At 36.4% G+C, this 58,311-nt stretch overlaps 7 protein-coding genes across 8 annotated transcripts; 5 read left to right on the forward strand and 2 right to left on the reverse strand.

The window, feature by feature from the left end:
- The first annotated feature begins 12,901 nt into the window (after window positions 1–12,901).
- Window positions 12,902–14,380, forward strand: LOC103958943. The gene is made up of 4 exons (XM_009371264.3): window positions 12,902–13,055; window positions 13,358–13,486; window positions 13,612–13,788; window positions 14,096–14,380. The coding sequence occupies exons 1-4, from the start codon at window positions 12,975–12,977 to the stop codon at window positions 14,204–14,206; spliced, it is 498 nt and encodes a 165-aa protein (XP_009369539.2). The 5' UTR covers window positions 12,902–12,974; the 3' UTR covers window positions 14,207–14,380.
- Window positions 14,381–20,980: 6,600 nt separating this feature from the next.
- On the reverse strand, window positions 20,981–24,358 carry LOC103958944 (putative tRNA pseudouridine synthase). 2 transcript variants are annotated; one of them, XM_048564307.1, is made up of 8 exons: window positions 24,080–24,358; window positions 23,915–23,950; window positions 23,357–23,469; window positions 23,093–23,241; window positions 22,770–22,914; window positions 22,187–22,648; window positions 21,590–22,009; window positions 20,981–21,262 (listed from the first exon to the last, which is right to left on the reverse strand). In XM_048564307.1, exons 1-8 carry the CDS (start codon window positions 24,312–24,314, stop codon window positions 21,257–21,259), a joined length of 1,566 nt encoding a protein of 521 aa, XP_048420264.1. In that variant the 5' UTR covers window positions 24,315–24,358; the 3' UTR covers window positions 20,981–21,256. The 2 variants fall into 2 exon arrangements, with proteins under 2 accessions (XP_048420264.1, XP_009369541.2); XM_009371266.3 differs by having other exon boundaries at window positions 21,474–22,009.
- A 1,175-nt stretch (window positions 24,359–25,533) lies between these two features.
- On the forward strand, window positions 25,534–30,925 carry LOC103958945 (protein TIC110, chloroplastic). Its single transcript, XM_009371267.3, has 14 exons — window positions 25,534–26,161; window positions 26,242–26,425; window positions 26,516–26,581; window positions 26,679–26,777; window positions 26,946–27,012; window positions 27,341–27,405; window positions 27,496–27,590; window positions 27,890–28,017; window positions 28,106–28,206; window positions 28,320–28,536; window positions 28,736–28,890; window positions 29,158–29,283; window positions 29,387–30,358; window positions 30,480–30,925. Exons 1-14 carry the CDS (start codon window positions 25,662–25,664, stop codon window positions 30,720–30,722), a joined length of 3,018 nt encoding a protein of 1,005 aa, XP_009369542.2. The 5' UTR covers window positions 25,534–25,661; the 3' UTR covers window positions 30,723–30,925.
- Window positions 30,926–32,745: 1,820 nt separating this feature from the next.
- Window positions 32,746–34,364, forward strand: LOC103959007 (cationic peroxidase 1). The gene is made up of 4 exons (XM_018650300.2): window positions 32,746–33,015; window positions 33,235–33,426; window positions 33,500–33,665; window positions 33,789–34,364. Exons 1-4 carry the CDS (start codon window positions 32,803–32,805, stop codon window positions 34,175–34,177), a joined length of 960 nt encoding a protein of 319 aa, XP_018505816.2. The 5' UTR covers window positions 32,746–32,802; the 3' UTR covers window positions 34,178–34,364.
- Window positions 34,365–43,507: 9,143 nt separating this feature from the next.
- LOC108868053 (peroxidase P7-like) lies at window positions 43,508–45,015 on the forward strand. Its single transcript, XM_018650302.2, has 3 exons — window positions 43,508–43,777; window positions 43,905–44,099; window positions 44,315–45,015. Exons 1-3 carry the CDS (start codon window positions 43,565–43,567, stop codon window positions 44,867–44,869), a joined length of 963 nt encoding a protein of 320 aa, XP_018505818.2. The 5' UTR covers window positions 43,508–43,564; the 3' UTR covers window positions 44,870–45,015.
- Window positions 45,016–49,429: 4,414 nt separating this feature from the next.
- LOC103958949 (peroxidase P7-like) lies at window positions 49,430–50,805 on the forward strand. Its single transcript, XM_009371271.2, has 3 exons — window positions 49,430–49,681; window positions 49,817–50,011; window positions 50,251–50,805. Exons 1-3 carry the CDS (start codon window positions 49,463–49,465, stop codon window positions 50,803–50,805), a joined length of 969 nt encoding a protein of 322 aa, XP_009369546.1. The 5' UTR covers window positions 49,430–49,462.
- A 3,281-nt stretch (window positions 50,806–54,086) lies between these two features.
- LOC103958947 (biogenesis of lysosome-related organelles complex 1 subunit 1) lies at window positions 54,087–55,031 on the reverse strand. Its single transcript, XM_009371269.3, has 3 exons — window positions 54,845–55,031; window positions 54,512–54,717; window positions 54,087–54,401 (listed from the first exon to the last, which is right to left on the reverse strand). Exons 1-3 carry the CDS (start codon window positions 55,002–55,004, stop codon window positions 54,312–54,314), a joined length of 456 nt encoding a protein of 151 aa, XP_009369544.2. The 5' UTR covers window positions 55,005–55,031; the 3' UTR covers window positions 54,087–54,311.
- Between the last annotated feature and the right edge of the window lie 3,280 nt (window positions 55,032–58,311).

Raw genomic sequence — 58,311 nt, forward strand, 5'->3', positions numbered from 1 at the left:
TCTTTGCATGATTAGTTTCTGCCCAAAGGTGTAACAATCATGCAATTTGGAGTTTGTTCGATCCTCCACAACTCGATTACTTCCATGACGAATCTTGTAGAATCGAGAATGAGTAGGTAAATTTGCCAATCTTTTGCCTTAATTTTCTGTAAGTTCTAAATTGGATTAAATTTATTGTTGAAAAATTGATGTTGTTGAGATATCTATGTGTTTACTTTAATCGACTTTGTTTTAGAATTAAAACATAAATTTTGAGTTTGGATTCTCTTATTAGGTTTCATTTTAATTTATGACCTAATCTTTAACACATATGTGAGTCTTATCTCATACACTAAAATAAATTTTGTAGCCATTAGTTTATTTATTCACTTATCACTTGTAGATCGATTAATAATGTTGAGATATTGTTCCTTATATAAGCCTAATTTTGCTACATATAGATTGGTTTATTATGTCCAAACCAACTATTTTGTGACTCAACAAATTTATTTAAGAAATTTTCGTGTTTTGAGCATATTAAAGATTGTAAATTGGTTTTATTTAAATTATGATTAATTCTGAAATTTTGGTAGAGCTTACACTACGTTTATTGATTCAACTAGCCTATATTTTGTTATATGAAAACCACTTTCTCCAGTGTTTAATCTTGCAATTTTGAGTGTTTGCCCAAGTGGGAGAAATAATGTATTATGGGCTTCGCACTCATCAATTTTGCATGTTTTTAATGGTCCTAGTTTTGGTAGATACAACGGACATTATCATACTTGTTTATATTTTATTTGTTATATATGCAACTAATTGTGTAGGAAATTCAAGAAGGGTTAATGAGTATATTCTGCTCAAAAGTGTTTTGCTTATTAATTCTTGTATGTTGTTCAAGAAATTGGACTTGTGATTTATATGTTATTGATGGATAATTAATCTGCTCAAAAGTGTTTTCTTATTCAGTACAACTATAAATCAATGTATAGTGAAGCATGGAATTGACAAGATGGTATATACTTCATCTGCTCAAAAGTGTTGAAGCTATATACGTTTACCCTTGTATTTTATGTTTTAGCTATGCAAACCTAATATAATTAGTTTCTATCCAAAGATGATTCTAGAATTATATGCTTTTGATGCATTAGAAAACATTTAGTTAAAGTTTTCTATTTTTGTCAAATGTTAGATGAACAAAACTGACCAAATGATTTTGTATAGTTTTTCAGTCACAAGAGTCACTTCCCTACAAATATCTAGAATAAAGATGTTGAGCTCACAAATTTTATGTTTTATATCCCATGACTAATGTTTTGCAAATGGGAGTTTTTGAAAGGTATTTGTTTCATTTTGTAGACATTTACAAAGTTTTGTTTTACTCTCTTAATCAGTGGGAGTAAGAATACTTTATCTATATATAATTTTGTCTCTGTTGATCAGTGGAAGTAAGAGATTACCTTTTGTGTTAAAAATTTGAAGTGTTAGTGACTGATACTTTAAGAGTAAATTTTGTTCATAAGTTTTAATAAGAGGTCTTGATTTTGTAAACAATATGTCGTATTTTACTTGTTCTCTTATTATATTCTAAATTGACAGAAAAGTTGGATTTTGTTACCAACCTTGTTGAGTTCTTTTGTGAACGACTTTTGTACTGGTTTTCAGTTCGACTATTGTGAGCTAATGTTTTGACTATTAGCTCTTGATATCATGACTTTGTTAGTAACATAGTGCTTTGAGTTAAGTGTGCATGTAATCATGGAGTGCAAGGAACTGTCCAATGTGTGCCTTGTTTTCCTTGGTTCTGCATTTAGTCTCAAAGTGACAAGTTACTTAAAACGTATGATTGCATACTTTAGTGGACTCAAGTGATCACCATATATATTTATATCGTTAAGGGGTTCTCATTGACATCCAAGTGGGAGAATGTAAAACCATTTGTGAATGACAATGAATTATGCCGAGAATATTTGAGAGAGTAGTTGACTTGGTAATCAAGTTAATGAAATCTTTTATGATTCTTGGAGCCTTAAAGGAATAAACATATTGGAGTCCTAATTACTTGCAATCAATTTATGGCCCTTTTATTAAGAGAATACAAGGTATAAGAGTCATGATGGGACTCTAATTGATTAGAAAAGATTAGGGTGGATATCCTTTCCGTTAATAGGGTGGAATTGGTTGAAACCCTAGCTATATAACCAAGAGGCAGTCCCTGCTTCCATACCGTTGAAATCTCACAATACTACAAACCTATTTCGCTAGTAGAATTCATAAAGAGGTATTGGAAGTAGAAGACTACTTCTGTTATTCATTCAATGGCGACTCCATCAGTTAAGTTATCCTTGCGACTAATGTGATGCTATGATTTGGTTGTTACTGATCTGTTTTTTCATGTTGGTAATCCTAACACTGTGTTGGTGATATTGTTGTTGGATACCTAATTAGACTTGACTAACATTATAAGTATATAAAACTATCTTACTTTTAATCATCATCTGCTGCAATTGCAGCAGAGTTTTGTTCACAGATTGCAACACGCGCATGCAAATAAACAAAGCAACTGGAAGTTGCATTCTTGCTGTCTATGAGTCATCTGTCAGTATACACATGCAGTGGCCTTGCTGTCCACTATGCATAATCATACATGCTTAACGTGGGAACCATATTCCAATCTGTAAAGCACAATGCACTGCATGTGGATCATCATGACATGGAGTGGATGAAACAGCAGATTGACTTGGGTTAACACCAACAACTCAGTAACTGATTTCCACGATAGATGGAAATCAGATGAAATCTGTATATATATAATCCAATTCCCTACTTGTGAAGTATCGTTCTGAGATTAAGGGTTCTATCACCTTTGGAACATAAGGTCTTAAACAAGTAGAAGAATTGCATTTCAACAAAGAAGGATGACTGCTCCAGGTATCATATATAAACTGCATGAATGTAATATGGGATACTTGTTATACATCAAGTTTATATTTATATCAGTTTCTAACATTTGGTATCAGAGCCAAATAACAAGTCCCAGATTCGTTTTACTGCTTTATTATTATGATAAATGTATGATGATATATTTGAAATGTATTTTATATATCTCTTGAGTAGTGCAGTGCTTGATGTACTTCTGATATTCATCAAAGTGAATATTGTTATTGTATTCCGTGGCTATTAAGGGGTCTTAAAAGATTCATAACATGTTCATATATTTCTTAAAAGGGAAATATATATAAATTGCATGAAGGTTAATAAATTGTATGAATCATTCCCTATAAAAGTTTGCAATTGTCTAGTCCAAAGACTTGATGTATCATTGCGATTGTGGAATATTATGGCCAATATATGCAATATGGAAGGCAGTTTATGATTTTCACTCAAAGGTGTGATATAAACATGCATTTAACAATCACTAATGATTGTTTCAAGTTTTCCATGTCTTCTTAAGATAGTCCTTACAGTTCTCCAGATGATTTCAACTGGCGTATCATGATAGATTTAAGGACTGGGAATCTTCACGTTTTGAGATTGTGCCGCTGCTGTGTTATACGGGCAGAAGCAGATGCTGAGGTATCACTCTAATGCTTTCATTCTTTCCCATGTGTGCTGTCAGAAGCATTCCCATGTTGTTACTGTTAAAGTATAACCTTCAGACTTCTTTCCCATGTGTGTTACACAAGTCTTTCCCATGTGTGCTGTCAGAAGACAGCAGATGGTGCTGCCATATACTTGATATAATTGCATGAAAAGATCTTGTAATGATGGGTGTACAATAAAGAATGAATGGTTGCTTATAGTTTTAACTAAAGGTATGTTATAAGCATGCATTTCAACGATTTTTCCATGTCTTCTTCAGTGAATACCTCGGCTATGAACTTGTGCTATTTGTTTATTGTGATAAGAAATCCTAATGCTTTATGCATGTATAAAATTCGTATGATGATTGCTACAGTTTTTCTATAGCATGATTAATTGTTCTAATGCCATATGCTGCTGCCAAAGTTTTATTCACAGCAGGAAAAGGAATATATGGTTTGGAGATTAAAACACTGTAAGCTGCGCTTTTATCATTCTAGAATTGGTAGTCATGGTTGTTTCAGATTCACAAACGATGATCGATATCTAATTGAAATCTGGTATATGATTGAAATCAGTTTCTTGATATCTAAATATGTATTGGCAATAGGCATTGGTGTAGATTGTAGCTTAGTAAATTTATGTTGAACTTGAATATGGCTGGTAGGTTGCAAGGTTCCTGATACATGTGAAAATAATCTATAATTATAACTTACTTGTGTAGAAAATTGGTTTTTCAATTGACGTTTGGATGATTTCTACAATCAAATTGAAATGCTAAAGTTTTATGCAGGTTTTCAACACTAATAATCTCTATACTTGAACAAATGTTTGAATAAATCTTCACCAAAGTGGGAATTATTAGGAAATTTTGTTCAAGGGATTATTAATTGAATTTTGTGAGTGACAATTCATTGCATAAGACCAATCTTTCAAAAGAAAGAAATAGTGAATGGCTTGAACTGTGATGTAGTGTGTAGTATTTTATAAAAGTTTAAAGTCAACTTTGTTCCCTTGTCCAAAGACATGATTTGAGTTGTAACTTGAAATTTTTGTGAAATAGCTCTGCAAATAAGGATGCATGATTAAGATTGCATAACTGATATTTTATGTCTCTTGCCCAAAGGTGTTACATAAAATTGCATGTCATGGTTATTCACTCAATGACTAGTTTATCTGCATAAGGCAGAATTGAGGCTCAGATGGAAGCATTAGGCAAACTCATTGGAGTTTGATAAAGGATCGAATATGATTGTATCATATTTGATGTTGTTTCATATATATATGCAATGTTTGAAATGATGAATTACTAATCAAACCGAGGTTTAATGAGCTGGTTATTGTAAAAGGCTTATCATTGGAGCCAAACAATGGCTTGACAATGATGTTTGGTTTGATCAGTGGGAGTGTAAATAATAGACATGTTAAATATGTTTGTTTGCTCTGTTAATATCATGCATGAGTAGTTTTGGGGGATGTGATTTTAGAGTGTTAGTACAAATTAAGAAGTACTAATTTTCTGGGGTTCAACTTTTGAAGCTATTCATGGCAGATGTGAGTTGTTGTATGGTTGACATGACTTGAGTGATCACAAAGGGATTGGCTTAATACGTTGGACAAGGAACATGATAAGTGGAAATTCAAAAGTGGGAGAATGGTACCTAAACGTGGGTTCAAACCAATTAGGAGTCATGGCCATGTCAATAACTGATCTCCTAGAATTAAGTGAAAGGGAGACAGGTTGATGGACATCAAATATCTATCAGTGAAAGAACATGTGAGAAAGGGTGAAATCACGATTGAGCATATTGAAACAAATTCAATGATAGCTGACCCTTTGACTAAGCCATTGGCAGTAGGAGTATTCAAGGATCATGTCTCTAAGATGGGAGTGCTTGAATCTCTAGAATCTGCTGAAGTGTGGGAGTGAAAAAAACTTGATGTAAGTCACATGTATATTTCAAATATGTCTTCGAATGTTATTTATGTTGTTCACTATCAAGACCTACTGAATCATATGCGCTTGTTGAGCCTATTAGTTGTCTGAGTTGCTGACAGTATGCATGTATATGTCTATTCTAGTGTCTTGATGATTGGACATGAATAATTCGAGGGATGCAATTCGATGAATGCATCAGGATCTTCCAAAGTTGATCCATGAAATGACTGTTTTGAATGAATGAAGGAATTTAAATTCATTGAAAAGTCTAAAGTTTCTTTCTACATATTAATTTTAAGTATTTGTGGTTTCAGGGTGCTTGTGTTGTCTATAAACACATGATTTTCTGGAATTCAAATATTTGAATTAATTATAGTAGTTGAAAGGAAGTTAGTATGCGTGAAACTTGATGTGATCACATGAGGTATCAGTGTTGTGAAAGGCATGACTTTGATTATAATGTTTAGTCTGTGTCCATGTGGGAGAATGTTGGATACCTAATTAGACTTGACTAACATTATAAGTATATAAAACTATCTTACTTTTAATCATCATCTGCTGCAATTGCAGCAGAGTTTTGTTCACAGATTGCAACACGCGCATGCAAATAAACAAAGCAACTGGAAGTTGCATTCTTGCTGTCTATGAGTCATCTGTCAGTATACACATGCAGTGGCCTTGCTGTCCACTATGCATAATCATACATGCTTAACGTGGGAACCATATTCCAATCTGTAAAGCACAATGCACTGCATGTGGATCATCATGACATGGAGTGGATGAAACAGCAGATTGACTTGGGTTAACACCAACAACTCAGTAACTGATTTCCACGATAGATGGAAATCAGATGAAATCTGTATATATATAATCCAATTCCCTACTTGTGAAGTATCGTTCTGAGATTAAGGGTTCTATCACCTTTGGAACATAAGGTCTTAAACAAGTAGAAGAATTGCATTTCAACAAAGAAGGATGACTGCTCCAGGTATCATATATAAACTGCATGAATGTAATCTGGGATACTTGTTATACATCAAGTTTATATTTATATCAGTTTCTAACAATTGTTAGCTTAATTCTTACATAATAAAGGAGAAATACTTCCCAAATGAGCAGTTTTTGGAAGCACCTTTGCATCCTAGCTCTTCGTATTGCTGGAAGAGTATATGTGCAGCAAGAAATGTACTTAAAATGGGATCACGTTGGCAGGTAGGAGGTGGCACCACCATCTGTATTTGGGACGACCCTTGGGTGCTGCTTCCTTTATCATTTTGACCCTTCTCTCCCAAGCCACCAGGATGTACGTTGAGAATCGTAAACAAACTTATCAACCCCATTACACATCGTTGGAAGATTGATTTACTACCATCTCCGTTTTCGAAGGAAGAGGAAACCTCAATTCGTTCCATCCCGTTAAGTATCCGCTCTCCACTGGACAAATTAGCGTGGTGTTACGAGAAAAATGGAAGGTTCACAATGTGCAGCGCATACCACCTTGCTCGGAAATGGTTACAACCATCTAACCATGGGGCCTCTTCATCAACACAGCAAATTGCAAACAAGCTATGGTCCAGGTTGTGGAATGCAAATGTCCCACCAAAGGTGAAGGTGTGTTTATGGAGGGTTACCAATGATTTCATACCTGCTCGAGCACTTTTGGCAAAACAACATATAACAACGGACTTGGCTTGTGTCTTATGCTACAGTCATGGAGATACCACCATCCACCTTATGAAGGAATGCCCTTTTGCAAAGTGTGCCTGGCTGGCGTCAATTCTTAGACCATTATTGAGGAATGTACACCACCAAAGCATTCTGTCATGGATAGATGATGTGGCAAGTTTAGTTTCAAAGCAAAATTTTGAGCTTTTCCTTATGATTTGCTGGTCGTTATGGGGCGCAAGAAATGGCAAGCTATGGAATGACAGGACGGACCCTCCTGATGTTAGTGTCAATCGGGCTACAATGTGGTGGTATGAGTTCGCTCGAACCTCGGTGCCAGGTCACGGTACTCGGGTACAAATTCTCTCCAAGTGGGTTGCTCCACCATCGGGGCGCCTCAAAATGAACATTGATGGGGCCTAGAACGGGGAACGAAATGTGGCCGGGTTTGGTGCCATTGTTCGTGATGAAACATGTAATTTTGTGTTGGCAAAATGTGGCAAGGGAAGAGGATGTTTTTTTCTCCTCTCCAAGCAGAAGCAATGGCCTTAAGGCGGGTTTGTCTTGGGCAGTTGACAGGGGTTTTCAATGTATTTATTTTGAAAGCGATTCACTTCAGATTGTGGAGGAGTTGTGCGATTTATCTCTAAATTTGTCATTCATTGGGCAAATTGTAGAAGATATCAAGGTGCTCCTCCATTCGATCACTGAAGGTAAAATTACCCACACTCGTCGCCAAGCAAACTCGGTTGCTCACAGCCTTGCACGTGTTAGTCTCTCGATGCAACAAGATTGTATATGGGATGTTACTCCCCCAAGTATTGTCACTGACTTACTTGTGGAGGATAATGTAATGCCGTAACTGGCTCTGGATGTAACTTTTGTACTGCACCTCTTTTGCAGTAAATGAATCTACTACCATATCTTTTCAAAAAAAAAAAAAAAATTGATGAGTATGTCGGGAACATGGTCCGATACATCAAGTATCATAATATAAGTTGTTGGATACTTGAAAAATAAAATTTTCAACCACTTGTGTTATGCCACTTTTGATACTGGGCCATGTTCCAACACACAAAAAAAAAAATATCCCGTCTATGACTCTCATGGCTACAAATTAATTTGGTCAGGAGAAATTAGTCCAACAGATTAAACTACCAATTTGTTTGGAAAAAATCAAACTACCAATTTGATGTCATAAATATTATCTATTGATATCAATTTATTACTTATATTTTGACACGTGAATTAGTAATGTCATTGAATTCACTGTGTTAACATCCCATAAGAGTTGTAATCACCGTGCCAAATCTTTGTACTTGAGAGAATTAAATTTTTTTTTTTCTGTTGTTCTGTGTGCTTGTGTAGCTCTGTTAAATCAAAGTTTTATAATGATCATATTAAAAATTTCCATTTAATCAAATTGTTACTCTAAGATGTATACAGTATTTTTCCTATCAATGGTTACATATCTTTGTAAGTATGCTGCCAAACAAATGATTTGTCTTTGGTGTTTATTTTTTGCCTAGGAATTAATCCTTTGGATGACTAAAAGATTTGTCTATGTGGCATGTTCCTTTAAACTTTATGTTTGTTGTCATTGATAATATAATTTGCATGTGAGTGTACTTCCTCTTTCTCAATATATATATTCGACAAACGTGTACAGGACATGCTTGTAAATCCCATATCTATTATATTTTTAGCCAAAAATATCACCTGCAAGTCTTGCATGTAAAAGTGAGAATGAAATTAAATAATGGCCAACTAGCTATAATAACATATTTTGACATTTAGTTGTAGAATGATCAGTCGTTATTTTATATATTATCGTTGTGTTACCATTAGTTATATCATTGTTGTACCGTCAATATAAATATAATCAAAATGTTCTCATTACTGAAAATTGATCATTTTTGCAAGCTAAATGTCAAAATATATTTATTGTAGCTAATTCCAGAAAAAATAATCATTATTGCAAAGCAAATGTCAAAATATATTTATTGTAGCTAATTCTTCTAAAATTACTTATTATTAAAAAAATATTTAATGGTAAGATTTGCCAGTGTGTTTTGGAGATATCTGAAAGAATATAATTGAGAACGTACCTTGATATATCTGAAGAGCAACTTGTCCAAATTATACGTACTAAATGGAATATCATAAACTATATTATATGGATGACACGAGAAGGATATAATATTTGGAACTGAAATTCCACACTGTATATATGCTAGCTACGCACAATTAATCAAATTCCAGAACTCAATATCAAAACGCCCGCAGCCTAATAAACAACTTGACATGGCCTTATTTTTTTCTTATGCTTGACATATAGGAGACATGTACAGCTCATCAGGAGTGCATGCAACTGCACTGGAGACTGGCCTCGCACATTATATGGTATAGTTATACAACTATATTGTGGTGTATTGATAATAATACAAAGTCATATGAACAAAATAAAGACACAATTCATTGATACGAGACGTTATAGTTGTGATGTACTTGGCATAGAAGTTCTTCTTCCATGTCACTTGGTATATGCATAAAATCATGCGAAGAGTTCTATATATACTCACATGGGCATATTTATGATCTGAAACAAAAAAAAGACTTGAGAGTGAAATATTTGGTGCTTGGAATGCACAAGGAAATTACTACGTGCCGGTGCCCCTGTATAAGAACATCATATATGTTACAAAACAAATTAATGGAGACACATGCACCATATAGTAACACTATTAATGAAACTTATCTGCTTCTGAGGCAATATTAATAGGATAATACTTGCATTCCTATGTGAGAATGTAAGTGAACTAAATGCGAATTAAATGAGAGTAATAGTTTTATGTACAATGTTTGGTTGTAATGATTAAGTTGGGACCCTGTTACAGAGATTGACGGTTGATAGAAGCCCAATTTACGAGAGATTGTTTAGCGTGCAGGAAATATGGTCTGATATAACAAGTATTATAATATAAATGGTTAGATACTTGAAAAAAAAAATTTTCAATCACTTATATTATAACACTTAGTGTACCAAGAATATTTCTGGCACACCGAAAAATTTGTTCCTATTTACATATATGAACGATGAAAAGCACTGAAATAAAAGCAGTATGTTAAGGACGCATTCAAAAAGGACAAGAGGAAGGGGCAACTGTGGGTGGGGTATATAATGTTTGGTTGTAATGATTAAGTTGGGAAACTCATATGAATAGATGGTTGCCTGCTTATGTATGCTGAATGCAGACAACCTTTCGGAGCAAGTAGCTAGCACTCCAGCGAACACATGAGCAGCTGAGCTACCCACTAAATTCCCTGCATGCTAACCAGAACCACCAGAGGGAAGAATAAAAGAGTGAGTTTGCTCACGTTTAAGTAAAATATTGTATGTATACAGTATTTCAAATAACAATAGCTAGTTGGTAATTTCCATCAGATTTGGTCGCAACATTTGAGCTCGTGTTGTATGCATTATATGCATGCATAGGTGCTGCTTAAGAACTCCATCGCAGTTAGGGTAACGATGAGGACCAAGAAATCAAGAATACATAACATTAACCAAATAATACTATATGAAGGCCACATCACGAAAAGACTACCTGCATCGTGCCAAATCTTATTTCTTGGCACTCCGAAGAAATTAAGCTTCACGTACAGAGATGTATTTATAAAAATCTAGTCTTCAATTAACAGGAGAGCAATCTTAAACCCTAAAAACAAATATGAATTTTTATCAAAAATTCTAGAGAAAAGAAATTGAAGGTGCCGAAAACAGGAGGAGAAACAATAAAAAGGCTACATAAAATATGACACACTTGGAAAAGGGTTTGCTGTTTGGTATGATAGGCATGCATTGCAATCAAATGGCGATTTTAAAAAGGAATCAAATAAAGAAACAAATGCCAAATAGGCTTGTGCAGTTGTGGGGGGGAGAGAGAGAGTATATATAACTGTATAATTCCTTCCCGTGAGGAAGGTTTGGAGGCATTCGGAACACAAAAACTGAACATGGTTTGACGCTTCCCTTGCTAGTTTCGATGGTGTCCCAATCACGAGTAGATTCCTTCTTCTCACGTTAACCCCACCCACCATCACCCGATATATAACAAGATATATGGGATTAGTACACCATCACGTAACTTTTTGTATAAATAAAATAAGAATATATAGACAAAAATTTACACATATTTTTATTTTATTAACATAAAATGTCACATTAACTGTATATCGTACTATAGAACTCCTTTTTCCACCACCCTCGCTTGCTGATTGAGTCACTACTAGACATTACTGTTATCCCATGCAAAATGTCTGCTTCATAAATTCCATAAATTATTTTCCAAAACGTCCCCACGCCCTCCATTCCCAGCTGGCTTTCTCATTCTCAATGCTTCTCTATAATTATTACTTCTCATTCCATGCAACCACATTTCAAGTTTTCCACATCCATGATGTTTATGTGGGAATGAGAGAAAAATATGCTGGAGTCTATACATCTTTATATAAATCTTAATATATATTAGTTACATTATTACTACGTAAAGGGAATGAGATTGTTAATTAGGTTATCATGCGGTGAAATGTTCTCCAACTTAAGTGTTTGATCCAATTTACTATTTATAAAAATTGAATCTAAGATTTTTCGCTTACAAGTAAAGAAGAATATCATTATATTGTGATATTTGTAACATTTGTAACGTGAACACTTCAATAATGAAACAATATAAAAATTCCTAGTTCAAAACGTAAAGACAATACACATTGACAAAAATTCATTTCTATCCAATTGGCAATAAGGTTGATTATTTAAGATATAAAATCAGTGGCGGAGTTAGGATTTTCAAATAATGGGGTCATAATTTCGACAAAAAAAAAGAGTCAATGGACCATTTCTGCCAACAGTTGTCAAAAGCTTACACCAACTACGTCGACAACTACTATGATAAGTAGAGATTTGTCGAGGGCAATTGTAGGAAACCGTTGAGCAAAGTTGAAGACTATCAAGGATTGTCAACTGAAGCATGTCATCAAGTACTTGGTTCACACAATACATAGAGCATAGCACACAAAAAGAGAGAAAAGGAAGAGGGATGATAAAAGAAAACAAAATTAGGAGGCGGAGGAAGTTATGATTTTGTTTGCTATAACTATTTATAGGGGTCAAATACAAATACACAGCCAAATATACATAGGGATTTTAAAGTTGTAGAATTCATGGGCAATCAATGATCCCATATTGGCTCGGCTATTGTATAGAATGGTCATACATAACTTTGATTTTAGGTTTGAAGAGTCAAATTATGTGGCCCAAAATGTGCTTATGTCCTAACATCTAAGCGATTAACTAATTCAATACTAGAAACTAAACTGTAAGTGATGATTCCATACTTAAATCAATAAATCATGTCAATATATGGGATCAAATTAAAGACACATTAATTATAAGTGAGGTTTTCACAATGAATCATGCCTTTAAGAGAATTTGAAATAGTCAACATAAACTCCTTCAATATTATCTTTTCACTAATGAGAAGCGCAATTTGACTTTTTTTGGAACGCCAACAATATCCTAAGATTATATATATGATGTTGGAGCACTTACATTATACATCTTTCTCACATGTTCTACTATTAAATATTATGAAGATTTTATTATATTTATTATTTAGTAAAAGTGAGTTGAGGTTGATAGTAATAATCAGTAGTAACTTCTCTCTTTTTTCCCCCACAACTTGTACTTTATAAGTACATATATTCATCAGCAAGAAGAGAGAGAGAGAGAGAGAGAGAGAGAGAGGCCATGGTCTCCAAGGTGCAGATGAAGAGAGCGCCAGTATCCAAGAAACTGCTAACCCTTCGCTCCATCTCTAAGTCTCATGCGGTACTACTCATGTGTATTCATATATATATATATATGTATGTATGTATGTATGTATGTATGTATTCATTTTCTCTACTTATATAATACCCTATTGAATTATCATCATAATGATCTTCTTCGTTTTTCTTGAAACCAAGAATCCCGGGCTTCTCTCTGATTTCAAACTAAGGCTATTTGAAAATTTCTACAATTCATTTCTCTTTTAAATTCTAATCTTAATACTTACAGCTTACATACACAGATATGTATATACAGTACTCACGATTCTTGACTATCCATGTGTTTTGTGTGTATGTGTGCAGCACAGTAAAACCTCAATTATATTGGATGCATCAAAGTACATACAAAACTTAAAGCGAAAAGTGGAGGAAATGAATCAACAGATGATTGCCTCAACGGAAACGTCAACTTCCCAAAACTCCTTCCCTGTGGTAGCATCTAAGTTCCATATACCATCCTTATTTAGTTTATTACCAAGGGATTAATTCATTAATTTTTAATTAATAATTTTTCTAATTGGGGTTTAATTCTTTCTTTTCATCATATGTATCATCAGCAACTCAAAGTCGAAGCTGGAGAGAGAGGCTTTCAGATTAAGATGTTCACTGAAAAAAGATGCAGTGGGTTACTTGTTTTCATATTGGAAGCTTTTGGAGAGCTAGGCCTTGATGTGCATCAAGCTAGGGTTTCTTGTTCCAACAATTTTCTTCTAGAAGCTGTTGGAACAATCAAGGTAAGAATAATAAAAAGTGATGAATCTGTCTCGTTTTATTCGTATTCATATATGTACACAAATATTCTGATCACATGCATCATATAATTAAGGCTCACACGTACTTAAACAAATGATGGAACATAAAATACAATTTTTTTTATAGGGAATTTATTACTTTACATGAGCGTATATATATAAGATCTTTTCCCTTTTCTCCTCCTTGATTGCCTCGAATCCGTTGGAAAAATTGCCTCTCTTTTGAATCGTATGATTTTCCTAATTTGAACATGTTTGAAGATTTATTCTCTTGAATTTGATGTTGTAGGATAATCCAAGTGCTGACCAGAAAGATGTTGAGGTAGTGAAAGAAGCGATGTTGCAAGCCATTCAAAATTGGAGTGAAGTTACCCAACAACAAGAACAATGCAAGGATTAACTCTTTCATCCTGATCAAGTTAATTACAAGAATAATGCAAGTTTTATGGCAAGCATATATAGGTTGTGGATTTGCTCAAGCCATAAAACTAACGAGAATTTGTATTTACCTTTTTCTTTTTCTTACCAAATAAACTATGGAGAGATTTTCAATGACCAGAACACGGGGTGTTATTGTAGAAACTTATGATTCTGTGAGAGAAAAGATAAAGGTAGAGAGAGAGAGAGGATTCTAGAAAGAGAAGTGTATTGATTGAATGAATTCAACTTACTGTCTGAAAGAATACAGTATCATATAAATAGGTACAATTAGCTTAACAGCTAAGTAAAGTAAAACCTTTAATTACATATAGGTTCTATTATATTCCTAACACACCCCCTCAAGGTGAAGGGAGGAGATCGAACTGAAAGCTTGGAAGCCAATTCGGCAAATCTATCAGAGGGCAAAGATTTAGTGAAAATATCTGCAATTTGAAGAAGAGAAGCAACATGATGCACACTGACTTTGCCACAGAGAACCTTTTCTCGAATATAATGATAGTCGATTTCAACATGCTTTGTCCTAGCATGAAATACAGGATTGAAGGCCAGTGCAATTGCACTTTTATTATCATAGAAAATCGCAGGAGTTTTGAGAAGAGGAAAGGAAAGATCCTGCAATACTTGACAAACCCAACTGAGTTCAGCAGCTGTATGAGCTAGAGACCTGTACTCGGCTTCAGTAGACGATCGAACAACAGTGCATTGCTTCTTTGCACTCCAGGATATGAGATTCGGTCCAAGAAAAACACAGTAGCCACTGGTAGATCTTCTGTCAACAGGACAGCCAGCCCAGTTAGCATCAGACCACGCAGTGAGGTATTGAGGACCTTTTGTTAGCCAAAGACCGAAATTAAGGGTACCCTTCAAATATCGAAGGATCCGTTTAACTGCCTGTAAGTGGACTGTCCGAGGAGAATGCATGTGTTGACAGACTTGGTTAACCGCAAAAGCCAAATCAGGCCGAGTCCATGTTAGATACTGCAAGGCTCCAACAGTGGAGCGATAAAAGGAAGGATCAGAAATAGGAGAACCAGAGTGATCCAGTTTCGCAAAACCAACAGGAGTGGAGCAAGGCTTGACGCCAATCATATCAGATTTCTTTAGCAAATCAAGAGTATATTTAGACTGATGCAGGAATAAACCTTTGGCATTTCGGTGAACCTTAATATCGAGAAAGTAGTGAATATCACCCAAGTCTTTCACAGGAAACATAGTTTGTAACTGAGTAATAATGGATTGACAAACTGTGGTAGAACTACCAGTGATGATGATATCATCAACATAGACTAGGATGAAAGTAATGGTAGAATCCTTTTTGATAAACAGACTGGAGTCAGAATGTGAAGAGGAGAAACCTGAAGAGAGGATAGCCTTGTGAAAAGCATCATACCAAGCACGAGGTGCCTGTTTTAAACCATAGAGTGACCATTGGAGTTTGCAGACATGTGTAGGTTTGGACTGATCAACAAAACTAGGAGGCTGGACCATGTAGACATCCTCCTTTAATGTACCATGCAAAAAAGCATTACTGACATCAAGCTGATGGACAAACCAGTCATAGGAAACAGCAAAGGATAAGAGAATTCGGATAGTAGTAGGCTTTGCAACGGGACTGAATGTCTCAGAGAAGTCAAGACCCTCTTGTTGATGGAAACATTTGGCGACAAGACGAGCCTTATACCGTTCAATAGAGCCATCGGGTTTATGTTTGAGTCGAAAGACCCACTTACAACCAACCAAGTTCAAATGAGACTGAAACGGAACCAATTCCTAAGTGCCTGTGGATTTCAATGCTTGAAACTCATCCTTCATAGCTTGCATCCAGTTGGGATTTTTTTAAGCTTGTAAAAAGGTGGTAGGTGTGGAAGGAAGACAAGCAATAGAATCAACAGAGGCTGGAAGGGAATGTTTTGTTGCTGTGAAGACCTTTGGTTTATGAATTCCAGCCTTAGCTCTCGAAATCATAGGGTGTGAATTAGGTAGAGCAGGGGCAGGTACAATAGTAGATGGTAAACAGGGAGTGGACTGATGAGAAGTGGCAGTTGTGGACGCATTACTGTCAGGTACAGAAGATGCTTGATGTGGTGATGAACCAGCAGGACTAGCAAGCTGTGAAGTACTCGGTGAAGGGCTTGGTGAAGAGGAGACATGAATAGTGACAGTAATAGGAGAAGAGCTGAGAGGTGAAGTACTCTGGGGTAAAGTAGAGGTAGAGAACAAGCCTTGCTTAAAAGGGAACAGGTGTTCATCAAAAGTAACATGCCGTGAGATATACACTTTGTTAGCCACAGGATCAAAGCAACGATAGCCACAATGATTGAGACTATAGCCGAGGAAAACACACAACTTGCTCTTCGGATCAAGTTTAGTGGACGAATAGGGCTGCAGCCATGGGTAGCACGCACAGCCAAAGGCTTTGAGAGTGTGATACTTAGGAACAGCATTGAAAAGTTTTTCCCAAGGGCTAGTAGAAGATGCTTGAGGAGGCAGTCTATTTATAATGTAGACAGCAGTCTGAAAAGCCTCAACCCAGAATTTTGGTGCCATTCCACTCTGAAAGAGAAGGGTCCGACCCATTTCAACAACATGCCTGTGCTTTCTTTCTGCGCAGCCGTTTTGTTCAAGTGTATGCGGACAACTTAACTGATGTGTAATACCCTGTTCATTGAGAAAAGTCTGAAAATTCTTGCTTAAGAACTCACCCCCTGAATCTGACCTGAGACATTGGATCTTGCAAGAAAAGAAATTTGTAACTTTAAGAACAAAAGTCTTGAAAGTGGAGTAAACATCAGACTTATAAACCATAGGATAAAGCCAGCTGTATTTAGTGTAGTCATCGACCAAAATGAGGTAATACTTGAAACCAGTACATGAAAGAGTGGGAGAAGGACCCCAAACATCTGTATGCAATAAGTGAAAAGGCCTAGTGGAAGTACAAGGCAAAGTAGAAAATGGTAATCTAGATGCCTTCCCCAACTTACAATCAGTACAAATGGACCCTGAATTTACAGAACCAATAACATGTAGCTGATGTTTATGGACAACATTATGTAAAACTAAGCTCGATGGGTGACCGAGTCTTTTATGCCAGAGATGAACATCTGCCTTAGCTATCATCAATGCCGTAGGCGAGAGAGCAATTCCTGAGGTTTTATTGGATGCAGTCCAGTAGAAAGGATATAAGCCACATTCACAAAGGCCCTGGAAAAACATCTTCCCAGTTCTTAGGTCCTTGATATAGAACCCAAAAGGATCAAAAGTCAAAGAAGCCCAATTGTCATAGACAAATTTGTAAACGGATAACAGATTATGGGATGCTTTGGGAACCAACAACACATCATTGAGCTTAAATGTAGCATTGGAAGTACGAATTAAGGCAGATCCAGTATGAGAAATATACAGACCTTTACCATTACCAACAAACAGCTGATCACTGCCATTGTAGGGAATTGCAGAATTAAGAGAGGATGGATTAGGTGTCACATGATGAGAGGCTCCACTATCAGTCAACCAATAGCTCGGTGGAGGAGAAGTCGCAGCCGTCATGCCAACAGGAGGTCCATGATTTGATTGTTGAGATGCAAACTGAAGGAGCTTCTCACAGTTGAGAGCTTCATGACCAAATTGGAGACATAATTGGTACTGAAGAGAGCGGCCAGAAAAGGAATTGTTGAAATTCTGACCAGAGAATGTGGATCTGGAATTAAGACCAGGACCAAGAAGACTGCCAGAATTGTTGTTGTAATGACAATTGCCTCCAAAATTGCGATTCGAATTGTAGCGATTTTTGTTCTGAAATCAACCACGGCCTCTGAAATTATCGGAACCAGAAACACCAGGTTGAGCCGTATAAGCATGAAACGGTGCTGAAGAAGAAGACGGTTCTCTGGTTTTGCGTTTCAGAAGAGAAATCTCTTTACTCAGAAGTAATCTATGCAGCTCATCAGGATTGACAAAGTCAGATCGTGTTTCAATAGAATCAATAAAGGATTCATACTCAATGGAGAGACCAAAAAGAATGTAGGCCACAAGATCTGAGTCAGAAATCGGTTCGCCAACCGCGGCAAGTTTATCAGAGATTTCCTTAAGAGAGTTGAGGTAATCAGTCATTGAAGAATCTCCTTTTTGGATAGTCTGAATCTTCGAACGAAGGCTGTGAATGTGAGTACGAGATGCACCAGAAAACCGCCGTTCGAGAGATTGCCAGAGAGATCTAGAATCGTCCATGCCAACCGTCAATGGAAGGAGATCTTCAGATAATGTTGAATTAATCCAAATCATCAAGATTTGATCACGATCGCACCAAGTCTCAAATGCGGGATTAGAAACTTGAGATCCAGACGAATCAGTCACAAATGGAGGAGGACACACATCAGTTCCATTGACAAGCCCTAAAAGTTTGAATCGTTTCAGAACAGGAAGAAAAAGACTACGCCAAGTTATGTAGTTGTGGCAAGTGAGTTTCGTTGCAACCATGCTAGTGATATTCTGAACAGTGATCGAAGAAAGAGACGGATTGGACGCATTGGGCGCGACATTAGAACCAGAAGAACTAGCCGGAGAAGAAAGATCCGCAGAATTTACACCAGTCGCCATTAGAGAAGCAAGATTGGAGAAGAAATTTTAAGAAATTGAAGAAGGTCAGGTAGATAAGATCTGTTTGGGAGAAGAGAAAGGGTGAGAAAATTCAAGAAGACAGAAGCAGTGGATCTAGGTCGTTAGACATCGGCGAAGATACCATGTAGAAACTTATGATTCTGTGAGAGAAAAGATAAAGGTAGAGAGAGAGAGGATTCTAGAAAGAGAAGTGTATTGATTGAATGAATTCAACTTACTGTCTGAAAGAATACAATATCATATAAATAGGTACAATTAGCTTAACAGCTAAGTAAAGGAAAACCTTTAATTACATATAGGTTCTATTATATTCCTAACAGTTATATGTTAAATAATAAGTGGTGTGAAGTTTTTTTTTTTTTTTTTTTTTTTTTTTTTTTCAAGTCTCTCCACTTGTGTAATGACCTATGGTGTATATGTCCGTGTTTCGGACACACTAAAAAATATCTCCAAACCGTGATCATGTGGTTGAAGGATGAAAGGATATGCAAGCTTTGGTGCTTTAATGATCTTTTTTATTCGTATAATTTCATTATATATTTTCTCCTTTTCTGGTCGTATAGATACATATAATTACATATACATTAATGAATTGGAAATCCATAATAAGTGGATGATCATAAGAACGTGTGTCCATTTCGATAGTAACTGCTTCAAATGGTAATAAGTCCTTACTCACGATCTTGCTAATGGACATGAAACAGAAAGAATGAAAATCACGCTTTGCATTAATCCCACCAAGACTTTGCAAGAAACTCCAATAATTAAAAAAAAAACACATGAGCAGTCATTAGGAATTCTCCCAGTTTGTGTCCAGTTGCCAACCACCTCATTTGTAGGGTAAGTCTCTTTTTGATTATCACGTCTCACAAAAGTATGAGAAACTTTTATATTTTGATCCCATCCAACCAATGGCAGATAAAATTCTAACATCGGATGGTCTTACTTAATCAAGGGACATTAGATGCTAATCCGGCGGCGGGTCTAGGCAAAGGCCTAGAAGGACGAAGAAGATTTAAGTAAACTAACTATATGTATCATACAAGTAAGTGCCTATTTACGCTTCCAAAAAAACTATACTTGTATTGAAAATTTAGGGCTTATTATTTAATTAAGTTTATTATTTAATTATAAGATACAAAATATCTTTTTGCTTTAATTAGTATTTTAGTAAATTTGATGATATGAGATGAAAGTTCAAGTGACTATGAGTCCATAGTATTTTATGGAATACTTTTCAGAGGTCGTATGAATTTATAAAAATAACTGTGTTAACATACGGCATAAAAATATTGGTTGAGTAATACACCATCCCTTTGCTAATTAATTAAAATGTTAGGGTGGCATAACTTGATTAGAAAACAATTAAAAGAAAAAAGAAAAAGAATGAAAAATGGGAATTGGTCACATGAGAAATGGAGAGAGAAAGTCTTTCTTCTTCTTTGTAACCAAGGTCCAAGAACAACAGAGCCATGGTGGTCTTCTCTATGTTCCACTTTGTTTGAAATTAGATCTTTCTTCTTGGTCCAAAGCTTCTGTTGTAGAACATCAGCACAACTCTTGGTATTCTCTCTTCCAACACATGTCTAGGCCGTTGGGTGGTCCTCATAAGTCCTCACAGGTGCTTCTTCGGATGTCCGGATGGTCTCGGGACCACCCGGGTCCAAGAGTGGCTCCGCCCATACATCCAACTGATCCATATAGTCCTACTCAATGTACACCCTGCTCAATATAAGAGTTATCCTAGTCAGGAAGCCTTAATGAAGATTCACTCTAAATCTAAGGCATTCCGCGAATGACACCTTAAGTTTTTAAATATGTGCAATTACCACCTAAACTAAAAGAAAATAACTAATATGTCCACTTCCGTTCACCTACAACCTTCACAGTGTTGTAGTTTGACACGTATACCACTTCCGTTCACCTTTCCGTCCAAAAATGACACTGGACAATAACAGATACCCTTTTTAGAGAAAATGACACTGAACAATATTTTTGACAGCAATAATGTTAGTGAAGCCGAGGTAAAAGCATTGCAAACTTGAAAAAGAAAATATCGGTAAAGAATCATTGGATGATACAAAATCATACAACAACAAAACCTTATCCCATGAAGTCGGTTGTAAACTACGTTTGCATAACTCATATTTTGTTAAGCTCTGAAAGAATAACATCCAAAGTTTTCTGCTCAACAAATTACAAATGAAATAAAAAAATGATCGAACCGGTTCAGTAAACAATGACAGAGTGCTTAACAATTCAATAACATGTATCAGAGCACAGGAAATACTGGCTGTTTCCTGTATTTTCTTGTCATGGGAACAGCGTCGGTTGCCGAGTCAGCACCGGCAGTGAATAAGCCACGGCTGATTTTGATGAACTCCACAGTCCGTTACACCTGCATACAACACCAGAGTCCTTGTAAATATTAGCTTTATGAAATTTGCCCTATTGTAGAAGGAAGAAAGTTCGCCATGTTATGCTTTCAAGGACATTCAAGACCGTGAAAGTATGTTGTGATCGAAGTACGATGAGCATTCAATAAACCAGGTACGCATGCACTAGTATCATATTGATTTGTTAATATAAACTACAGAAAGCTGTGTCACCTCCCGCATTGGAGTTTGTATGATCTCGGTGTATTTCCAAAGAACATAAAAGGGTGTTCCGGTTAGATCCCAATAAACCATGAGAAAGCTTATCCATTGCAATCATCGGCATCTACCTTGTCTCTTTGGTTTCGGACTGATGCAAAACCGTCAAACTTTTCCCTCCACACTTTCCAAGCGTTCCTGACTTCATCCAATTCTGCATCTGGAATGCCTGTGTTTCTATCCAAATTCTCAACCCATTCATTCCAAGGATATCCTGAAGGATCTAAGAACTTTGTAACTTGAGGCAACATAACAGATATGAAGAACTCGTCAACCACCTTATTTATTTCTTCTGATTCAACCATTGTCGTCATTTCAGGCCTTGTTACATTTTTTACTCTAATTGAAAACCTGTTCCCTCTTAAAAACAAAACTTCAGATGGGGCAAGTGGTAGGACTATCCGGGAAAACTTGGCCAGTGACAATGTCAAAATATCTCTAGGGAGTAACTCGCGCTTTATAGCCACAGCAGTTCCAACCATTTTGCGGATCTGGTGAGCATACAAAGATTATTGTTACTGAACTAACTCTCCCAATAAGAAGCAGACAAATGGCAACAGGAAAATATCTTAGTTATTGGGGTGAAATCTGAAATATTGATGCGACGAATTAGAGTACGGTGTGTGTGCGCGCTAAAGAACTTTCAGGGTCACGCCAAAATGACTTACTTGATGTAACATGAAAGACTCTCCCCATATGGAAACTTCAACATAATCATGTCCAAGCGATTTCTCCAGCTTCCCACAAGAGCACTGAAAAATCTTTCTGAAATGAGAAGCACCAATTCTATCTCTTTCATCAGGTTCAAATAACCATCTTGCACGGATGACCGAACCAGCACTTTGAACCTTTAGAACATCTCCCTGCTTCTTGCAAGCATCGAGTAAGCTGTCCTCACTATTGCTAGAAAACGAAGAAATTTGGTTCAGTTCCTCAGCATTTGATTCTGATGCATATGTTTCATCAAAATATTCTTCCCTGTCGCTTTCCTCAGACTCAGACTCAGAGGCTGTTGCCTCTCTGGTTGATCTACCTGCTATCGACACTTTTCCATGTTTGGGTGATTGTTTTGCAGGATACTTCGACCTGTATTTAGATCGTATAGTATAATTATGAAAAGGATGTTCTCCCTGCAGAGTGCATTCACAGACAAACTTTATTCAAGAATATTTCTCAATTAAGCAACTAATTTAGGGGCTCAAAGGACCATAGCTGGTATTACAGAAATGAATGAAAGCAGAAATACCACACCTCGAAAGCTTTTAGTATATTATTGAAGTCTGAGATGTGATAATCAATTTCATCTGCGTTGAAGTGACTTTTGATTCCAATAACCTCAGCAGGAAGGAGGTATGAATACATGCGGAGATTACACTCCTTTCTAGGATCAAAGCTCCTAAAATGAACAAGCAATCAAATTAATCACCCGTAAAAGAAAATGCATGCCGTCCCCAGGAACAAACCAACAAAATCTAGATTTAATTAACATCTGCGAATTGGAACTATACATTAACAAGGAAATGCACGTCCTGATTCCACTCTGGAAATACAGAACTCTGTGACTCATTTCATACCTCTGCGCAGGCAAAATGCTGAAAACTTTGATATTACGAGGCAGATAAGAGTTAATGTGATTCACAAGATCCATGCCAAAAGGGTCTCCGACCCATGCATTCTCTGGGATTTCCATTTTCAATGATATCATCGTTGCTAAAGAGTGAACCTACAACATCAATTTCACCGCAACAAAGATGAAAACCAAACGTCCTCAAAATCGAGTAGCAAACAATAAGGTTACCCAAAACAAACGGAAATTGGTTATAAGTCAGATTCATTACTCCTTTATCAGTCCGGCTACTCCTGGCCCACGCAATCTTGTTAAGGTTCCCCAGATTACTCTCACGGATACCGCCCGCATTGTATATGGCAGTTTCCAACTCTTTCTCAATAGCTACATTTCAAAATGTTAATTCTTTTTAGCTACATCCCATCCATGCATATGATAAGCTGATCCAAATACGTATTTCACATGTCAATGACTCAATGGTTAAGTGTTCATGGCATTGCCATTTTAATTGGGATTTCAACTAATCTACACAAAGGGCGACCTCAAACCAACAAGGTTTCCCGCTTCACAAGAGTCAGGGGAGCATTTATTGTAGTAGTTTTACCCTTGCTTTGCAAAGAGACGGTTTCCACAACTCGAACCGTGACCTTCCGGTTGCACCGAAGCTCGCCCTCATTTCAACTAATCTACGTTAACTTATATAAAAAACGAAGACGATAAATAAACATTAAATAAATTCTGTTGTTTTGACAGTTCAAATTCTCGCAAATTTAAATTAGTTTAAGGTAGAATATCGCTTGTATAAAAACATAAGGACGAAGCAACTTACTGGATAATGAATTTTCGTCTCGTTGCATTTGCAAGCCTGAAAGAAAACACAATGAGAGAGCTATAAAGTATTAAACTTTGCATATAAAATGCAAAAACCAAATAAAAAGTATTGAAATTTACCGAACAAAAAAATCAATAAAAATGGTGGAAATTTGAAACGGACCTCGGTACTCGGTGCCGACGTACCCGACCCGGAGAACCACTTTCCTCTTTCGGACGGACTGCCATTTGTGACCGGAGCTGGTTGAGGTTTGTTCGGGCGTATAGAGGGAGGAGGAGGAGCAGCAGTAAATAAGGTTGAGTCTGAGGGGTAAAATTGGCTTTGAAAAATGGAAGGTGCGAGATGGGAACTTTGGGAGGCAGAGGGAGAAGGGGAGTCGCAGTGAGGAGACGGCCATTTTTGGAGATTCTGAAGGGGAGCTGCAGACAGTGAACGAAAAAAGGTTAGAAAGTAAAGAAAAATAAATATTTAGGCCCAATTAAATTATATTTTTCATACCTTATAGGCCCAAATAGCAATATTTAAGCCCAATTAAAATTTTCATTTAAAGTTTAGGATTAAGTATCTAAAATTTTCTACCTTTAGTGTCATTCTAAATTGATCTTAATATTTTTAAACCTTCCAAATAAGTACTCAACTTATTGAAAATGTCACATTTATTAAGCTAATATTAAAAATTGTTAGATTAAGCAGGCTTACTTTATCTCCAAAATCAATAGATGATCTCCACCAACAAATGTTAACCCCCACCCTCATCATGCTATCACCACCAAACCCAATGCAAAACCACCAACTCCACCCTACAACTCAAGTCGCCAACATAAAAAAGAGTGTCATGAAGGTTGTTGAAATGGTATGGATTGCCATGATGCGGACACCACCATCTTCACTGTCAGAAAGAAGAATTGGAAACTTTACGTGACACATCCCGACCTAAATCAGGGCGTGCTGGGCGTCACATGAGAGTGACGTAACAATGTGCACAGTGTGGAAGCAATAATGATATAGAGAAATACGAGTGAATAAAAATCAAACTACTAAAAGTACTAGTTAAACACGCCCTGATTTAAGTCGGAATGTGTCATTACGAGCCAAGAATAAGCTAATGAGGAAATCACATGAGCCTAAACAAACTCCTTAAAAACCTATTGGAATTATTAACCATTTTCTTTGTTAATATTATTCATGATATACCCAGTTGATGAATTTTGAACATAATCTATATTTGAAAAGTTAATTGGAATTTAGGAAATGTGACATTTTTAATAGATTGATTGAGATACTTGTTTGATGTGTTTTAAAAAAATAAGAGCAATTTAAAATGACTTTGAAAAAAAAAAACAGTTTGATCCTAAATTTTATGGGAATTGTTATTGGCACTCAAAATTTCTCATTCTACACTTCAAACTTTCTATATTTTAAAAAAAAAATACACTTGTGAGAAATATGGAATAAAATTTTTGGAATGCCAATAACAGTTGCCAATTTTATTTTCCGTAACTTTTAGGCCCAAATAGGCCAACGTTGTAGTTCACGGTAGCCAACGGCCAACAAACTGTTTCACTTTTGTCGTCTTCCCCACTTATTCCGCCCTGTTATCTTCTCCAATCCTCCTCAGTTTTCTTTTCCGTCAAACCCAATAAAAGCCTCCGATCCCAAACCCTACCAAAGCCCTTTAACTCCCTCCACACTCCCCCCCTCCCCAAACGACGCCGTCTCTCCTTATCCTGCCGCAGTGGGACCCATGAATCCCTCCACTCTCACTTCCCAGCGCTCCGCTCTCCGCTTGCCGTTCCTCAACCCCATCTCTCTCCCCGCCGCAACCTCCGTACAATCCCGAAGACCCCGTTTCAGGGCCTCATTTCCCCGGAACTCTGCCGCCCCCTCGGAACAATTAGCAGACGCCGCCTCACCGCCGCCTCACGATGTCTTCGGCGGCAAGAGAGAGCTCACTGGCGTACAGCCCGTTGTCGAGAAGCTGTCGCCGCCGCTCCGGATAGTGACCTCGGCAATTGTGTTCGCCGGAGCTGTGGCAGCTGGGTACGGGTTGGGTCTCCGGTTGGGGAAATCCCAAAACGCAGCGTATGGTGGTGCAGCGGTGCTTGGAGCCGCCGGTGGAGCAGCAGTCTACGCTTTGAACTCTTGCGCTCCCGAGGTCGCCGCCGTCGATTTGCACAATTACGTTGCTGGGTTGGACGACCCGAAAGCTGTTAAGAAGGAGGACATCGAAGGCATTGCGAGAAAGTGAGAATCAAGTAGCGAAATTTTCAGCTGGGTAGTGCAATTTACTGTGAGTCCCGGTTAAAAATTGTTGCTTTTTGCAGATTTGGTGTGAGCAAGCAAGACGAGGCGTTTAATGCCGAGCTCTGTGATTTGTACTGTCGTTTTGTCACTGCTGTTCTTCCTCCTGGAGCTCAAGAACTCAAAGGCGACGAAGCGGACACCATCGTCAGCTTCAAGAATTCTCTGGGAATCGATGACCCGGAAGCAGCTTCAATGCATATGGAGGTGGGTTTTTATTTACTTCTCTGTTTGTGACAGCAAATGAGTTTACTTTTTTGGCCATCTTAAAATGTGTTGGTGGTTTACGGGTTTCAGATTGGTAGGCGAATTTTCAGACAGAGGCTTGAGACCGACCGCGAGGGTGATCTAGAGCAGCGTCGGGTAGGCCTTTGGTGCTAGAAACTTTGAGATTGTTGTTACCCTTTTTGAATGGTTGAGGTACAGGGCTTTGACCATTGTTAGTGAGTCACCAGTGCAGGCATTTCAGAAGCTGATATATGTTTCGACTCTTGTGTTTGGGGACGCTTCATCTTTCCTCTTACCTTGGAAGCGTGTCTTCAAAGTTACCGATTCCCAGGTATCGTGATTTGTAAAATGCTTTGACTGGTAATGGTTGTGCTTTATGTTTTATTCCCGGAGTGTTCTTGCCATTTTACTTGTTATTCTATGGTTGTTGGAACGTAATTGGTTCAGACTCGTATGATATCGTAATTCTGCATGACTCACAATTCCCTTTTTCTGATAGGTTGAGCTGGCTATCCGTGACAATGCCCAGCGTTTATATGCTTCCAAGCTAAAATCTGTTGGCAGAGGTAACCGCGTCATTCGTTAAGGCCTTTATCATTCACTGCCGGGACAATTGAAATTTGAGTTTTTTGTTATACTCTAATTTGATATTCGATGTTCCAATTTTATCAATTTGATGGTCCAGTTTAAGACACCATAACAGGAACGACGTGTTAGTTATCTTAAACGAAGTGGCAGTGTTGACATATTATCTTGCTCTAAGTCTCTCTTTTTCAGTAATTTTTTTTATAAAGATATTCAGTAGATGAGTTCAACATTTTATTTATGTAAGATTGTAATGCTCTTACACCTTTATGCGCTAAATCCTGACAAATATAACTATCTTATTCTCAGATATTGGTGCAGAGCAGCTTGTTAAGCTTAAGGAAGCACAACGCATTTATCGGCTCTCTGACGAGGTACCTTCTTTGCAATGTGTTTGCTAGACCTGCACATGATTGTATGTAGATGTAGTTGTTTCTTGATGTGGATAATTCTGTTTGATGCAGCATGCAGAAGACTTGTTCAAAGAACACGCAAGAAAACTAGTTGAGGCAAATATATCAGCAGCACTTCGTATGCTCAAATCCAGAACCAGATCAGCGTATGTTCACTACTTCCATACAGAAGTGCATGCAGCTTATTGCTATGTTATTTGTATATATAAGAATATATAAGTCCGCTATCACCCATGTTTGGCCATATGGGGATTTAGTTATGATTTCGATTTTGTTTTTGTTTTTTTAGTTTTGGTATGAAAGAGTCCAAGATATTACGGTCCTGCAAAATATGAATGTAGAAAGAAGTTGTTTTGTTTTCAGTTTTTAAGAGGTTTTAGTTTCGATGACATTAATGGGTTTTCAAACTGTAACACAGTGGAATCTAATAAACTTAGTTTTTCAGCACTGGAATCACGGAAGTTGTGCAAGAGCTTGATAAAATGCTGGAACTCAATAATTTGCTCATCTCACTAAAGAACCATCCAGATGCAGCTCGCTTTGCACCTGGGCTTGGGCCAGTTTCTTTACTTGGTAAGAATATGTACTGGTCTCCTGGTTGTTCGTCTCTAATGGCTAATTTTGGACACCCCAGCTCTACTTACTTGTATATCTGACTTAGGTGGCAACTACGATGCTGATAGAAATATGGACGACTTGAAGCTCCTCTTCAGAGCTTATGTTACGGATTCTTTATCCACAGGTCGCTTGGAAGAGAGTAAGGTAAACAAAGGCTGGGATGCATATTTTTTAGCTTGTAAACTGCTTTAACAACTGCTACCATTGCTGCTGCCGTTTATACTATTCTTATTCATGATTAATTTTTGGTTGTTTAGGATTCCGCGTTGAATCAGTTAAGGAATATATTTGGTTTAGGCAAACGAGAGGCAGAATCCATTGTGCTTGATGTTACTTTGAAGGTTTACCGTAAACGTCTTTCACAGTCTGTTACATCGGGTGATTTAGAAGCAGCAGACAGCAAAGCAGCCTTCCTTCAAAATATCTGTGAGGAGCTGCATTTTGATCCACAAAGAGCCAGCCAGATTCATGAAGGTAATGGAAATTGTAATGCTCGTCATTTGTACAAATTATTCTAAAACACTCACCAAGTCATTCCTTTTTTATTTTGTCAACAGTTAATATGCATTTAAGAATATCTGTTCCCTTGGTTCATAATCAAACTATACCTTGGTGTTATAATGAATTGTCTGTTTTGTCCCTCTCAGAATCTGATTTGTGTTTCTTGTTCTAGAAATATACCGACAAAAGCTTCAGCAGTGTGTTGCTGATGGAGAGCTGAATGATGATGATGTTGCTGCATTGTTAAGGCTACGGGTCATGCTTTGTATTCCTCAGCAGACTGTTGAGGCTGCCCATTCAGATATTTGTGGCAGTTTGTTTGAAAAGGTAACTACAAATTTTCTTTTAAGGTCCTTTGTTTGGCATCTGTGATATTTGGTTAGCATGGACCAGTATGGTGGTTTTCCCTCATGACCCATCATCTGCATATGTACATGTACCATAATTTTTTTTTTCTTAGTTTGAGTTGCTCCTTGATGTAGTTTCCTATTAGAGCCTCCGCTATTTGTTGTGTTTTAAGATGCTTTAATATGTTTAAAAATCTGCTATTTTGGAATAGGCTTTATACTGATTCTTGTGGTGGTTTCTGTCCAGGTTGTGAAGGATGCAATTGCATCTGGTGTTGATGGTTATGACGCTGATGTAAAACAAGCTGTGAGAAAGGCAGCTCACGGTCTGCGATTGTCTAGGGAGGCTGCCATGTCTATTGCTGGCAAGGCAGTGAGTATCCTTTTGATCGCTTTATTTATTTATATTTTTATATAAAAGGTTTGTGAATTCAAATTTAACGTGCTCTCTTCTTTGTTTACTTCAATCTATGCAGGTAAGAAAGATTTTTATTAACTATGTAAAACGAGCACGGTCAGTTGGTAGCCGTACTGAGTCTGCAAAAGAACTTAAAAAGATGATAGCCTTCAACACATTGGTTGTGACTGAATTGGTAGCAGACATAAAAGGGGAATCATCTGATTCCGCCACAGAAGAGCCAATAAAGGAGCCAGAGCCAGATGTCCTGGAGGATGAGGAATGGGAATCTATTCAGACACTTAGAAAGATTAGACCTGACAAGGAGCTTGCTGCAAAGTTGGGGAAGCCCGGCCAGACTGAGATTACTCTTAAAGATGACCTGGAAGAAAGAGAGAGGACTGACCTATACAAAACATACTTATTGTTTTGTATAACTGGGGAAGTGAAGAGGATTCCGTTTGGTGCTCAGATCACTACAAAGAAGGATGATTCAGAATATGTGCTACTAAATCAGCTTGGGGCGATATTGGGCTTAAGCACTACGGAGATAGTGGAAGTACACAGGAGCCTGGCCGAGCAAGCTTTCAGGCAACAGGCAGAGGTAATTTTGGCCGATGGACAATTGACAAAAGCAAGGGTAGAGCAACTTAATGAATTGCAGAAGCAAGTTGGCTTGCCTCCACAGTATGTGGAAAAGATAATAAAGAATATAACTACTACAAAAATGGCAGCTGCGATTGAAACGGCTATTGGTCAGGGGAGGCTCAATATTAAGCAGATAAGAGAACTTAAAGAATCAAGTGTTAATTTAGACAGCATGATATCTGAGAGCTTGCGAGAAAGTTTGTTCAAAAAGACCGTGGATGAGATATTCTCATCGGGCACTGGAGAGTTTGATGAGGAAGAAGTCTATGAGAAAATCCCAGCAGATCTCAATATTAATGCTGAGAAGGCCAAGAATGTTGTTCGAGAGCTTGCACAGACAAGATTATCAAACTCATTGATTCAAGCTGTGTCACTTCTGAGGCAGAGAAATCGTCAAGGAGTGGTATGGATTAGTTTTTGTCTTTTATTATTTTAGTCCTGTAAGTACAACGTGCTAATTTTGATTAGTTAATTGATGGAGATAGGCCGGTAAATCTGATGGAATGGCTGTTTGTGCTTTGCAGGTATCCTCTCTTAATGACTTGCTGGCTTGTGACAAAGCTGTGCCTGCTGAGCCACTTTCATGGGATGTTCCAGAGGAGCTGGCCGATCTCTTCGCTATATACATGAAAAGTGGTGCGGCACCTGAGAAATTATCGCGCTTGCAGTATCTCCTGGGCATTAGTGATAGCATGGCTGCTACTCTCCAGGAGATGGGAGATAGATTACAAACCATCGGTGCGGAGGAGGAAAAGTTTGTATTCTGATCGTCTCTGAGTCGTAGTAGAAGGCACAACAGAGAGTATGTGATTAGGGATTGTGAAAATTCTGGATAGCCGGAAAATAAGATTTGATTGTATCGTTTAATTTTGTTATACAACAAAATTTTCGACTGAATAGAATGTTTTGAATCAAATACATTAGGGAAGATCACTTTTGGTTTAGAATTTTATAGTTGCTTTGCATTGCATTGGCTTGTTTGTGTCATTAAGATGCACTAGTGTTGGATTTACAGAATTTTCGGTTTAATTTATGGTGTAGCTCGTCTATGCAGCGAGCTCAAATTTTGAAGAAATGTTTCGGTTTGGAGAAATTTTCTGGTGTGACCGTATCATACGACGTAGTGTTGCGAACTTTTATTTATTAATATTATTGCCGTTATGCTATTTCAGCGTTCACTTGTTATAACACGTGAAGTGATAGTAGTTTGATTTGATGTTTGCACCCAAAAAATTTTGACCTTTGTACTTGTTGATGCTTGGAATCCTATTCACGAACTACGCAAATACCTATTTGGTTTAGATCACTTGATTAGAGCAGTGTGACCGTATCATATGACATGGTGTTGCAAACTTTTATTTATTAATACTATGAATATCGTGTTAGCTAAGAATGTCAGAGTTTTGTCAAAAAAGAAAAACTATGCTAATTAGCGTCTTCAATGCTTTCGAGAATTACAGAGCCCTTGTGTTGATAATTGGCAAGACGAATACTGACCAACCAGACATGAACATCTTGTGACTAGAAGATGACAATTATATTAAATTTACGTTAGGTCCTCTAAGTCCATATTATCTCATTCGTAATCTTTCTTGTCATGATTTTACTTTAGCTGATCATATGGTTTTGTCAAATATAAACCAGCCATATTCAAAGGAAAACCGAAAACTTTGAATAAAATCCTTCAGATGCCACTAAATTCGTGTAAAAAAGTCTTCTATGGAGCGTACTTTGTAACTATGGAAGAAGAACAACTTGAGTGTAATCAGAGATATCCCATGTGACAGAATAAACCAACATATCCGTGTTGAATGTAAGAGTTTGTGCCTATACTACAAGGTGTTGGAAAATTCTAAAGTTTGGGGACATTGCACAAACATTTATTCAACCATGGTCACGCAAAGGTGGTAGAAAATATTTAAGTGGCAACAACCTTTTTGTTCGATTGTCTGAGTAGATACCTCCATGAAAAAACATATTCACACACTAACATATAACAGTCATGGTCAAATTAACCACTATTGTGTTTGGTATCTCCACTTCGATAACTTGAAAAGTATCTCAATTTACTTATAAGTTCATATAAAGTCCTATCTCTTATAAGTGTGAGATTCATTCTCAACACGTCTCATATATGTGACATATTTTTAAGCCTAATACATGAACAACACAAATCGGATGACGTGGAGCACGAATAGCCGTTAACTTTCACACGTGCGGCAAACTTGGCTCTGATACTATGAAGAAAGTTGGGGTTCCACCTTAAATCCAATTGGCAATATAGAAGTAGCCTAACATACTTATAAGCCTATACAAGATTTCACCTCTCATCAATGTATGATTCATTCTTAACATGCATTACAATCATTTGTAGGCCACCCGACACTTTTCCTATGAAGTGGAATTTGGGTTGAGGGGTTAAATACTAATTAAACAATAATTAAATTGATGAAATTTTTTTATTTGATGTTTGCTTAATGATTTTCGAACTCTCATTTTCTTATTCTGAACTTGTCTCATTTTGTTGTTCTCTTATTTTCTCTTAATTTATTCAATTCTAAAACAATAAAAAGAGAAAGTAATACATGCGTAGAGATGTGCTAAAATCATTTTCCTTTATATTTGATTTTTATCATGTTTTGCTGGTTCAGATAACAATTAAAATCGGACGACTTTGGTTGGTTTGGCCAAAACCTTTAGGACCTTAGACCTAGAACAAATAATAGTAAATCGGCAAACAGTTAATAGTCCACTAAAGTAATCCTCTATTTATACAACTTTAAGGTCCATTCTACTGGAGAAATAAAAAAGGAAAACAAGTATATTGTACCCTCTCTCTTTTTGGCTATGGCTTTTATCTCACACTATATCAGATTCTGCTTCTTTGTGCTTTTATTCCTGTTTAGGATATCGTCTGCCCAATTATCCTCCCAATACTACTCGACAACGTGCCCTCGAGCCCTTTCCATTGTTCGGAATGCAGTTGTTAATGCAGTGGTGAAGGAGCATCGCATGGGGGCATCCTTACTCCGTCTCCATTTCCACGATTGCTTTGTCAATGTATGTCCCTTCCTACCCTCCGTCCACTCTCAGATTTTGCGAGCGCATTTATGAAATAGTTCTTTCTGTAAAAAGAAAATAGTAACCTTGCATGCACGCATGTACTTTACAAGATTAATTTTCTTGTGTACTATTTCTGTTCAAAACTTATATCACAAATAAAATCCTTCTCCTTGGTCATTATTAGTATTGACGATTTTTTCGTGTTATTTCAAATAGGGATGTGATGCATCTGTTCTATTAGATGACACTGCAAATTTTACTGGGGAAAAGACGGCGCCACCAAATACAAACTCATTGAGGGGATTTGAAGTGATCGATACCATAAAATCTCAGCTAGAAGGTGCCTGCCCCGGGGTTGTTTCCTGCGCAGATATCCTTGCCATTGCAGCTCGCGATTCAGTTGTTTCAGTAAGTAACATAAAATGCATAAGTTAGAATAAAATTTACGGAAATTGATTTTAATGTATGTATGGTCATGCAGTTGGGAGGGCCTTCATGGACGGTTCAGTTGGGCAGAAGGGACTCCACCACAGCAAGTTTAAGTGCTGCAACTAGTCAGCTCCCATCTCCAAGTCTAAATCTTAATGACCTCATCACTTCTTTCTCAACTAAAGGATTTACTACCAAAGAATTGGTAGCTCTCTCGGGTAAGTACATACGTAACGAAAAAAAAGCAACAACACATTTGGGAAATTCTCGAATTTCAATTACTTGACTTTCCAAGCAATTATATTAATCTCCATTGAAAATCATCAAAAATTTCTGACTAGGATCTCACACAACGGGCCAAGCAAGGTGTGTAGTGTTTCGAGGACGGATACATAATGAGACTAACATCGATTCATCGTTTGCTACATCTTTGAAATCAAACTGTACTGTGAGCTCTGGGACTGATGACAGCCTTTCTTCACTAGACGTCACAAGCCCTTTCATCTTTGATAATGCTTATTTTAAGAACCTGGTGAATAGCAAGGGTCTATTGCATTCTGATCAGCAGCTTTTCAATGGTGGCTCAACAGATTCTCTGGTTACAAATTATAGCACCACTGCCGAAGCTTTTTATACAGATTTTGCAAATGCCATGCTGAAAATGGGGAGCCTTAGCCCGCTCACTGGAACGAGTGGTCAAGTTCGTACCAACTGTCGCAAAATAAACTGATCCGAGCCATTTAAGATGATCTAGTTCACTAAAACCAAGTGACTTCAAATGCTGTAATTTTTATTTCTAAATTTTCATAGTTCTTGTTTGATTAGATTTGGTGCGAAATACTTATATGTTGTATGCCATGTCTCGAAGCAGAAATGTAGAATTACTACCACTATCCAATAAATAATCAATACTAATATAGGTGATCAGAACTGCAAATTCAATTATGTCAGAAGACTAGTATTAATTAAAACAGCAAGTCTGGAACTAAACCTGGACACAAATATTTTTCATCTCTACATGGCCAAGTTATTAGGTGTGAGCTAAACAATTACCCTTATTCTATGTACAGCTTCATGCATTTCTAAACAATTACCCTTATTCGGATCCATCCGTTGTAACCGAAAAAAATTCATGCAGAAACAAAATATCTTAGAAAGAGTACTAAAAAAAATAAGATACAAGTAAATAACAGAAAACTCAGTAGTTCAGCACTTCCCCCTCCTCTTCCATTGCACCTACCGCCGCCCACCGGCTATCAAACTTCTCTACCAGTCATGCACGGATGCACTTTCGTTTTTTAGTCTTTGATTCAATGCATCTATGGATTTCAAGCTTGTGATATGTTAGTTTATGAGTGAATTGAGCTGTAAGCCTGTAACACAATCACAGCACTTGGTCTGAGTTTTCCAACATATAATTGGACTAAGATTATATAAGGTATTCGTTACAATATCATCCACTAAACTTTGAAATTTTTTTCGTGATTAATCTAATTTAATCGTTTTCTTATGAAATTATACATATAACAGCATGCGGCTGATAAGTTAACCATAGGGAAGTGTCGACAGAAAAAGGTGATCCAACAACTCTATTATAGCACGTTTACGTAAAGGTAATCAGAATCAAGAAACGGAATTGAATTCCGATTACGGCATACTCCGGTGTTTACCAAATCTGGAGGAATCAAAATTTAGTGGGTCCCACACAAATTTTGGAATCCAATTCCAATATTTGGCTGAATTGGATTCCCAAATTAGGGAAGGTATTTGGATTCCGGGCAATCAGAATGCTAATTTTGTTCCTTTTATGCCCTCACTTACTTTCATTATTTTCAAGATTAACCTTTTAACCCTAGATTATCATTTTCCTTAAAACACAGCTCCTTTCTCTCCTCTCAGCCGCATGCCTTTCTTTCCTCTCAGCCACAACTCTTGTCACAATTACGGACAAGTAAATCCCTACTTCTTCTGCGTTTTTATCTCAATGTTGAATTTTTTTGCTTTGAACTACACGACTAAATGAGTTTCTAGATGAAGACTCTTACCTCTGATAGAAAATAAATGAAAGATTTTTCGCATCCTGCTGAATCTTTCATTGCTTCCTTCACATCACTTCACTTGAGAGAGAGAGAGAGAGAGAGAGAGAGAGAGAGAGAGAGAGAGAGAGAGAGAGAGAGAGAGAGAGTGAGAGAGAGAGAGGCTGAGTTGATTCTTGCCCACTAGTTTTTCTAAGTCTTTTTATGAATTTCAATAAGTTGAAAACTTTGTTATTGGTTTTTGGATCTGTGAATTGGGTCTGATTTCAGTCGAACAAGTGAATGATTGCATAAGAATGAAGCTGGAAAAAGTAGACATTCTCTGGAATCTGAGGCGAGAAGGGGAATATGTAGGTGCAGCATCAGTAGGTGTAGCATCACTGGTGCAACATCAGTAGATGCAACATCAGTGGTGCAACATCAGTAGGTGCAGCATCAGTGGTGCATCATCAGTGGTGTAGCATCACTGATGCATCATCAGTAGATGCAGCACCACAACAGGATGGCAAAATTATTTAATGCAACATCAGTAGCTGCTATTCTTTTCCATCACTGCCCAGACTTGGGTGGTCCTTGAAGATCCTTGTATTATGGCAAACTTAACTTTTCAATTGGGTTGTAGTAAAGTATTGTGAGTCCTTGAAGATCCTTGTATTATGGTAAACTTAACTTTTCACTCGAAACCGCACCGAACCGCCCCGCGCCCACCCCTAGAGTCTATCTTGTGCCTTTGGTTGAGGTCTGGGGAATATGGGTCATCAAAACAGGCAGTTTGTCTTGTGCCTTTGGTTGAGGTCTGCCCTGGGGTTAGATGCTTGTGTTGAATTATAAAATGTTATAAATTACTAATTACTATCTCTGTCTTTAAAGACTTAATTGCTAAAATTTATTTTGCACCAGAGCTGAGCATTTTGTGCACTTTGATATCAACAGCATGTGTTATAAACTTCAACTCTTTTGCAGATTGAAGATGTTTATGAGACTTTTTATGATACGTGTGGACAGTATTGGCCTTACATTAATCATTATATTCTCATTGCAATCATTCTAACACAAATCACTATGATTGGTCTTTTTGGACATCTATTGTTCTGTTGCATGCTCCAAATTTATGTAATTTACTTGAATTATTTGGTTGTTGGGAACTTATTGAGTACATGTGATCTTTGAAATGTTGTATTGTTTAGGAAGAGTAATTTATCCCTAATTCTTTATGCTCACAAATGTTGTATTGATTAGGAAGAGTATGTTATCCCTAATTCTTTATGCTCGCAAATGTTTATTAATCAAATATTCATCATCTTTATGAAATTAGGAAGAGTGAGGACAAGGTTGTAGGTTGAGCTCTCTTCACTGGTTGCAGGTATACTATGATTTATGTTGTTATTTTTCCATTAATTGTGAGACTAGGTATGGAGGAAAAAAAATATAAATTTTTGTGACTAATTGTGTTATGTAATGTTAATTTATTTTAGTTTGCCGATATGTTTATTAACTTGTTAATTGAAGTCCTTCATGACATTTTTTTTTCTTCATTATTTTGTGTAGACCAATGGCTTGTCTAAGTTTGTCCACAAAGAAGAAATTACATGCTGCTTTGAATGTATTGATTGTCTATCTTCGAACTATATTTGTTGCATGTGCTACTTCTTGTTTCTATTCTTGGTATCGTTTCCAAAAGCGCCTTAGAAGTCCCTCACCTTCTCAAACAGTTATAAGAGTTTACAAGCAATTAGAATACTTACATGGTTTAATTTCTGAGAGTGATGTGACATGTATTGCTGAACTACAAATGGATAGACGATCCTTTCATAGATTATGTCAAGTTCTTGTGACTAGAGGACAGCTACGAGCTACTCGAAATGTGTCTATACAGGAGATGGTTGCATTTTTTTCTATACATTCTTGCACACCATCTTAAGAATTGCACAATTAACCACCACTTTATAAGGTCTGGTCGAACAATTAGTAAGCATTTCCATGAGTGTATTAAAGCAATGATTCGATGCCAAAAGGATTTCTGGCAAACACCTGAGCCTATCCATGAGAACTCAACTGACCCAAAGTGGAAATGGTTTAAAATATGTAGTATCTACATGCCTGCATTACTTAGTAATTACTAGTTTTTTATTTCATAGTTTAGTTTGTTAATTTAGTGGCCTATATATTGTAGAATTGTTTAGGTGCACTGGATGGAACACCGGTTAAGGTGCATGTACCAGAATGTGATAAACCAAAGTACATAACAAGGAAAAATGAAATAGCAACGAATGTTTTGGGAGTCTGCACTCCAGACATGCAGTTTATATATGTTTTACCTGGATGGGAAGGGTCCGCATATGATGGTCGAGTTCTTAGAGATGCTGTGACTAGGAGAAATGGATTGAAAGTCCTTAATGGTAACACTCACAACTTATTTTAGTAATTAAAATTCTTAGCTTTTGAATTGCAAGTGATATAGAGTTGTAAGTTTGACAATTTAATTCTTTGTCAACAATAAGTTGTTACTATTTAGTTGATGGTGGCTACACAAACGGAAAAGGTTTTCTTGCACCTTATAGACGAACCCGTTATCATCTGAATGAGTGGAGAGATGGTTATCGTCCTACAATACCAGCTGAGTTTTTAAATATGAAACACTCAAGTGCTCGAAATGTCATTGTAAGGTGTCTTGGGCTATTGAAAATGCGGTGGGGAATTCTTAGGAGCCCATCCTTTTACGACATTAGGACACATCGTCGCATAATTTCAGTGTGTTGTATGCTCCATAATTTTATAAGGAGGGAGATGGTTGTCAATCCTATAGAAGCTGAAGCGAACGGGCAATTTCAAGATTGGAATTCAGATGCGAATAACTATATTACCACTGTTGAGTCCTCAGATGAGTGGACTGCATGGAGGGATAACCTTGCCTAAGAAATGTGAAACAATAGGGCGGTTCATTGAGTCGGTGTTTGATATGTCCTTTCGTTTAATGAAGACATTAGTGTGTCTTTTTATATTATAATGTTTGTAATAACATTTGGAATGCTTCTTTTGTTTTTAAGTTAAGAAAGACATCACTGTTTGTGTAATGACATTTGGAATGGTTTATTTGTTTCTAAGTTAAGAAAGACATTAGTACTTGTAATCAAAATCATTTGAAATGCTTATGTCTAATACTGTATGTGTAATAACATTTGGAATGTTGTATTTGTTTCTGAGTTAAGAAGGACATCATATTTGTAATTGAAATAATTTGGAATGCTTATGATTTCTAATATTGTTATGTAGAATGGTGTATGCTTCATCTGCGAAACGAGGAAGAGGACAACATAAATATTATTGGACAACTACTGAGGATACAATATTGGTTGAATCCTTGCTTGAGTTGCATAATGACCTAACTTGGCAAGTTGACACTGGTTTCAAAAATGGTTATTTGGGGAAGATAGAAGCTATGATGGAAGCCAAACTCCCAGGGTGTGGATTAAAGGCGTTTCCCCACATTGAATCACACATCAAGATGTTGAAGGCAAAATATTTTGCCTTAACTGAATTGCTAGCTCTCAGTGGGTTTGAGTGGAATGAAGAGAAAATGATGTTGGCTTGTGAGAAAAGTGTGTATGATGAGACTACGAAGGTATGCATATATATGCCCTTGCTAATTTAAGATTATACCATATGGAAATATTAGAATGATTTTCGTGGTTGTTCATCAGAAAAATGACATAAAAATCATAATGATACTGTAACATCAACTGTCATCAGTGACATCTTTTGTATCTTTGATAAATAAAACTTAGAAAGTGACAGAGAGAAGGTAGTTGGGTTCGGATTCTCAAAAAATTTAGTACAATAGACAACGCAATAGGATAGACATAACCATCCCAACTGCACATTTTTAGATTGGCTTAGCAAATGTATAAAAAGGTCAGTAGTTAAAGTTTACAACTGGTTTCCATGTACTAACCTTGACAGGAACCACCACTTCATATAGAAGTAGAGCATCCCTAGCAACCCGATAGAACTCCAAAGCAACTCTGGGAGATGACACGCAAACATCCTACACATTCCAATCACAGTTGTGACCTTAAAAGAATCGAGAAGCAAGAAAACTGAAACTTGAGAAAAAATGCTTTAATCATGAAAACTAATTTTAAACACAAGGTTGTTTTTCTTATGTGCCTTGTATTTTGTGTTTTTTGTTGTAGGGTAAAAAGGATGCAAGTGGATTGTACTATAAGCCTTTTCCGCACTACCACAGTTTGGGAGAGATTTATGCAAAAGATTGTGCTGTGGGTGCAAATGCTGGTAATGTTGATGACGATGAAGAAGAAGTTAGACTTGAAGATGCCAATGTCAGTCAAAATGAAGGTGAGGATGAAAGTGGATATGATTTTGATACTTCTTTCTTAGTACCAAATACCCAACAACAAAGGAATGCATAAAGTAACACATCAAACAGTAGTCGCAAGAAGGCAATAGTAAGGGATGAAATGGCTAAGCAATTCTCTATTATGACTAAAGCTATAGCCGATGTGGGACCTAAGCTTGATGGTCTAGTTCATGCACTGTCAACCGATATAAACCTAACAGAAATGCAACAAAAACTTGACGGTGAGTTGAGCAAAATGGAGTTTTTGGCTCCTATGAAATTATTTCAAGTCACCAACTTCTTGGCCAAAGAACATGACCTTCTGAGGGTCTTTTTCAACATGTCTGATGAAAGGAAGAGTACATATGTGACTACTGTGTTGCAAACTTGGGTGCATAATGACGTCTAAGAGATGTTCCAAAGAATGTGAATGCTAGTTTTTTGCTAATGCTATGACATGCTTGCTGCCATAATGACATATCAAGGAAAATTGTAAATGTTCTGTAAATATAATGACTGATTAGATGACACCATGATGGTGAAGAACTACTTTTTGTTGATATTATGATGTTTAGGTAGGTTAGGAATATTAACCTAAATGAAGTTATTTCCTACTCTTTGTTTGTTCCTCATGTTTTTCCTTTATTTATTTACTATTATACAAAATTCACGCCAGCCTCAGTCTTTCGCAGCTTTGGAGTACCTGTTCTGAGACTCATTTGTGACAGACTTCTCCTCTATCCTCTGGTTAACAACCGACAAACAATGGCTCACAAAACAACTCCAGTCATTGGAAGTATTCCGTGAATCAGTAACTTCAAGAAACACTGAAATGTGGTATGGTGGCTGAGACGGCCTTGATACCACCAAAGATACGGAAAATTTTCATCAGTTCACTCTCTAAAACACAAGATGAATAGTTGTTATGTTGTCTAACACATTTATAAAACTGTATCATTCCACCATGTGGAATTTCAAATTGTTCATGACATACACAATCCTAAGAACAAAATGAGCACGCCTAAGCATAGTTCAAGTAACATCGAGCACAAAGAGCAGGTTATAAACAATATACGCAAATCATGGTGGCTTACACTATCTTGGCTAGCATTAATACATATTTGATTTGGGACAAGGACATTTTAGTAATCATACTGGTTTATATTCCGATTCTGCTGAATTAGTAAACAGCTTTATAGAATTCTATTCCGATTCCAGAACATTTAAGTAAACAATTTCAACAGTAATCCGATTCTAACTTCTCCTCATTCCAACTCCTCCTCAATTGAATTCCTCCTTAATTCAATTCCTCATCTTTTCATTATGGTTACGTAAACGCGCTATTAGTTATTAGGCTCCTAGCCTCTTGAATTAGGTTAATTAATTAACCTCTAAAATGCTCATAAAAATAATGTCCTAAGGATTTTATTTTACAACCAGAGTCCAGATCTTTATGTTTCCGGTTTATTAATAGGGATAAAAAAAACATATAACTGGTTTATTGTTTTAGTTGTGTGGTTTTGCTTTGCTCTATTTTTTTCTTTTTTGGGTTATTACATTCTTAATGTTTTGTAGATGTCTTTGATGTACAATAGAATTTAGCTTATAATATCGTTTGTATAAATGATTGAAATTAAAAGTTGGCTAACTAAATTGACTTAGGGCCAGTTTGGGATTGCTATGATTTTATTTTATTTTATTTTAAAAACTGCTTATGCAGTGCCCAAAAATAGTCATTGCAAAATAAAGTAGTAGATTTGGTAAGCTGTATTTTTAAAAGTGTTTTGAGTAAGAAAACTAGTGTAAAAACGTTTGATAAATTTTAATGTAAAAGTGATATAATTGTATATAATGACAAAAAATGACATGATAGTGTGGGTGACAACAACAATGGTAACAAGGGCAATGGTTGTGGTGGTGGTGGTGGTGGTGTTGGTGCCAGTAAGGGATAGTGGTGGTTGGGCTGCAAAGGTAACAATGGTGGTAGGGGCAACAACAATGGCGATGATGGTGATTGCAATGGTGGTAATGGCCGTTCTAGTTGTGGTTTGGTGACAGTGGTGGCAATTGTGTTTATGGAGGTGGTTGTGCCAGTGGCGGCAACGATGGTAGTGGCAATTGTGGTTATGGTGGTAGTGGTGGTGGGTATGGTTGTGGTAGTGGTGGTGGTGCGGTTGTGGTGTGGTGGTATTGGCAACAATGATGATGGTAATGGCAATGGTGTAAGAAGTTAGGGTTTGTAGTGGTAGGTGGTGGTGGTGGTCAATTTGTTCTCCAAGGACAAAACGTGTCTAAAAGGATAAATAATGTCTTTTTTAAGAATTAATGGGGGTATTACAGGAATTAAAAATATTCATTAAAGACTCAACTCCGCTTTTTATTAAAGCAGCTTTTAAAAGTAACTTGCATGCTACTTTTAAAAGCTATTTGGAGACTATTGCTTTTAACGTAAACATGATATTTTATTTTTACCAAAAACTTTTTAACTGCTTAACTTTAAAGTGAAATAATTTTTGGTGAAAAAAAAATAACACCAAACTGGGCCTTAATTTGCAACAATTATAGCAAAAACTTAGCTTAAAAATAAGGAACCCCATGAAAATCCTCTTAACCAGTATAGTTTTGTTTGCATCAAAGTTTAGCATGTGAACGTTTTTATTCTTAAGAACTCAGGAAGTTGCCTAAGAGCTTAATCCAAGGAATTAAATGGCATTAGATAATAAGAAATCTAAGAGAACTTATGTCCTATAGGGAAAATATTATTCTATTGAAATTTCTTGAGAATGATAGCCATCATATCCCGAGTTATATGCAAAGGGTTTGACCTTATGAAAAAAAAGAACTATACGACTTTCGGTGCTCAAACATCTCACTGGAAATCTTCAAACTTCCTATTTATTATTACACGGCCAACTTCTCTTTTATTTTTTTATCATTCATCAAATGATTCAAATCGTCAACTTGAGTTGGCAAACGGCAAACCTTCTACTGCATACATTAAGATACAGAAATGCAGAGACTGGCCACCCCTCGTCGTGGGTTGATTTAGTCGATGACATACGTACACAACAACAATATTATCGCTTCTGTATTACGCTATATATGTCTTGTTTTAGAGTAATTCCTCACCCTAAATTACACGTATTGCGGAATTGGTCCAGAACAATAATAAAAAAGGCTATATATTTTGTGCTTTTAATAAAGGAGACCAAAGTCTTAAATTAAAATTACAAATCAAATGATGTGTCGCTAATAAGAAATAAACACATTAATCAACGCTAAAGTAAGGGTAATGTTAGGGAAACTAAATTTGTAGACAAAGTTTTGGAAACTAAGGGACATGAAAGTTGATGATTGGTTTATTACGTAAACGCAAACGTGTTTATTCCTATTAGTACACATCATTTAGTTTGCAAATTTAGTCTGCCTAGCATTACCCTTAAAGTAATAATCCAATCATCAACAACCATATCTTTTGATTTACAAATTTAGTTTAAAATTTTTGGTCTCCTCAACATTACCCATAAGTTAATTATGCATGCATATTATATACATCAGACAATTATATTGATGGAACAAGTGGCAGATGCAAACTAGCCTTATCCGCCCCCAAAACCCAAAATAAAACATAAAATAAAATTTCTCTATAAAAGCACTCAAACTCCTTGATCTTCACCATCACTGCTTATCAATTGGACAAGAAACTAACTATACCTATATTGTCATGGCTGCCCTTCAATCTTTCCTAGTATGTATTGCAGTGGTAGTTTCCATTACTGTAATACCGACGTCTGCACAACTAAGTGCTGGTTTCTACAACAGAGTGTGCCCTCAGGCACTACCAGCCATTAGAAGAGTTGTCAAGCAGGCCATCTTTCGCGAGCCACGAATCGGAGCCTCTCTACTCCGCCTTCACTTCCATGACTGCTTTGTTAATGTAATTAGAGTAAACCATATTGGGTGCATTTGCATACATTGCGCTTGCCAGAATTGTCTTTAGTTATGAAATTGTTCATTTATTTAGTGGCTGAAATATTATTATGTTCATGGTTGACTATGTACAGGGTTGTGATGGATCAATTCTACTTGATGACACTCCGAGCTTCACTGGTGAGAAGACAGCTTTCCCAAATGTGAATTCAGTAAGGGGATTCGACGTGATTGACGATATAAAAAACGCAGTGGACAAAGCTTGCAAACGCAGCGTGGTCTCATGTGCTGATATATTAGCAGTTGCAGCTCGTGATTCTGTATTCCTTGTGAGTACATTCATAACGCTGGGTTCATTAATATTGTCTCAGTATGCGCATGTCAGTATATATCTTGTTAAGAATAAATGCTGACATTATTGAGGTTATTAAGCGGCCGCAATGCAAAATATATTACACTGACATATCGTTTGATGCATAAATTTGACGATTCTAACAGTAATTCTTTTTTAACGAAATTTATGTTCGTGTCTGTTGGTTTTTAGCTGGGTGGACCTCTTTACCAAGTCCCGTTAGGAAGAAGAGATGCAAGAACTGCAAGCTTGAATGATGCAAATAGAAATCTTCCACCCCCATTTTTCAACTTCCCACAGCTTCTCTCTAACTTCAAATCTCATGGTCTAGACCTAACGGACTTAGTTGTCCTCTCAGCCGCCCACACCATTGGACTAGCTCGGTGCACCACCTTCCGGGCCAGAATTTACAATGACACCAGCATAGACCCCAGCTTCGCAGCCTCAGCGCAACAAAATTGCCCATCAAGTGGAGGAAATGACAATACATTGCCACTAGATGCAACTACAAGGAGATTTGATACCGTCTACTTTAATTCCTTGTTGAAACAAAAGGGTCTCCTCCATTCTGATCAAGAGCTATTTAAGAATAATGGCACCGATAGTGATAAGCTGGTGTTTAAATACAGCAGGAACCCATTTGCTTTTGCTAGAGACTTTTCAGCCTCTATGATCAAGATGGGTAACATCAAGCCTCTTACTGGGAATGATGGAGAAGTAAGATTGAACTGCCGGAAAATCAATTAGTGTGTGTTGTTGTCATGATTAAAAAGATACATGTTTTTCATGATTTTGCAATGTAGCATAATCTATGATCATGCTATATATTGTACCCAAAAAAATGGGACTATTTATTGAATAATATGGAGATTGGCTTTGAGATTAGAATACTACATGTACATGGTATATACCTTTTTAGTCCAAGCTCTTTTCCATGTTGATATAGAACACGGAAAATATCAGGAATTTAAAGTCATAGATCCAACCATGGTTAAATCCAAGTTGATTATGATAAAGTAAAAATTTCATTTAATTAATTAATTAGTAGCTAGCCGTTTGATTAGTAACTTCTGATACTATACATGAACATATATAAATGAGAAATTAGCACTAATTAAGGTCCACACACACACACACACACACACACACATCTTGCAAAAACATTATCAACATAAGTAGAGATCATACTTCAAAAGACCGCATTGCACCTTTATGTAATAGAGATATAGAACCCAATAATATAGTACGTCTCACCTCTTAGATGTATTACAGTGTGATATCCTAAATGTGTTCTCCCTAACATGTGTAGAGTCCGTTAAACAAAAGAAAACTACTTATCTTGTCAAACCACTCTAAAAGGCCTGCCAAAGCTAATGACTTTTATAACAACTTTTATGTAAATGATGAGTGAGGATTCAAACCTAAAACTAAAACTTTAGATATCGAAATAGATAATCTTAACTACTTAGCTCTAAGTTCTTTATATAACACAAAAGAAGCTGGGGATGTATTCAATTAAGAATCTGATGAATTCTAATAGAATTATAGACTCCCATAGAGTCTATGAATTTTAATAGATTCATATAAACTCCACATGAATTTTAATGGATTCACATAGATTTCACGTATGTGGATTTAAAATGAATTTTATACGAATTTTTTTATGGAGTTTACTGGATATTTATATCATTTACAGAAGATCAAAGGTCACAACGAGGATGCCAAAAGAAAAGTAGAAAAGAAAGGAAGATTTCTACGGTGATGAAAGGGTGAGCTATTGGCAAGTACAACATATATTGGGTGATAATGAGTCCAAGATCAAGCAAGGAAATTGAACAAATAAAAAAAGGATCAAGCAAGGAAATTGATGCTTAGAATTCGATTGAGTTGAATCGAGATCTAAGGTTCTCTAAAACAAATAATAAACAAAATTAGCTATGAGGAGAAGACAAGAACATTGTTGATTACAGGTTGTCTTCCTTGAAGAGAAAGGAGATAAAGATTTGGCCACACAGAGAAGACAAAAAAATCGAAAAAAGAAGTTTGTAGATTTCTTGACGTGTTACCTTTACATGTCTACTTAGAAGAAGAATTCGTTCATATCTAGGTCTGCTCATATTTTGTAGAGGGAGGAATCACGATGAAATCTTAGGGGTAGAGACATGATTTGTGAGGGCTTTTGGTATTTATATTTTCCACTCTAGAATCCACCAAAATCCTTCAACTCCTAAATTCCTACAAATTCAATGCATTTTGAATATAACAAGATTTTGAAACATTTTTAAAAACTTGAGATTGAATACCATCAGATTTTGATAGACTCTTCAAAAATCAAGATTGAATACCAATAGAGTTTGACAGATTCTTTTAAAATTTTAATTGAATATATCTAGATTTCTAAATTCTTTCAAAATTCATCAAAATCTTAATTGGATACACCCTAGTTGTGAGAACTAACAATAGTGTTACAAGCCAACTTCAAGCTTCATTCATTATATTAACTAGCATGTGAATTTACACATTGTTTGGTGAACAATACTTGGCTACTCAAAGATGAGTAAGAATTCATACTCAAAACTCTTAGTGTTTTAATCACAGAGTTTTGTGTTTATGATAAGAATCGTTCATACTATGAATCACATTGTAAAGATCATCTCTGCAAAAAATAAATTAAAGCTAAGGTCGTTTAGTCAATCTATTGTAGTAAATACATAGACGGTTCGTAATGCTTTTACCAATACCGTTCATTTGTTTTTAAACAGTTTGATGACTAAATGACCTTAGTTTTAATTTATTTTTTGCAGCGACGATCTTTATAGGGTGATTTATAATTTGAAATATTTTGATTATAAGCACGAAATTCTATAAATTTACAACGAACAATTTTGAGAAATTTTGACTAGAAGTTCCTACTCATCTTTAAGTAGCCAAATATTGTTCTTGTTTGGTGAACAAGTTTTAAAAATATTTCCATCCCGCTCCTTTAGGCCTTTACTCGTTAGAGTGTTCGGTTCATAATTCATAATAAAATTGATTTCCTTTTATAGAAAATTTCGACTATACACTAACCTGAGCATTTTTCTGTACAAAATATAGTTGACCTTTTCTTTTCACTTGGCAGTGCAACCTATTACTTTACAAACATTCACAACTTTTATTTTATATTTTTTTATTTAATCCAGGCTTTGTTTCTACACACTTTCTTTGACTTGGCCTTAGTTTTATGGTATATTTATTTACTCAATCCATGCTTTATTTGTTATGTATCTAATTGAGTTGGCCTTAGTTTTATGGAAGGGATACTTGTTTGAAATGATGAAACGCGGGAAGTATATCATTTCTAAGGCAAGACTAATGATCAAGATTCTCATAGTTGTGAAGATTGAAGACAGAGAGATCATGGAGAGGCACAAAAGGCCACGCACGTCTCTACTAATGTTGACATATGGAAAGTAAGCAACAGGCCACGCACAAAACGCTTTTGAGATTGGGGATGTCCCCTGGTTTTTGTTTTTGTTTTTTCAACTTAATTATGACCAACCTCGCTGTCTGAATATGTTTGAGCTTGACTAGTTTTGTTTGATTTCAGAAAGGACATTGATCCACACACAATCTGAAAGAGGTGATGGTTCTGAGAACAAACAAATCCAACTTGTAGTACTGAACGAGAAAACAAATAAATGGTTAGGTGAAAAATTAACTATATATAAATATTCTCAATGAAATTCAGATTACTTTCACCGTTTAGACAAAGTCTTACGGGATGTTAGATATAATTAGAATCCAAATACCATCTAATTTCTAAATCCCTTGCAGAATTAACGGATTAGGGAAACTTGTTTTGTTATGCTAACCTAATTAATTAACAAGAATTTGACATTCAATTCAGAAGCAGCCAAAAGCCAATACCCCCCAGGGTACAATTTTCCATGCTGAGTTTCTTGTATACAAGTTTGGCATGCTTATCTTTCTTTTCATGCATGCATGTGACCCAAAACAACAATACGTTTTAATAATTGATTTTAAGTAGGATAATCCGTTGTCAAACTTTGAATGAAACGGTGTAGGTGATTGTTACCAAAATAAAAAAACAGAGTAGGTGACAATAATACTTGTACATACTCGATCGTGACGTGCTCTAGTTGTAAGAAGGATAAGGTGCAAGATTATGATCCAAGTGATGAGGTTATCAATGGTCAAAACAATGCCACTTGTCAAGAGATTAAATAGGTTATTATACATATAGTTAGTTGTTAGAAATGGACTTGGATAAAGTTGGTTAGAGATAAAGTCAGTTGATATAAGGAGGTGGTTAAAAAGGATTACTCGCTCTACAAGCTTAGTACTGAAATATGTCTTTGGCCTGAGCCCAAATATGGATTAAGGCTATCTGACCTCACAAAGATTGCTTCATTTTCACAAATATAGATTCTCGAGGAGGTGATCATTGTAAACCATTACAGATTAATGAAGAAAGCATTTTTACTAATACAAATCTCTCTCTCTCTCTCTCTCTCTCTCTCTCTCTCTCTCTCTCTCACTCTCTCTCTCTCAAAATCTGCAAGTGCAGCTATCTTTACACTAGTAACAATTATGTCCACTTAACTATTCTTTACAATTTACAGACAAAATTAACTCATAACTCCATCGACACTTAGTGAAACAAACTTTCTGTGAAATCATTCTTGATGAATTATGTTCAGCGGTGCTGTTACAATCAAGTTCCATGATCTTCATTCAGCTCACAATGCATCCAATTTCCTACTGCATCAGTTAACTTACAAGGAAATTAAAAACATGAAACTTACAGAGTTGAAAAACTAACGTGCAAACCTCAATCGCAGACTGCTCATGCCACCTTCTAAAAATTAATCGTGTCGGTATCGCCCTCAATCTTCTCCTAGCCTCCACTGTACCTTGATTTTTTGCTGGATTATTTGTTATTATGGTTTCCTCTTTTACAGTATTAAGTTATCAAACCACTGTAATTAATCTTAATTAACTAATTAATTCCGTAAATTAAAGAGGCCTGTTCGATATCTTTGCTTCTTCTACACCTCTTGCCACAGAGACTAAAAGACAGAATACGATTTAAGGCTCCATGTTAATTTTTAAGTGGAACAAGTCCATGCATATACAGCAATGAACACACTAGACCTCACCAGAAATTATTCATTATTTCATGGAATTGGTCTATACACAGGATGAAAATAACAAGTGGGCCGGATATGGAAATAATTAATCTCTATTTAAGCACTCATACTCCTTGATCATTATCATCATCATCATCATCATCATTATCACTATTCATTAGTTTTACAAGAAAATTAAACTGTGGCCATGGCTATTCTCCGATCATTTCTAGCGATCATCTGTATTGTATTGGTTGCTGCGACTAGTATGAAACCAACATCTGCAAAACTAAATACTCATTACTACACGAAAGGGTGCCCTCAGGCACTACCAGCCATCAGAAAAGCTGTCGAGCGGGCCATCAAACGCGAGCCACGGATGGGAGCCTCTCTAGTTCGCCTGCACTTCCATGACTGCTTTGTTAATGTAATTATGCTTTTGACTGATCGTTCGCATGCATTTCACTTGCATTTATTATATTTGTTTATTGTATCAGGAGCAGTGAACATGTGAATGTAACCTATTTTCTGATATATGTCCATGGTTTATTGATTAATGCAGGGGTGTGATGGGTCAGTTCTGCTTGATGACACTTCCAACTTCACCGGTGAGAAGACAGCCTTGCCAAATGTGAATTCGATCAGGGGATTAAACGTGGTCGATGATATCAAAAAAGCTGTTGACAAAGCTTGCAAGAAAAGTGTGGTCTCATGTGCAGATATATTAGCAGTTGCAGCTCGTGATTCCGTTTCCATTGTGAGTGCATATATGTCCGATCATTAATAATGCAAGATTCACCAAATTTGTATTACAAAATAACGCGTTAGTATTATACGTTTCAATACCAGGTTTAACAAAAACTGAGGTTGAGAATGTACACAAATTCGAATATCATTTTACGAAAAAAAAAATTGGTGACGGTACTAACACTTATTTCTTTCGATAGATCAAAATGCCCTTTATGAAATTTGTGTTTAAATTGTTTTGTTATTCAGTTGGGAGGCCCTACTTACAAAGTACAATTGGGAAGAAGGGATGCAAGAACTGCAAGCGTGAATGATGCAAACAGAAATCTTCCTCCTCCATTCTTCAACTTCCCACAGCTTCTCTCAAACTTCGAAGCTCATGGTCTAAACCTAAAAGACTTAGTTGTGCTCTCAGCCGCCCACACCCTTGGACTTGCTCGGTGCACCACCTTCCGTGCCAGGATTTATAACGATACCAATATAGACCCAAAATTTGCAGCCTTGGCCAAAAAGAATTGCCCAACAAGTGGAGGAGATGACAACACAAGGCCACTAGATGCAACTTCAAAGAGATTCGATACTGTCTACTTTGAGGCTCTGTTGAAATCAAAGGGTCTCCTCCACTCTGATCAGGAGCTCTTTAAGGGTAATGGTAGCGATAGTGATAAGTTGGTGCAGCGTTACAGCAAGAACTCAGCTGCTTTTGGAAAAGATTTCGCAAATTCTATGATCAAGATGGGCAACATCAAGCCTCTCACTGGAAACGAGGGAGAAGTGAGACTGGACTGCAGGAAAATCAATTAGGATCGAATTTGCGATACTATATTGTTCAAAGATTTTCGTGTGTCGTTAATTATTTATGTATATCAATTTTGTGTGGCTTGATACCCATTGTTAGTCCATTTCGTAATAGCTCAAGCTTTTAGGGTGTTATCTAACTTGTATCAAAGGCTTGGTTTGTGGGAGGTATTGTGTGCAAAGCCTCCAATATATATTTATCATTCTTCACTTTTTTGTTTGTTTGCAAAGTGCATGAATGTTAAGGTTGCACCAATACGTTTCTCTTGTTGATTAAAACCACGGATCGTGGATTATAAAGCCTTGTATTACGACATTGTAATTCAATGTGAAATGAAATACGATACTTAACAAAATTACATCTCTCATCAACGCCTTTTTATTTTCCTAATCCGTGTGAAGAATGAAACTAGTATGAATATATAACCAATGAATTGTTACAGGCATTGCAAAGCAAGGATCATGATATTGTAAACGCCATGAATTTGGTTGGAGATTGTAAGCAAAGATGGGAGATAATGATGAAAAGTGGTTGGGATTCTTTATTTGGTGAAGTCTTTAATTTTGTCTTAAAAATGATATTGATGTGCCTAATATGGATGATATGTTTCTTTCTCGAAGGCTAGGGCAACGAAAAGCTCAAGCAATCACAAATATGCATCATTATTGTGTTGGGATATTTTATGTTGTTTTGGATTGGCAACTTCAAGAACTAAGCAATCGTTTCAATGAGACCAACACTAAGTTTCTTCTTTGTTTGGCATGTTTATGTCCAGTTAATTACTTCTCTGCTTTTGATAGCCAAAAGCTATTGCGTCTTGCACATTTTATCCTAAGGACTTCTCTATAAATGAGCAAATGATACTTAAGATTCTACTTGAGACTCACATTGTGGATATGCGGTCTAGCATTGAGTTTTCAGGTTTAAATGGGATTGGAGATCTTGAAAAAAAAAATGGTTCAATGCAAAAAGACAAGGTGTATCCGCTAGTTTACTTGCTTTTGACATTAGCGCTAATTCTTCTAGTTGCTACTGCCACTGAAAGAGTATTTTTGGCCATGAAATTTTTGAAGAATCAATTGAGAAATCGGAAGGGAGATCAATGGATGAATGGTAACATGGTTATTTTTATTGAGAGAGATATTTGATGATATTAGTAATGATGTAGTCATGCAACGCTTTCAAAAGATGAAAACATGTCGAGGGATATTGTAATATGTTGTATGGAAAACTTTATGAATTAATACATAAGTGTTTTGATCAGTAAATTCTTGAGTTTTTTAATTACGACTTTTTGTTTGAAGATGCCTCCATTCATACAAATCTCTAACTCGTCCCTAATTGCACCTATATGTTTCTCTTATTAATTAAGACTACGGGCCGTGGATTATAAAGCCTTGTATTAATTACGATATTGAAATATCAATGAGAAATACGATACTTTACAAATTACATCTCTCTTTGTTTGCATTTTTATTTTATTTTCTGCTCGAAGAGTGAAACTACACGCGAGCAACGATGTTAACTTGATATACACTGAAGTTAAGTGATTGTCTACTATGATCATGGCAAGTGTAATCTATTATGTTATTACGTACCCGAAAAACGAACTATTATATCTAATAGTAAAGATTTTCTTTGACATTATATTGCAAGACTTGGCATGCCCTCTTGTCGGCCAAGCTCTTGCCCTCTTGTCGGCCAAGCTCTTCCCCCCCCCCCCCCCCCCCCCCCCCCCAAATATTGTACAGCATCTGCAAACGCATGTAAGAGCTAGTGTAAAATTATACATTCAACCAATTAATTATTTATCAATATATTGGTTGAATTGAATCCATGAAAGTGATTAACAAATACGATATTAAAGTTTGAGTGTTCATATCTTGCTGTCCAAGGATCAACTTCTCTGTCTCTATCGGGACAATTCCTGCTGCTACAATGCTAAGTCAGCTGCTAAGATTACCACACCCTATCATCTATTTAATTATAAAACAACCAATTTTATAACATTTAGATTTGGTAAAGCCCTGCTTTTTCTGATATTTAATCACTAACCCCTAAGCTAATTTTATGTGATAAATAAATAGTTAATTGTGCTATTGAACAACAGCTGCTTACGACTTTGATGTCTGTTTTCTGGGGAGATGACAATTAAATAGGATATGCAGAAGCCAAAATTTCGTTCCTCCAACACACAATCTGCAGTAAAATGAGGGTTCTCTCTATAAACATATCCAAGTTGCAGAACTAAATTAAAAACAAGTGAATGCAATTAGGTGACCAACTATACTCTTAAGATCAAGTTTTTAATGAAATCAAGGTTAATGTCACAGTCTAGATCGACCAAGTCGTACTGATTAGTCAATCGTTAAATAGAGGATTAGCACTAGATTACTATTTTAATCCCATCTGATTAAATCTTTTTTCTCATAATTAACCGATGTGGGCAACTTCTGTTATTGGTTAATCCTGTTAAGAGTATCGATCCCACATTGGAGAAATGAGAGATCTTGCATGTGCTTATAAGTAATTGGGCTACATCCAATATTGCTAGTTAGTTTTATGGTGAAATCTCAACTTTTTTCGTGGTATTAGAGTAGATTCCCCCATTTGTGAAGCTTAACGGCCTTAGCGGCCACATGTGCTCCACTTCACCCGATTTATGTTGTCTACGTGCTAGACTTCAAAATTCGTGTTGAGAGTATCAATCCCACATCATGCAAAGAAGTGACCTTGCATATGCCCAAGTAATTGATCTACTCCCCAATCCCCATATTGCTAATTGATTTTACGGTGAAACCCTAACTTTCTTCAAATCCATTCTTATTAGCTTAAAAACAAATTCACAGTTGACATTTTCATTAGTTTCTGATTACAAGTTGACATTCAAATTTCAATTCAAAAGGAGCCAAAAGCCAATCCATCCAGAGTCCAATGCCCATATCCTGAATTCCTGATAGAGTTTCTGAAACAATTTATAGGATTTGACATTTGACATTTTCCCTCTTTCTCTTCATGTGTCCTCTTCAAAATTTTGGAAAGACCATTCCAATGTCAACTACTATGAGTACACTTTATCATGCTGTACATATAAATTTTTTTTCTATCGTCCATGAAATTTAAACTCAAAACGTTTTCCACCAAAGTGGAGACTAGATGCCGCGTTGTACATATGCATATACTTGGGCTGCAAGCAAGCCTTGCACATCTTAATATTTTCTTAAAAAAAAAAAAAAAAAAAAAACCAGGAATGGAACCAAATGCACAAAATGACTACATGCCTTCCTCAAACCAAATTTGCACGTTGTGAATGTGAATTATCATATCTTCAAAGAAAAAAGACTTATCGTTCCACAATTCAGATGCTATACAAATTACCGAAAGAAAATAACCAGGAAAGAGCGATCCCAAGCCAACAAGATCTCCGTTTTGCGAGAATCAGAGTACCGTCTACATAGCCTTATTTTTACTTTACAGAGAGACTGTTCCCATAATGTGCTTACGAGCTTGATCATGCTTGGTGAATATTGTGGATAGCTGCAGTGATGCTCTTACAATCAAATTCCATAGTCTTCATCCAGTTCTCAAAATCTCCAATTTCCTACCACACCAAAAAGAAAAAATTTAAATTTAAAATAACCCATGTTTATAAATTCAACAGTAATTAATTAATTTACAGGAAAATTGAAGAACAAAAATTAAAAATTGAACCTTGATGGCAGTGTTCATAGAACGAGTGACAGAGAGCCAGTGATCGGTTTGTTTGCTGAATCGTGCAATGGTGGCAGCCAAAGCTCTAATTTCATACTCGATTCGCTTTTCGTTCACGAACGCCTCTTGCACGCCGCCGTTCACCGCATCCACCATCAGCTCCGCCACACGCGCCGCCTTCTTGATAGCGTCCTTCTTCGCCTTCTCTGCCAAAAAATCACCATTAATCACTCAATTAATCCGTATCGAATCCAATTTCAATAATCCAGCTTCTTTTCTTCAAACCCTTAGATCGAATTCGAAATTAGATTTGGGGGAACTGAATCAACTCACCGGTGACGTCGCGAAGTCTAAGGGAGGTGTGGTGGTGATCCTGGACGAGCTGTAGCAGAGCTTCTTCTACACCTCCCGGCTCTGGCTCCGACGAGAACGAGAAGGTGGACGACGATGCGACGGCGCCATGGGCCAGTGGAAGAGACGATTGTGAGTACATGCTGCAGTCGTTTCAAAGTGTACAAATCAAACGGTAAGTCGTATTAATTAGAATATACCAAAATTTTTGTCTAGGCCCAAAATTTCTCACGGGCTTAGTAAATTCACCTCCGTATGAAAGCCCATTTGATTTGGTTGGGTTCAGCCCAATAGGTACAACTATTGTTTCAAGTCAAAAAAATTTCCATTTACAATCTTACAGTCACTGCTAGCACTAAAGTTTAGTCGTACACATCTTCACTTGTAAGTAGAAAATCTTAAGTTTAATTCTCATAGATAACGAATTCGAGATATAAATATGGTTGACTATGATGTAAATCACTCCCTCCCCAATATTGTTGTATAAAAAAAAAAAAAAAAGAATTATCATACAATCAATCAAATTGAAGCATACCGTTTCAAATATGAAGTGTGTAAAATACAGTTAAACTTAATAAATAAAACTCATTCTATTATTTAAATTAATAGTAACACTAGGTGACAATATGATAATAACGAACAAATTTCTTGTTACGAGTCAGAGTTGAATGAAGAACTTAGATAACTTTGACGTGTGTTTAATAGTGTTTGGTAAATAATTGAAGCAAACGTTTGATTTAAGAAATTGAATTTGAAGGGCATGTCTACTTGGGTTAGGAAAGGTGGTTGCATATAAAAGTCAAGCTCACTATGCTTTGCTTTTTTTAGTAGGTCGATTAAATAGAGGTTAGCCCCACCCGAACAGTCTCAGTTCAATCATATTTTGAATTCACTCTAGTTGATGTATATATGCATAATCCTATTCTATCAACTAGGATGTTCTCAAGGTTTTCTTTTACTTTGCTTTTTATGGGTTGGTAATAATGGATGGCAAACCATAGTTATCCATCGTTTTCATATTCGTAGGAGACTAATTGGGAATTGCACCTTATTTGTGGTTACAATCAAACAGATTTACAACTTACAATATATACTCATGACCTCCTATTAATTTTTTTAAGGAGCTAATGTCTGCACTTTTTCATTGAGCCATTTGTCGTGGTTTATGCAGGTTGACTCCACAGTCTTCACTAAGATGAGAAAACTCAACACACCAAAATTAGCCTTTTATCAAATTTATGCGCATAATGCATGTCGTAATAACCAAAATGTATTTTGTACCGTGAGACAATATGACAGCTCGAAGAAACGAGTCATATTCATCCATGGCTTAGAGCTGAATGCCAGAATTGACAACATTCAAGTATAACAAGTAAACAAACAAACATCTTTTGCAGAACCTTCAACGTAGAACCACTCCATGTTTTGCAACACATTTGTCAAAAGAGATAGAGGTATCCTCTTTCTTTTATTCTAGTACGCCATTATATAATTTGATTTCGTATAATAAAAAGTATGAGCAAACATATATATATCCTTATTTGCAAGTGACCCTCTACTACAGCAGTGAAAAAGAGTGTTGCCCTTGCTTCACGACATGGATTTGAATCTCATTGGCTTTATAATCTAACATCTAATCTAATAAATTTATCGGTTGACAAAATATATATATATATATACATATATATATATATGTATGTATGTGTGTGTGTGTATCTTTATTTAAGATTAGCCTACGAAATATTATTTTGATATTTATATCGAATGAGTATGCTTAATGTGTGCTTGTTGTTTTTGTTTTATTTATACTAGTAATTAATTAACTTTGACCACAAGCTTAACACATGAAAGTTACTAAAAGTAAAAATTATAAAAAGAGAGAATATATGCATAGACATCGAAAATGAATTTTCGTGTTTACATTATGCTTCACAAATGAAAGGCATTTTCCAAATAAATTTATATGTACACTAAAATTTTGAAATCAACTTTTTTTGGTTGTTGGAATGAACGTGAACCCCTATTCAATTCTATTTATCCTAATAAGATAGCTAACATTTTATTTAGCTTCTTTATTTTGAAAAATGTTAGGAAAACCAAATTTTTGGACCATCTTTTGTAGACCAAATGGTATGACCATTGATGGTGTAACTTATTTTTAATGATTTAAAGCAGGAGCCTACTATCTAGTTGCCACATCACATGGTTTATAAAATATGATTTAAAAATTTGGTATCAAAATGCGTGATTTTTTTTTAAACAAATGATATTATCTACACTAAGGGGTTAGCCTCATAATGGGCTAGCAATAATATGGTTCAAATGCGTCTTTGTGAGAATTGAACCTAAGACCTCTTACGTACAAGTGAAAAGGAATATCACTGGACCATAGTACTAAGTGTGCATACTTCTTGTCTGTATATGGACAAGTGGAGAATTATTGGTGCATGAAACATGATCTATATCAGTCCCCAGATTTTAGCCTCAAAAATGAATTTCTCTTGAATTTTGAGAAGCTAGCTAGACTGGCAATGGTGGCCATTTTTCTTGACTGAAGAGACAAATATAATACTTTTAGAATAGTTTGAATTCTCTTTTACTACTTTTTCTCTATACTACTGTGTACACACACACACACGCAATCGCTCTCACAATTTTTCGTATCTTCTCCATGAAATTAAGAAAATCCATCAACCGGTATTTTCTTATGTAATCTTTTATTTTATCTTATTTTTAAGGTCTGCAATCGTGCCTAACTTTGAAAATTTGGTGTTTTGAAATAAAAGTCGAAAGTCAAGAAAAGCTATCGACAACACCATTACAAATCCATACCTAATCGAACCTAATACTAACGGTTTTACAAATTATAGTATAAAGCACATGCGTAGTTTTGTCATGCAAGTTCGTTGTCCAGAATACTTACCAGATAAGACAAATAAAGGCTGGGATATGGCCCGATATTCCTCTTAAATAATTCAAGAGTCGTATTTGCTACAATGCCAGTATCTGCTTAATTAGCTACACATATAATTGACATTGTCAATTGTGACACTCAAAACTCAAATATCACTTCCAAACCCTCCCTATGAATATGATAGCTCTCTACCAATGGGATGGGATTTATTTCTTATGGACTTGCCACTATAGCAGTATTGAAAACAACAACGAGTTAGTTACATCAAAAGAGACTTGTCCATAACATCGTATTTCCAAACACCATTGTAGGTAGTACCGATGAACTATAGTTTCCTACACCCATTGGCAATTAGCATTTCATTTATGTACATCTAACAGGCTATTAGGAGTGGTGCATCATAACTTTAATTTTCTGGTGTCCCGCTATAAGACATTCTGGTGTGCCCAAAGTGCAAAAAGCAATCAATTTTGTTTTTTTATTTATTAATACATTTAGTTGAGCACGTAGTCAGTATGTCGTCGTCTACCTATAT

The sequence above is a fragment of a genome, unplaced genomic scaffold (assembly GCF_019419815.1).
Source record: "Pyrus x bretschneideri cultivar Hongxiangsu unplaced genomic scaffold, Pyrus_bretschneideri_v1 Contig39, whole genome shotgun sequence".
Taxonomy (NCBI): Eukaryota; Viridiplantae; Streptophyta; class Magnoliopsida; order Rosales; family Rosaceae; genus Pyrus; species Pyrus x bretschneideri.

Bases quoted from the DNA above. Each gene is read 5' to 3' on its own strand.
- LOC103958943 (XM_009371264.3), top strand. From the start codon at position 12,975: ATGGTCTCCAAGGTGCAGATGAAGAGAGCGCCAGTATCCAAGAAACTG. The intron at 13,056-13,357 runs GTACTACTCATG...GTATGTGTGCAG, and splicing joins CCATCTCTAAGTCTCATGCG to CACAGTAAAACCTCAATTAT. The intron at 13,487-13,611 runs GTAGCATCTAAG...ATGTATCATCAG, and splicing joins CCCAAAACTCCTTCCCTGTG to CAACTCAAAGTCGAAGCTGG.
- LOC103958944 (XM_009371266.3), bottom strand. From the start codon at position 24,314: ATGGCCGTCTCCTCACTGCGACTCCCCTTCTCCCTCTGCCTCCCAAAG. The intron at 23,951-24,079 runs GTCCGTTTCAAA...GTTTTCTTTCAG, and splicing joins CGTCGGCACCGAGTACCGAG to GCTTGCAAATGCAACGAGAC. The intron at 23,470-23,914 runs GTAAGTTGCTTC...TTTGAAATGTAG, and splicing joins AGACGAAAATTCATTATCCA to CTATTGAGAAAGAGTTGGAA.
- LOC103958945 (XM_009371267.3), top strand. From the start codon at position 25,662: ATGAATCCCTCCACTCTCACTTCCCAGCGCTCCGCTCTCCGCTTGCCG. The intron at 26,778-26,945 runs GTATCGTGATTT...TTTTTCTGATAG, and splicing joins TCAAAGTTACCGATTCCCAG to GTTGAGCTGGCTATCCGTGA. The intron at 30,359-30,479 runs GTATGGATTAGT...TGTGCTTTGCAG, and splicing joins AGAGAAATCGTCAAGGAGTG to GTATCCTCTCTTAATGACTT.
- LOC103959007 (XM_018650300.2), top strand. From the start codon at position 32,803: ATGGCTTTTATCTCACACTATATCAGATTCTGCTTCTTTGTGCTTTTA. The intron at 33,016-33,234 runs GTATGTCCCTTC...TATTTCAAATAG, and splicing joins TCCACGATTGCTTTGTCAAT to GGATGTGATGCATCTGTTCT. The intron at 33,427-33,499 runs GTAAGTAACATA...ATGGTCATGCAG, and splicing joins CTCGCGATTCAGTTGTTTCA to TTGGGAGGGCCTTCATGGAC.
- LOC108868053 (XM_018650302.2), top strand. From the start codon at position 43,565: ATGGCTGCCCTTCAATCTTTCCTAGTATGTATTGCAGTGGTAGTTTCC. The intron at 43,778-43,904 runs GTAATTAGAGTA...GACTATGTACAG, and splicing joins TCCATGACTGCTTTGTTAAT to GGTTGTGATGGATCAATTCT. The intron at 44,100-44,314 runs GTGAGTACATTC...GTTGGTTTTTAG, and splicing joins CTCGTGATTCTGTATTCCTT to CTGGGTGGACCTCTTTACCA.
- LOC103958949 (XM_009371271.2), top strand. From the start codon at position 49,463: ATGGCTATTCTCCGATCATTTCTAGCGATCATCTGTATTGTATTGGTT. The intron at 49,682-49,816 runs GTAATTATGCTT...TGATTAATGCAG, and splicing joins TCCATGACTGCTTTGTTAAT to GGGTGTGATGGGTCAGTTCT. The intron at 50,012-50,250 runs GTGAGTGCATAT...TTTGTTATTCAG, and splicing joins CTCGTGATTCCGTTTCCATT to TTGGGAGGCCCTACTTACAA.
- LOC103958947 (XM_009371269.3), bottom strand. From the start codon at position 55,004: ATGTACTCACAATCGTCTCTTCCACTGGCCCATGGCGCCGTCGCATCG. The intron at 54,718-54,844 runs GTGAGTTGATTC...ATTTTTTGGCAG, and splicing joins TAGACTTCGCGACGTCACCG to AGAAGGCGAAGAAGGACGCT. The intron at 54,402-54,511 runs GTTCAATTTTTA...TTGGTGTGGTAG, and splicing joins CTATGAACACTGCCATCAAG to GAAATTGGAGATTTTGAGAA.